The sequence below is a fragment of the Pinus tabuliformis genome, chromosome 7 (assembly GCF_031772625.1).
Source record: "Pinus tabuliformis cultivar Carrire ecotype Pingquan chromosome 7, CPIR1, whole genome shotgun sequence".
Taxonomy (NCBI): Eukaryota; Viridiplantae; Streptophyta; class Pinopsida; order Pinales; family Pinaceae; genus Pinus; species Pinus tabuliformis.
Window position 1 is genome coordinate 1,200,089,144 of NC_142293.1, and position 72,089 is coordinate 1,200,161,232.

The 72,089-nt window shown below is 33.8% G+C and overlaps 1 pseudogene; it reads right to left on the reverse strand.

Annotated features, from left to right (window-relative positions):
• Positions 1-32,341: 32,341 nt before the first annotated feature.
• Positions 32,342-51,399, reverse strand: LOC149251720 (heat shock protein 82 pseudogene; annotated as a pseudogene).
• Between the last annotated feature and the right edge of the window lie 20,690 nt (positions 51,400-72,089).

Below are 72,089 nucleotides of genomic sequence, written 5' to 3' on the forward strand. Positions count from 1 at the left end.
TATTCAAAATAAGCATCTTTGAAAAGAATGGTGCACTTTCCATTCATTTAAGATGACTAGATGTTTAGGTACATTATGGTACTTCATAAACCTCTTTGTAACAGAAAAGATATTCCAATATGTTTTTTATATAAATTATCAGCAAAGTTTATTATGGGTCACAATGATAAATATTTTAACATTACTCAGTGCTAGGAGATTTTTTTAGGATCTATTTAGGATTGAGAAAGGGTCGTGCATAACTTATTGATTGGGCCACCTTTTACTAAGCTATTCCTAATGCTCCCCACAAACTACCTCAACTTACAAAATGATCATCTAGTTAGTATTGTAATATCCACCATAACATGTAATGCACTTTGGCATCACATATCTGTTGCAAAGTCTTATTATGATCTATTTACAAATAATGTTAAATCACTAGGTGTAGGGAATTTAGACCACATTTCTAATTCTTTGGAGGCCATGACATTGACCAAGTCAACCATTTGGTCTAGTTTAGTTTATCCTCATCTATGCTCTCACTGTGTGTATAATACTTTCTATGGCCCAACAAGGTTCCTTGTAGGATAGTCTCTTGGATATGGTCAATACAAGATATTTTTATATATTTTCAATGATTATATATAATTATATGATTGACACTTATTTAATAAACATAATTGTAAATTATTTTTAACATTGCTTAATTGTTTGGCATGTACACTTCCTATGATGTGATACTTGGATTTTAGTGGTAAGATACATATTTTCTCATAGTTGATGTAGAAAATGGAGTAGCATGTTCTGTTGAGCAATCTAGGGGCAAAAAAGATAAGTGATTTCTTTTACTTTGATAACTGCTTGTGACATATTTTTACTTATCTTAATGAGCTTCTTATTTCTTTTGATTATATTTATTACTTATCATCAAACAGCTAGGAAATCATAAAGAACAATGAGACAAGAGGACGCAAGATGTAGGCAATCATTCAGGGCCAAAAAATCTCTCCTTTAGAGGAAAACCCACAATAATTATTCTCTTCTTATAGAATCTTTAATTGACGAATTCCAAGACCTATGACCCTTTACCAAAAACTCGTCCAAGACCAAGTCAAATCACTTCTTTGATCATCTCTTCTTCCACAAGGTCAACATTGGTCAAACTTGGTGGTGAGCCCTGGTATTGCACCAAGAGTGTTACAACTCCCAAGGGCTCCTCAACTCTATTTATCAACCCATGGTTCATACAAACGTCGAGATGGAAGTGTTATATGCATAGTAGATGGGATTCTACTCATGCCACCCTCAACTAGGACACTTAATCAATAGTTCTCCAATACCATTCCTCTTACTGAATTAGAATACAAACTAACTAATGAAGGTGAAATTTAGAAGCTACCTCTAACTATAAAAAGGAAAATTATTTTTAAATTCAACTCGTAAATTTTATTGAATCAATTCATGAAAAGATAAGAGCTACACTACTTGCGGAAAGGGAACTAAATTATCTTGCAATCAACCATCTAGCTACTAAATCTACTTGCAGACAAGAAGCTAACCTACTAAATCAAAACTCAAGATTCTATGTATCATCTATCTAGCTCACATGTGCATATAAACCAATGTTCTATTTGTGCCAAATTTGTGATAAGGAAACTAACTCTATTCTATTTTTCAGTGAAGGAAAAGGAGGGTTTGGAGTCTTTTAGGAGCTTCCCTTGATCATGGAGTTGCAGTTGGGGCTCAACCTACTTCTAAGCTAAGTCCAAATTGCAGAAAAGGTTAAAATTGGTCAGGAAACAGGCTCCTACAAAAGGTTTCTACAGGAAGGCTACCGAGAAGGTTTAGGAGGTGGAAATTATGGGTTCAAGGCATGGAAAGGTGGATGGTGGTTGAGGGAAATGGATGAAGGGTGGCCATAGACCCTAGCCAAGCTGAGAGCCTTTTAAAGGCATGTTTTGCACTAGGAGAGCTACTCACGGTGGTCTAGGAAAGTGGTCTCAAGAACAGAACTTTGAGGATATAATTTGGGATTCATAAAATGTGGTGAGTAAGTCCAAGATGGAGGTGGTGAAGGTGCCCTTCCCTACAGGTCCAAACAGACTTGCAATCATCACATGCATATACCTTTTTATCATTGACAAGATGAAACAACTAGTAGTGGAGAAGCTTAGTTGAATTTGAATGCCATCTAATCTATGCCAAAAACTATGATCTAGTCAATAAATCAACTCCTAAGCTATAGTAAGCATATGCAAAAAAAGATGACTAACATAACTCTTCTTCCAAGAAATCATAAACATAGTATTTTTGAGTTGTAAATATAGATCCTTTTATTCATGCTCCAATGGGAGAGATGAAGTAGAGGTTGCAATCACATGATTTTGATGGGTTATTCTATAATGGAATGCAGGAAACTAATAAGCACTCTGAACCAAAAGGAGATATAAATACACAAGATGGACCTAAGCCATTAGGGTTGGGCCCAAACCCAAGATCCTTGGCCCTCTAGAACTAACTCAGTGATAAATGAATAAGAAAATTCTCATTATCATTGCATCAATGTCTAATGCGTCATATAATAGTAAAAAATAACAGTACCAAGCACCTAATCTCAATAACTACCTAGCTGGAAAAAAAAACAAAACAAAACAAAGCAAAACAAAACTTGAATCCTAATGAATTCTTTTACATGTTTATTTATACAAGAGTGTAGCTACTAGCACCTCCCTTGAAAAAAGGAATGTTTGTCTCCCATAGCTTGAGATTGGTGAATCTTAATCATCATTAACTGCACTTTCTTGGCTACTAATTACCTCATCTTTCTTGGATGCCAATGAATTCGAGATGATGAGAGAGAGTGTGGTGATCTTGGGTTGATTGAAGGAGTTAAGGAGGTGTACAACCTCCTAGAATCTCTCCCTGTTGTCTACTCCGAGCCCCTACATGTAAATTATCTCAAAAATTCTCCATTTCATACAATTAAACCATATTACACCACATGACATATAAAAACATCTTTTACCCTTCTCACTAAGAAAAATATAACAAAAATTGAAAATAAATGTGAGGAAGAGATAGTTCTAAAGTTGGAGGATGGAATTATGACCCTTATAATGTACCTATTGATTAGCCTCATCATCACCCCCCTACTGAAATTGTTGTTCATCCTTTGAGCAACTCAATCATCTGTGTGCATTTATTTCACGCCCCTCATGGCCTCCCTGACATCCCAGGGTTCCTCAAATGGTTTTCCTTCTTGGGAAATTTGTGTACACTCTAAGAATACATACTTGTTCGCATTTGAATAGTTATGACTTTTTTTAATCTTCATTTACCAACCATTGCTTGCTTTTTATTAAATTACATGCAAATTTTATTCTAAGTAAAAAAGAAAAATGTATGAGTGCACTTTTACAAGTGCATATGCATACAAATGCATTCACTTTCCCATTCCTTACAAGAAAAGTATGACACTTTTCTATTCATTTTTATCTATTTGTAATAACTTTTTCTCCATATTGTCTCCAACGTATGCATGCATTTAGTATTGATTTTACCTAGATTTGATGAGTAAAAACATGATGGAAATTGGTGTTATTTGCACTTCACATTTTCAATATGTAAAGTCTCATTTTGAAGTAGCTTTTATTCTATGTATCATTAATATGCTACTTTTATTCTACTAGGATGGAGTAAATCTATTATTTGAACCCAATTCTCAATCCCTAACCACCATCACGAGAGTCATACATGGAAATTAAGAAATACTTAGATAAAATAATAAACCAAATTGTCAAGCCTGTGAATGCTAGTGAGCCATCTTGCCATTCCTTGGCCACTTTTTTCAACACCATTATTTCTCCCATTATCCACCCCCACGCTCATTTATCTATATATATATATATATATATATATATATATATATATATATATATATATATATATATATATATATATATATATATATATAGAGAGAGAGAGAGAGATAGATATAGATATAGATATATATATATAGGGCTAGAATATGAGAAAATTACGCAAATTATATAACAAAGGGAGAGGTGAAATATTTTCATATAACGAAAGAGATGATTATCGAAGTATTTATTAACCCTATGAGCAATGAAGCCCTTGATATCATAAAATAAGAATCTTTGAATAGAATGGTTCACTTTCCATCCATTCAAGATGACTAGATGTTTAGGTACATTATGGTACTTCATAAACCTCTTTGTAATAGAAAAGATATTCAAATATGTTTTTTATATAAATTATGGGCTAAGTTTATTATGGGTCACTATGAAAAATATTTTAACATTTCTGAGTGCTAGGGGATTTTTTTAGGATCTATTTAGGATTGAGAAAGGGTCTTGCATAACCTATTTACTGGGCCACCTTTTCCTAATCTATTCCTAATTCTCCCCAAAAACTACCTCAACTTACAAAAATGATCATGTGGTTAGTATCGTAATATCCACCATAACATGTAATGCACTTTGGTATCAAATTTCTATTGCAAATTCTTATCAGGATCCATTTACAAATAATGTTAAATCACTAGGTGTAGGGAACTTAGACCACATTTCCAAATCTTTAGAGGCCATTACATTGACCAATTCAACCATTTGGTCTAGTTTAGTTGATCCTCATCTATGCTCTCACTGTGTGTATAATACTTTTTATGGTGCAACAAAGGTTCTGATGTAGGATAGTCTCTTGGATGTGGTCAATACAATACATTTTTATATATTTTCAATGATTATATATACAATTATACAATTCACACCTATTTAATAAACATAATTGCAAATCATTTTTAACATTGTTTAATTGTTTGCCATGTACACTTCCTATGATGTGATACTTGGATTCTAGTGGTAATATACATATTTTCTCATAGTTGATGTAGAAAATGGAGTAGCATGTTCTTGTGAGAAATCTAGGGGCAACAAGATAGATGATTTCTTTTACTTTGATAATTTCTTGTGATATATTTTTACTTATCTTAATTATATTCTTCTTTATTTTGATTATATTTAGTATTATTATCATCAAATAGCTATCAAATCATAACTAATAATGATACAAGAGGACGCGAGATGTAGGCAATCATTCAGGGCTAAAAAATATCTTCTTGAGAGGAAAACCCACAAGAATTATTCTCTTCTTAGAGAATCTTCAATTGATGAATTCCAAGACCTATGACCCTTGACCAAAAACCCCTCCAAGACCAAGTCAAACACTTCTTTGATCAACTCTTCTTCCAAAAGGTAAACATTGATCAAACTTGGTGGTGAGCCCTAGTATTGCAACCAAGAGTGTTGCAACTCCCAAGGGATCCTCAACTCTATTTATTAACCCACGGTTCATAAAAACATCGAGGTGACAGTTCCATATGCACAGTAGATGGGATTCTACTCATGCCACCCTCAACTAGGACACTTAATCAATAGTGCTCCAAGACCATTCCTCCTACTAAATTAGAATAAAAACTAACTAATTAAGGTGAAATTTAGAAGCTACCTCAAATTATAAAATGGAAAATTATTTTGAACTTAGACTTGTAAATGTTATTGAATCAAATCATGAAAAGATAAGAGCTACACTACTTGGAGAAAGGGAACTACATTATCTTGCAATCAACCATCTAGCTACCAAATCTACTTGCAAACAAGAAGCTAACCAACCAAATCAAAACTCAAGATTCTATGTATCATATATATAGCTCACATGTGCATATAAACCAATGTTCTATTTGTGCCAAATTTGTGATAAGGAAACTAACGCTATTATATTTTGCAGTGAAGGAAAAGGAGGGTTTGGAGTGGCCTAGGAGCTTCCCTTGATCATGGAGTCATATTTTGGGGTCAAACTACTTCTAAGCTAAGTCAAAAATGCAGAAAAGGTCCAAATTGGTGAGGAAACAGGTTGCCACGGGTGTGCTATAGGAGTCTAATATAGGTGCCCTCAATTGCTACAAGAAGGTTGTTGAGAATGTTTAGAAGTGGAAATTATTGGTTCAAGGGATGGAAAGGTGGATGGAGGTTGAGGTAAATGGAAGAAGGGTGGCCACAACCCCTAGCCAAGCTCAAAGCCTTTTGAACGCCTATTTTGCACTAGGAGAGTTGCTCACTGTGGTCTAGGAAAGTGGTCTCAAGAACAAAACTTTGAGGACATAATTTGGGATTCATAAAAGGTGGTGAGGAAGTCCAAGATGGAGGTGGTGAAGATGCCCTTGCCTGTAGGTCCAAACAGCCTTGCAACCATCACATGCATATACAACTTTATCATTGACAAAATGAAACAACTGTTAGTGGAAAAGATGAGTTCAATTTCAATGCCATTTAATCTATGCTAAAAAATATAATCTAGTCAATAAATCAACTCCTAAGCTACAATAAGGATATGCAAAACAAGATGAATAACATAACTCTTCCTCCAAGAAATCATAAACATAATATTTTTGGGTTGTGATTGTATATCCTTCTATTCATGCTCCCATGGGAGAGATGAGGTAGAGGTTGCGATCACATTATTTTGATGGGTTATTCTCTAATGGAATGTAAGAAACTAATAATCACTCTGAATTAAAAGGATATATAAATACACAAGAGGGACCTAAGTCACTAGGTTTGGGCCCAAACCCAAGAGCCTCAGCCCTCTGGAACTAACCTAGTGATGAACCAATAATAAACTTCTCATTATCATTTCATCAATGTTTAATACATCATATAATAGTAAAAAATAATAGTACCAAGTACGTAAGCTCAATAGCTACCTAGCTCGAAAAAAAAAACTTGATTCCTAATGAGTTCTTTTTCATGTTTATTTATACAAGAGTGTAGCTACTAGCACCGCCCTTGAAAAAAGTAATGTTTGTCTCCCATAACTTTAGATTGGTGAATCTTAATCTTCACTAATTACACTTTCCTGGCTACTAATTACCTCATCTTGCTTGGCTACCAATGAACTTGAGCTGATGAGAGAGAGTGTGGTGATCTTGGGTTGATTGAAGGAGTTAAGGAGGTGTACAACCTCCTAGAATCTCTCCTCGTTGTCTACTCCGAGCCCCTACATGTAAATTATCTCAAAAATGCTCCATTTCCTACAATTAAACCATATTACACCACATGACATAGAAAAACATCTTTTACCACTCTCATTAAGGATAATATAACAAAAAATGTAAATAAATGTGAGAAAGTGATAGTTTTGAAGCTGGAGGATGGAATTATGACCCTTATAATGTACCTATTGATGAGCCTCATCATCACCCCCCTACTAAAATTGTTTCTTATCCTCTGAGCAACTCAGCCATCTATGTGGATTTCTTTCATGGTCCTGGTGGCCTCCCTAACATCCCAGGGTTCCTCAAATGGTTTTCCTTCTTGGGGAATTTATGTACACTCTAAGAATACATACTTTTTGCCATTTGATTAGTTATGACTTTTTCTAAATCTTCATGCACCAACCATCGCTAGCTTTTTATTAACTTACATGAAGATTTTATTCTAAGTAAAAAAAAATTGTATGAGTGCACTTTTAAAAGTGCATATGCATTATAAATGAATTCACATTCCCATTCCTTAAAAGAAAAGTATGGCACTTTTCTATTCATTGTTAGCTATTTGTAACAAAATTTTCTCCATATTTTCTCTAACGTATGCATGCATTTAGTATCGATTTTACCTAGATCTGATGAGTAAAAACATGATGGAAATTGGTGTTGTTTGCACTTAACAGTTTCAATAGGGAAATCCTCATTTTGAAGTAGGTTTTATTTTATGTATCATTAATATTCTATTTTTATTCTATTAGGATGGAATAAAACTATGATTTGAACCCAATCCTCAATCCCTAACCACCCACACAAGACTTGTACTTGGAAATTAAGAAATACTTAGATAAAATAATAAACCAAATTGGCAAGCCCGTGAATGTTGGTGAACCATCTTGCCATTCCTTGGCCACTTTTACCAACACCATTGTTTCTACCATTATCCACACCCACACTCATTTATCTTATGTATATATATATATATATATATATATATATATATATATATATATATATATATATATATATATATATATCTATATATGAGAATATAATTCAAATTATATAAGCAAGGGAGAGGTGAAATATTTTCATATAACGAAAGAGATGATTGTCAAATTATTTATAAACCCTGGAAGCAATGAAGCCCTTGATATCATAAAATAAGCATCTTTGAATAGAATGGTGCACTTTCCATCCATTCAAGATGACTAGATTTTTAGGTATATTATGGTACTTCATAAACCTCTTTGTAATAGAAAAGATATTTCAATATGTTTTTTATATAAATTAATTTTAAAATTATTATAATATATATTTTTTTAATTTAATATTAATATCAAAATATTATTATTATAATTATTATTATCAAATATTATTTAATAATTTAATATCAATAATAAAACATTGTAATATCATTTTTTATTTATTTTTAATTAATAAAAAATATTATTATTATTTTAAAAATATTACATAAGTTATATAGATGATACATGATTGTGTTATGAATGTTAAAATTTATTTGGTGAAGAATTTATTTCCTTTGTTCTATAATTCAAATTCTTAGAACCCAGTTATAATTGATTTATTTGTGACATTTATGGGCTAAGTTTATTATGGTTCATAATGAAAAACATTTTAACATTACTTAGTGATAGGGGAATTTTTAGGATCTATTTAGGATTGAGAAAGGGTCATGCATAACCTATTGACTGGGCCACCTTTTCCTAATCTATTTCTAATGCTCCCCACAAACTACCTCAACTTACAAAAATTATCATGTTGTTACTATTGTAATATCCACCATAACACGTAATGCACTTTGGCATCACATATATGTTGCAAAGTCTTGTTAGGATCCATTTACAAATAATGTTAAATCACTAGGTGTAGGGAATTTAGACCACATTTCCAATTCTTTAGAGGCCATGACATTGACCAAGTCAACCATTTGGTCTAGTTTAGTCGATCCTCATATATGCTTTCATTGTGTGTATAATAATTTTTATGGCCCAACAAAGGTTCTTATGTATAATAATCTCTTGGATGTAGTCAATACAAGATATTTTTATATATTTTCAATGATTATATATATATAATTATAAAATTGACACCTATTTAATAGACATAATTGCAAATTTTTTTAACATTATTTAATTGTTTGGCATGGACACTTCTTATGATGTGATACTTGGATTCTAGTGGTAAGGTACATATTTTATCATAGTTGATGTAGAAAATGGATTAGCATGTTCTGTTGAGAAATATAGGGGCAATAAGATAGGTGATTTCTTTTACTTTGATAACTGCTTGTGATAAATTTTGACTTATCTTAATTAGATTCTTCTTTCTTTTGATTATATTTAGTATTCTTATCACCAAATAGCTACCAAATAATAAATAACATTGAGACAAGAGGACACAATATGTAGGCAATAATTCAGGGCCAAAAACTCTCTTCTTGAGAGGAAACCCCACAAGAATTATTCTCTTCTTATATAATATTGAATTGACGAATTCCAAGACCTATGACCCTTGACCAAAAACCCCTCCAAGACCAAGCCAAATCACTTCTTTGATCATCTCTTCTTCCAAAAGGTCAACATTGGTCAAAATTGGTGATGAGCCCTAGGATTGCACCAAGAGTGTTGCAACTCCCAAGGGCTCCTCAACTCTATTTATCAACCCAAGGTTCATACAAACTTCAAGGTGACAGTGTTATATGCACAATAGATGGGATTCGACTAATGCCACCCTAAACTAGGACACTTGATGAATAGTGCTCCAAGATCATTCCTCCTATTGAATTAGAATAAAAACCAACTAATGAAGGTGCAATTTAGAAGCTACCTCTAATTATAAAAAGGAAAATTATTTTGAACTTCAACCTGTAAATGTTATTGAATCAATTCATGAAAATATAAGAGCTACACTACTTGCAGAAAGGGAACTACATTATCTTGCAATCAACCATCTAGCTACCGAATCTACTTGCATACAAGAAGATAACCTACCAAATCAAAATTCAAGATTCTATGAATCATCTATCTAGCTCACATGTTCATATAAACCAATGTTCTATTTGTTCCAATCTGTGATAAGGAAACTAACTCTATTCTATTTTACAGTGAAGGAAAAGGAGGTTTTGGAGTGGCCTAAGAGTTTCCCTTGATCATGAAGTCATAGTTTGGGGTCAACCTACTTCTAATCTAAGTCCAAATTGGGTAAGAGGTAAAAATTTGTGAGGAAACAAGCTGTTATAGGTGTGCTACAGGAGGTTGCTACGGGTGCCCTGTATTGCTACAAGAAGGCTGCCGAGAAAGTTTATGAGGTGGAAATGATGAGCTCAAGGGATGGAAAGGTGGATGGATGTTGAGGTAAATGGATGAAGGGTGGCCACAACCCCTAGGCAAGCTCAGAGCCTTTTGAAGGTATGTTTGGTGTAGGAGAGATTCTCGCGGTGGTCTAGGAAAGTAGTCTCAACAATAAAACTTTGAGGACAAAATTTGGGATGCATAAAACGTGGTGAGGAAGTCCAAGATGGAGGTGGTGAATTTTACCTTGCCTACAAGTCCAAATAGTCTTGCAATCATCACATGCACATACCCTTTTATCATTGACAAAATGAAACAACTAGTAATGAAAAAGATGACTTGAATTTGAATGCCATCTAATCTATGCCAAAAAATTTGATCTAGTCAATAAATCAACTCCTAAGATACAATAAGAATATTCAAAACAAGATGACTAACATAACTCTTCTTCCAAGAAATCATAAACATAGTATTTTTGGGCTGTGATTGTAGATCCTTCTATTCATGCTCCCATGGGAGAGATGAGGTAGAGGTTACAATCACATGAACTTTATGGGTTATTCTCTAATGGAATGCAAGAAAACGATAAGCACTCTGAACCAAAAGGAGATATAAATACACAAGAGGGACCTAAGCCACTATGGTTGGGCCCAAACCCAAGAACCTCAGCCCTCTGGAACTAACTTAGTGATGAACCAATAAGAAACTTATCATTATCATTGCATCAATGCCTAATACATCATATAATAGTGAAAAATAACAGTGCCAAGTACTTAAGCTCAATAGCTACCTATATGAAAACAAAACTTGAATCCTAATGAGCTCTTTTTCGTGTTTATTTTTACAAGAGCGTAGCTACTAGCATATCCCTATAGAAAAGGAATGTTTGTCTCCCATAACTTGAGATCGGTGGATCATGATCTTCATTAACTACACTTGCTTGGCTGCCAATGACCTCATCTTGCTTGGCTGCCAATGAACTCGAATTGATGAGAGTGTATGGTGATCTTGGGCTAATTGAAGGAGTTAAGGAGGTATACAACCTCCTATAATCTCTCCCCATTGTCTACTTGGAGCCCCTACATGTAAATTATCTCAAAAATTCTCCATTTCCTAAAATTAAACCATATTAGGCCACATGACATAGCAAAACATCTTTTACCCCTCTCTCTAATCATAATATAACAAAAATTGTAAACAAAAGTGAGAAAGAGATAGTTCTAAAGTTGGAGGATGGCATTTTGATCCTTATAATTTACATGTTTATGAGCCTCATCATCACCTGTGTACTGAAATTGTTGCTCATCCTCTAAGAAAATCAGTCATCTATGTGCATTTATTCCATGGCTCTGGTGGCCTCCCTGACATCTAAGGGTTCCTCAGATGGTTTTCCTTCTTGGGGATAGAAACTTGGATTCCTTTCTATCTTTGTCCACTCCTTCTACTCCTCTGCTTCATTTCTCCCTTCCTATAGGCCTAGAAACAAGGGTGGACTGAGCTTGAGTCCTATCCACTTAACTTTTAATCCTTGCATGATCCTTTTGTACAGGGGTGTCCTCTCCAAGGCATCCCCCTGTCTTTCAGGAGAGTGATATTCTCTTATCTAGAGCTTGTAGTGTAAGGCATTCCATCTCCTCTAGCAAGCTTGTAGGCTTTTTGTTCCCAACAACCTGAATGTGTCTTCAAAATGTAAGATGGCTTGTTCTTGGTTGGCAAGTTATTTAGGTGCTAAGACAACATCATTGGAGATGACGCTATGATTTCTAATGATAGCCATTGGGCTCACTAGTTCTACCCTAATATATAATGGTTTATCTTCTTCCTTTGCCATAACTCTCTTCACTTCCTCAACTCTTGGCTCCTCTTGAGTCATCTAGGATGATAAGGTCATCAATTTTATATCCCCCAATATTGCATTGGAATCCCAAATATTCATATCTATCAAAGTGATGTTGTCAATGTAAAATTCATCCAATTTTTCTTTGTCCTCCATGTTGACTTGGTTGCAAAATTCAATGAACTATTTGTAATCCTCAAACGGCATATATCCATGTTGTGCTAAGGTTTTTATTTGGAATTGTAGCCACTTATCTTTGAGAAAGAGTGGATAAGACTTGGATGGATGTCTCCATTGTAATGCCTCCATGGAGAGGCTTACCATGGTGGCAAGTTGGGTTTCTTTCTTCTATAGCTTTTCTCTTAACCACATATTTGTTTCCTATAGCTTCTCCTACATTTTGGACTCCCTCATTTTCAACTCACTTAATTCTTTGATCATTTCAAGGACCTTTTCTTCGATGAGACCCACACCCTCTACCTTCTTAAAATTACAAATTTTCATCCATTTGTGGGTTCTTCTTCTTTATGCTTCTAACCCATGGAAAAGTGGGACTACAAATTTTGGGGGAATAATTTTCCCTCCTTCAATGAATTTATAATAGGATCTTAGGCTTGGTTGTGGACTAGGCTCCTGGAGCTTTCGGAAGTCTTTCTCAAAAAAATTTAGGGAGGCTTCTACATCCTTTGGCTATTGTGTAACATTTTTCCCCTCGTGTTTTTCACTTTGGCCCTCCTATAGCTCATTCTACCCCTCCTATAGCTCATTATGCCCCTCATGTAGTTCATTATGCCCCTCGTGTAGCATCCTCTGCCCCTCCTATAACACACTCTTTTTTTCTTGTAGCATACTCTGCCCCTCCTATAGCTTCCCTTTTTCTTCTTGTTGGAGTGTGGTTGGTGTATTGGGTTGTTTGAAGGAGGTTGATCTAGTGGTGGGCCTCCTTACATATGCTATAAGAGTCTTTTTGTGGGTTTTTGAGAGGTGACCTCTTCGATTTTCTTTCAGTGGCTCCCATCTCCTCTTTCTTGCTTACGGAATCCTCAATTGTTATGGGGACTCCTCAATCTGAGTTTCTGCTCTTAACTACTGAAATCCCAAGCTTTTCATATATGGAAGTCACACGGTTTCTATATGGAAGTTGTGCATATACAGAATATGTGTGCATATACAAAATTTGTGCATGCGTATATGCATATCTTCCATATATGCGTAGTTACTGTATATGCACATATATTTCATATATGCGCATATTTTTTGTATATGTGCATATCTTCCATATATGTGCAACTTTTGTATATGTGCAACTTCTTGATATGCACAAATATGGAACAAGCACATTTACGGAATTTGTGCATATACGGAAGATATGCATAGACAGAAGTTATGCATGTGTATATGTGTATATGTGTATCTTTTGTATATGTGCAACTTCTGTATATGTGCATATCTTTCATATATGTGCAACTGATGTATATGTGCATCTATTGTATATGCACAACCTTTTGGTATGCACGTATACGAAAAATATGCATGTATATGCAAGAAGCACACATACATAAAACATGTGCATATACAAAATATTTGCATATATGGAAGCCACATAGTTTCTATACGAAAGATATGTGTATATACGAAAGATGAACATACATGGAAGGTATGCACATATACAGAAGATACACATATACAAAAGTTGTGCACATATGCATATATGTTGATACGCGTGTTATGTTCCTATACCAATAGGAGTCATAATTTTTGAACGAATGAGATTAAAACTTGTAATATGTACATACCTTTTCTTTCTGCAAATGTTTTCTATATTGAAAAATTAAAAAATGTAAGGAGGGTATGTCCTAAAAGAATAATCAAAGGAGAAAAAGAATAAAAAGGTCAAAAATTATGAGAAATATGAACCCCAAGAAAAGAAAAAAAGACCATGAAAGTGAGCAAGCCAAAATGCCACTTCTGTTTATTTTTTATGCATAATTAAAGATTGTGTGCATCGTGTGATCTTTGTCACAATCCATGATAGTCAAAATGTTTAAAATTAACTATTTCATGTCTATAGATAGAGAATAAAAATCTGGTCAAACAATGTAACGTTGGTAGATAATTAGATAGGTAGAGTAAATAAAATGAGCACAACTATTTAATCTAAGTTCTTGGGTGTAATAAGGTTAGATTTAGTTAGTTTACTATTGTAAAGAGAAAGAAAAATATTTGATAAGGGTTTGCTAGCTCAAATGCACCCTAATAAAATGAAGAAAAATGGTAGGAAAAGTAGATGGGTAAGTAGGAGAAAGGTTGCAGAAGTATGATGATTGATTAGACAAAAGCATATTTATCATTTTCCATCATATTTTCTAGATATGAATGAACAATCAAGCATGAAAATGGATCTCAAATTCAATTAATTAACTTCCTCCATTCATTTCACCTTTTACTTGACTAATTTCCCATAATAAAGTTCAAAATGCTCAAAAACCTTAAGTCAAAGAGGCTCAGAGCATTTCTCTGACTTTTGGAGGGACTGGACGCTCGGCTCAGTGATTTATGCATATCAAGTACTATTTTCCTAATAATATTCCTTTCCTGAGGTTGAAACACTTTTTCCTAGAACAAGCATTTTTCCCCCCTCACATAAAGCATTTTCATATAAAAAACCCACCAAAACACATTACTTTAAGTATTAATGTTAATATGTGAAAAAACATCAAATTCACAAAAAGATAATTTACTTATTGATTTTTCCCTTTTCTGCTCATATTTTCATATTAATTACTAATTTTATTATATTAAATCCTGATAATAAAACTCATTTCCCTGTATATATATATGTAGCTCCTATGTGTTAATTAACCCTACACCCATTAGTTTTAAATATAAACTATATCGCTACCCCTTATCCCTCAAAAATATTAAAATCCCACACTCAATCGTTAACCCTGATTAAATCCTTCGTTAATCACCTCGACAGCATAATCCCACCTTAATCTGTCATTAACCTGATACCGCTGCACTTAATTGCCCGCCGGGCCCCCCACTACCCTCCATGTAGTTTCCCCACCCGATCACAGTGTGATCGCTTCTCCCCACATCTGATGGCTCTTATCCATATCGAGCCAACCCATCCGATGAACTATACCCACCTGAAAAAGTGGTTTTTCCACCAGCCCGCGATGCTACATGTCTGCCGATGAGTGGCATTGACCAACCTCTCCCCAATACCACTGAGCACCTGTAAGCGGTGCATAGAAAACATTTACAGCCCACCCGCTAAATGACAAAACAGTCTATTGTTCACTTTGCGCCAAAATTCAAAAAAATCAAGCCTTTACCCATTTAAATACGAAAACCCCAGTTTTGCTCGTTTTCGCCTGTTTATGTAGTAAAATCCTATGTAACCCTTTTGCACCACCTGAAGCCTTTGCTAACCAATTCAAGCATGGCTTACCTCCCGAAAGCACTTTGGACTCACTCCATAGACCTAGAAATCTCGATAAAGCCATTAATGACCCTCCCTATCAACCCAATGTTTTCCTAACAGTTTTTTTTATTTTACAGGTGATCAAAAGACCGCAGCCTTGGATAAACAATATTAATACTAGTCATAAGACATGTTTACTTCGATATTTTTATCAAATCTATTCAAACAAAGATGGAAAATAAAACATACAGTTAAAATACAAGCAGAGGAAATATGAAATTAAATGATTTACTGTTGAAATAGATAGTAAAAACCTAAAATATACAGTGAAGGTAAAAGGACACAGTAAAGAATAGTTAAAGTGTATCAGGGTTAAAGAGTATCATATTGAAGACCAAGTCAAGTAAAGCAACTAGCATGAAGACAAATAGCAGGGAAGATAGTTACAAAGCATACAGATTCATGTCAAAGTGAAGATAGATGAAAAAACAGAGCGGTAAAAGTAAACATGGAGGCAGTAAGGGTTAAATAGAGATGAAAACACTTTCACCAACAATAATGAAGTTTATCCAAATTAAAAGTGAAAAACAGTTAAAATAAATTTAAGGTTAAAAGATGAAATCAGAGCAGAGATGGTACATTCTGCAGAAATTTCTTGTTTAAGTCATAGTTTTTCAGAAACTAGTTTGGCCAATCCAAGATTAATTTTGAGAAACTAGAGGAGGTTTGTGTTCCTAAAAGGCTACTCTACAAAAACCTATCTCATTTTTTACACAGGTATTACCAAAAGTGAGATAAGTGCATGTCTTCACAGCCTTTTTTCGGACTGTGCAAAGTCTTGTTTTAGACATCTTTTTACAAAGCATATTGTGAACAACTGGAGCTGAATTTTGGGAAACTAAGAGAAATTTATCTCAAAAACATACTTATCTACAATAACCTCTTTCATTTTTTTCATATCTATCTCATATTGATATATACAAAGGTATCAATGGACCCTAAGTTTACAGAATTGTTGGGGCAGAATGCACAAAGAAATGATGCAGTTAGTGACTGGAATGCCTCATCATCAATTAAGAGTTGCTATCAAATTTGAATTTCTCTTCTTTGTCACCCTCAATCCATAAAAATAGTTCCAAATAGATTCATTAGTTTTGAATGTCCTTTATTTAATTTCTATTAATGTAAAACAGTTTGAGATATTTGTAAAACCAATCTTGATATTTTTTCAAGATATCTCAATTTAGAATTTGTATAAATACTTCTTCATTTGAAGTATTTTGGGGTGGATTCCAAGGCATTTCTATGGACCTTTTCTCTCAAATCAAAGGTCTATTGTATCAATGACTAGATTGTCTTGCTGGATCAAGGAATAGAGATCAGATATTTTACAGGATTCTTGTGTAAAGCAAAATACAAATAAGTATTCTCCTATGTTCAATGTTATTTTTCCTTGTGTTTTTTCCTTAATATTTTGTGTAAATTTCTACAATCTAAATGTATAACAAGGAATGATATTTCATAAATTGCTAAAATTCACTTTGTCTTGGCTATTTTACATTCTGAATGTTTTCTCCTAAACTATCTTAGTTAGGGAATTCTTAATTTCTCCTTAGCTCCCGTAGTTTCTCCTCTGGTCTATAGCAAAGGGTTCTTAATTGCCCTTTGTTCATGATCACCCTTTGTTCTTCATTCTGATCCTGGTCCAAGGATTCTTAAGTGTCCTTTCACCCTAGTTGGAATCACCTCACCCATTAGGCCTAAAGATTTGCATTTTGCTTTGCTATCCTACCCTGTGAAAATTCCCTTTAATGATTTGCTCTAGTTATGCTATCCATTTGTGACTCCGTAGCCCAATGGCTTGAAGACCTAGCTCTATCCATCTGCTCCAAGAATTCCACCACCCAATCTTCAACACAAATCAAAACCCCCCTGAACTTTCATAACTAGCCTAACATCCCATCAAACAAAGCTAAATCATATAGAGAGAGCCCTCTCTGGACTTAGGTTGGCTAGAGCCTAAGCCTAAAAGTTGGTTTGTGGTTACCCCACTGATCTCTTTCCTTAGCCTTGGGAAATTACTGGGTGATAACAACACACTTATCTTCCGTCTATATGTAGCTTTTGTATATGCATATCTTTCGTATATGCACATATCTTTTTTATATACACATATATTCCGTATATGTTGAACTTTTGTATATGTTCATCTACTATATATGTGAAACTTCTTGATATTCCCATATAAAAAAACTATGCTCATATATAGAAGAAGCGCATATACAGAAGTTGTGCATATACATAAAACATGTGCATATACGAAATATTTTCATATACGTAAGTCATACAACTTAGATATATGCACATCTTTTGTATTGCATATATTTTGTTACTCCCTAGGTTTGAGCAACTACCCAAATTTCATAGGCATGTCATGTCTCTTTTGTTAATTTTTCATAGGGCTACATTGTTCTTTTCTTTGATAATTTCATTTCATTATTAATACATTAATTTCACCCGATATCATCATTACATTATTCATATCTACACCATTATCTATCAGCATATGCAATTATATATAAATAACAACGTCATCATCATCAATGCAATGAAACATAAAATAACAATAGAAGAAAACCATGCACACACATAGAGACACAAGAATTAGTCTGAGACCAGGGCAAGACCCACTATGGGGAAAACCCTTCCAAATATTCTTCTTCTTAGATCATCATCAAATGATTCAGTGAAAGAGAGTATAATCATCCATAACTTTATTTATGCAACAAATCAAATATGAGATCCATGAAACAGATCTAATGATGCTTGAAAACAAAACCCTAATTCTGATGACTAGAATATGTTGTCATTAGCTGTAGACCATTTTTAGGTACTATTGTCACTATGCTGAACATTGTTGAACACTGTGCGGAATATTTGGAATATTGAAATATCATCTTTGATACCTAGAGGCAGGCAGGAGGAGTTTTGCGAGCATCTATCTGTCTGAACTAAATTCCAGCGTCTATGGAAGCCCAGACGCTCCCAAACCATTATGTGCATGCGTCTAGGGTAAAACTAACCAGATATGCTTCAAAACCCTCAGACGCTCTCTTCGAGTTTCTATGTGTGCATTCGAGATGGCCTGGACACTCTCAGGATCACTCTGTGTGAACGTCCAAGAATTGATACCTTTAGATATTCCTCTGAAACCCTGGATGCTCTTATAAGATTTTGTGCCAACATCTATGGGTCTCTGGATGCTCTCATAAGCTTGTGTGCCAGCATCCAGGACTAAAATTTCCATTTATTTTCCAATTTCCAAGAACTATAAAACCCTAGATCAATGCGAGCTTCGACTCAGAGATTACGGACCCTTGTGCAAAATTTCCTCCGACAGACCTGTGTGAACCAAGACAATAAGAGAAGAGAAGATGGCTTGATCAATGTGTCCAGATGAGATTGAGATATCTTCTATTTATAGGCTTTCTTGAGGGTCCACTTGGGGTTGAGGCCAACCTAATCAGTTACACATGTGGTTAGGGCCGACCTATTCCATAATGCATGTATGAATAAAATAATTCAAAACTTAAATTTTGCTTATCCAAATAAGGTGATCTTTAGGTCGATTTTGGTCCTCTCGAAAAGAGGAATTTAATGCAATCATCATATTGGTAATTTGAGTTTTCCAAGGTGGAATTTGACTGCAGTTGCAAAAATTAACACTCCCTCTCAACTAGGGGAATTCCACCTACAAATATCTATCCATCGATCAATATGCCATTCTGGAATCTTCAACTATCATCACGTATCACCACGAATCATCTTTATCATGTAGTCATCAAATCATCAATGTACATATCAGTTTATCCCTTTCTTATTCCTGCTTATCTCTTGATTGCTCCTACTCATATGTTGGTCATTCTTGAATCTAGAAGAAGAAGAAAAATTTACCGGAGGGGAGCTTACGCTACCCCCCTCTATCCATCAGGTTGCTACCTAGAATCTCTGCCAACAAGCTGCTACCAGGAATAGCATCATCAATCGTCATCAAAGAGAATATCATCAAGGAGCACATCTCAACCTGGAACAACATCGAGGAGCACATCTCAACCTAAAATCTCATGGGAAGCTATACGTCTACAACCCCATATCGAGAAATAGGATATCCAAACACACCAGGGAGCACATCTTGACCCCAGGATCTCATTAGGGAGCTCAATATCAACCTAGAATCACATAGGGTTATCTCAAACCATCCTATTGCCTACTGATCTTCCCATTGATGACCCTAAATAGTCATGTGGTAGAACACCTACATCATAATCGACTTGGGTTGTACACCCCAAGTACACTGTCAACTCGTTGGCCAAACGAGGAGCAGTATTCCCAACAAGCCGGCCTACTTGTGGGTATGATGCTAATTGGGGTATACTCTACAAAGACCAAGCAGGGGAGCAGCATTCTCCAACCCTATGAAGATAGGGGAGCAACATTCTCCAACCCTATGGGTAATAGATAGGGGTAATGCCCTATTGTCCAGATTTCCCTCAACCGCAGGAGCCCTTCATCTCAATTCCTCACCCTGGGAGCTCAGACATGGAGGAAGAGTTGGCTCAATGTCCTTGATCAGCACTGCTCTCATCATACTCAAATCTAGTAGCATCTTGTCTCAATAGAAATTGTTTCATGTTCATACAGGACATCAAATCAAATACCATGTCAGAACATAAATAATCATATAAATCATAAAAGAATATCATAATCATTCTCCATCTCAAGGAGGTTCCAACCATAAGTCTAAGCTTGTTTCGAATAGTTGCACTATCTCAATGAGAGTACCTTGGTCCCAACTATAAATATGGGATTTTATGCCAATCGTATCTCACAATGTATCCATGACATATCCAAATCATGCTCAGACAGCTCTCTAAGGATATTCTTCATCCTACCTCACAGCTATCCATGCTAGCCACATCATGTTCAACCTTGGTTATGTTATGAACCTCTCATCCAAGATATCATGGCAAATCGCATACTAAAGCAACTTCCAAATGTGCTTAACAACAATAATCTCAAATATCATCAATGCATCCATGTAGTCACATATCATAGGAGAAATATCTCATCCTCAAAAATAGAACACCTCATGCATATATTTCAAAGCATGATTGGTGGAACCTCTATGTGAATGAAGCAACTTAATCATGAATTTATTTAGGATTTATGCACATCATACATATATAGACGGATGTTCAAAATGGAACATCAATGCTTAAAACAACTATCGAATGCCATGTTAAGTTCAACAATATTTCGAACTTCAAATAGGAGTGTCCAATGATTTACATTTCCATTATTCAAAAAAAAAAAATCCAATAGCTTTGCAATATGGAATTTCCTTCCCAAATTCCAGAAATTGATTCAATATGCCATGATACACCATTTCAATCTTAAGAAGTTATCTCCCTCAAGAGTAGATCATCAGGATATAAAACTAAAACCATAATCAAAATCAAAGCCATACATTGGAACTAATCATCCTGAATTCATCAGATAACTATCAAATATAGATATATCAGGATCGGGGAGCTTGCTTCATGAAAGTCTGTAAGCATAATGTCTTGCTAAGCCATCGTAATCAACATTACATAAGTCAATGTTGTACCATCACATCAACGAAGTCATCTTATCAAATATTGGAAGTCAGATCATGACCATTATGAAATTCATTATTATAACAGTATCAATACTTTCATCCAGGAGACAAGTGGAGCTCATATCAAATAATGACTTCATCATGCCAACAAGTTGTAATCTGTTATGCAATATCGATCCAAAATTTATCAAGTCATAATCATAACATAAGTCATGTATGTCAATAGATGCAAATGCATACACCAAGGATGATTCATGTAGGTTCCATGTTCATGTTGAATCACAGTGATCAATACTTTAACCATTGTGCTAGGAACTAGGAGGCCAATACAAAATCATTTTTTTGAATACCCATATAAGCCATTATGCCCACATAGCATAGACAACAGTGAAAATCAAAAATCATAAAATCAAATAATTAGTCATTAGTTCAAGTCCAATTTAACTTTTGTAGAGAGATCTATAGTCAAAGCATCCCTCAATCATCAATTCAAAGTTATTGTCAAGCATCATGACAAAACATTGTTCATATATATTAGTAAGCCAAATCATGCCAACTTCTTGTAGCACAAACATAGTGACATATTTATATATATGTCTTAGTCACCTGAAAACACAATTTCAGTCTACATGTTCATATTATGGAAAACATTCAACCTTTTGCTACTTGCATATATTGTTGTTATCTTCCACACATCTTTAGGACTAGCATCTCCCAGGTGAAAATCTGATTTCATGCATAGTGATCAATAATTTAACCCAACACTTTCATGAATCATGTTACAGTGGTAGAATCTGTTAGAGACACCTTGATTCAAAGTTCATACAACTTCAGAAAGCTTTAGATGATGGTCAACTATAGTCAAACCCCTGGACTCTCCCCTTAAGTTAGCATGGGATCATCTTTAGCTGCCTAGACACTCTCTATGACTTAGCATGCATGCATTTAGGGACGAAATTTCCTAGTTTTGTGACTACATCCAGAGCATAAACCCTAATCTCTATATTGCTTTCAAATATGAGACCTACTGCAATTCAATAATTTCATATGCACATAAGTCATACTTTAATAGTACATAATTCAAGTAGATCTGTGAATAAGAATATTGAGAAGAGATTCTCCCTCTGATTGGGAATCCACTTCACTCATCTTTATTCATTTCATCAGCCTATCTTTACTAGATTCAAACAACAACAAATCTGTTAGATCATAAACATATATCTATCATGGCTATCAACATATTGGCATCAATCTTTCATCAAAGGCTAGACTCAAATCATCATATATATCCAACATGATATCTCAGATATTATGAACACAATGACACTTTCTATCAAGTCACTCCATCAAGTTAGGACAATCAGATATGCCATAGTTACTCATCACATCAAGACATGATCATAGTTATCAAGAGATCTAGATGTCAATATTACACTTATACCTCTAACATCAAGGTTACCATGTTCTTCATTATCAATAAAATCAAGTAAGGTCATTCAATAAAACTTCATCAAAACAATAAGAGTGTCAATCTCTCTTTCCATATGCTTTCATCATGCTTACCACAAATATTATCAGCAGACCCATGTCTAGGATTCAATGATCTATCCTTCTATGTGAAATCCAATGTGACCTATGCATGAAAAGTATCAAGAGTATCATCTACTAGATCCAAGGTGCTAGCCTTCTTTATAGGATCAAGATTTCCAACGAATGGATGTTAACTAATCATTAAGTGTATCAATGTATCAACATTAGATAGCCTCATAGATTTTAAGAAGATCAAAATTTTCAACACCAGGTGCATCATTTCATCATAGGAAACATAGATCCCAGTTACTTTCATATGCATGTATGGGCCATCAAATAAAGATACATTCTCATCATACCTTTAGGCTTACCAAGCCATCCAAAGTTATAGTTGAAATACAACATACCATGCATACTTTGTGGTATTCAAATACATGTGCACCTTTTTATAGGCATCTTGTAGTGCTTGTCACCTTTTTATCAAGTACCTCTTTACCTCTTTCCAGATCTAGCCATCCTTCCTACATCTCAAATGATTCTCAAGAGGGATCCACTTATCACATCTCATCAAGGAGGTGAGAAACATCCATATACTCAAATACATATGAAAGAAGTATAATTAATAAACATAATCATCAGATCTATAAATCTAGACACACGTAAGAGGCATCATAAGTCAAGAAATACTTATCTTTAATGAGAGTTGATTCTCTCCCTCTTGAACCCATCATCAATATCCATCAAAGTCCATGGTCCCTATACCAATGTTGCCTTCAGTTTTCCAACAAGTTCTGCTAGGGATTATCCCACCTAGGGCTTCATCAAATCTCCCACAAGTGCTTGAGTATCTTCACGTTGACCATACTAGGTTTCATATCTCATATCATTTCCATAAACTAGGGTTTATCTCCAACCCTAACCTCATATAATCCATCAAACCCTAATAATCAAGTTTCCTATGGTTTTCTTCAAACCCTAGAATTATTTTAGGTCTCCACCATCCTCTTCTTGATTCTATCAAAGGTGTCATCATCGGGGTGATCTTCATAGATTTTCTTTAGACCAGCTTCGATACCACATTAATTTCTCATATGGCTACTTTATTATTTTCTTTGATAATTTCATTTCATTATTAATACATTAATTTCACCCCATATCATCATAACATTATTCAAATCTACGCCATTATCCATCATCATATGCAATTATATAGAAATAACAACATCATCATCATCAATGCAACGGAACATAAAGGAACAATAGAAGAAAAGAATGCACACACATAGAGACACCAGGATTGGTCCGCGACCAGGGAAAAACCCACTATGGGGAAACCATTTGAAAATATTCTTCCTCTTATATCGTCATCAAATGATTAAGAAAAAGAGAGTATTATGATCCATAACTTTATCTATGTAACAAAACAAATATGATATCCATGAAACAGATCTAATCATTCTTGAAAATAAAACCATGATTTTTATGGCTATAATATGTTGTCACTTACTGTAGACATTTGTTGGATACTACTATCATTGTGTCAAACATTGTTTAACATTGTGTGGAATCTTCAGAATACTGAAATCTCGTCTTTGAGTCTTGGATGCATGCAAGAGGAGTTGTGTGAGCATCTATAATAGATCTAGACGCTCTTTGTGAACTGAATGCCAGCATTTATGGCAACCCAGATGCTCCCAGACCATTATGTGCATTTATCTGGGGTCAAACTCACCAAATATGCTTCAAAACCCTTGGACGCTTTCTTCCAGTTTCTATGTGTGCATCCGAGATGGCCTAGACGCTCTCAGGATCACTCTGCGCAAGCGTCTAGGAACCGATACCTTCATATCTGCCTCTAAAACCCTTGAAAATTTCATAAGCTTTTGTGCCAGCATCTATGGGTCTCTATACGCTCTCCTAAGCTTGTGTGCCAGCATCTAGGGACTAAAATGTCCAGTTTTGTGTCAGTATCCACGAACTAGAAAACCCTAGATTAGTGTGAGCTTTGACCCTGAGATTACAGACCCTTGTGTGACCTTTCCTCTGATAGACATTACGGGAATTTTGAGGTCTAAAATGGGTCTCCTAAGGAAATTATAAAATAATAGTGGAAATAATAAAATAAGATTAGATTACATCATCAAATTTTAGAGGGAAAAAAAGAAAAACTATTTTTTGAACTTGTATTTTCAAATTATCTCCCTATGGGTTTCCTCATATTTCGAGCAACAACACTCATTGGATGCAAAATTTGATTCCTTGTCAAGGGCATACCCATGTTGCATACTTTCGATGGACCCTACTACACGAAAAATAAGAAATACATGAAAAATGTGATTGTAGTCATGTTTTTTCATGTATTTATCCTTTTTTGCATAGCAGGGTCCATCGAAAGTATGAAACATGGGTACTCCTTGGTTGAGGAATTAAATTTTTCATCAAACGAATACTCCACTCAAATTTTGAGTAAAACCTTAGGGATATAAGTTGAAAATACAAGTTGAAAAAGCAGTTTTATTATTTTATTATTTTTTAATGTTTTTACTTTTTTACTCCAAAAATGATGAATCATCCCCCATGGTGGACATCATCATCTTGAATCCTGTTGGTCCTTATAAAGTTTATTTTAGTTGTACATTTTTCTTAGGAGGCCCATTTTAGACCTCAAAAGTCCCCTAATGCCTCTACAAACCAAGACAATAAAAGAAGAGAAGATGGCTTGATCAATATGTCCAAATGAGATTGAGATATCTTCTATTTATAGGCTTTCTTGAGGGTCCACTTGGGCTTGAGGCTGACCTAAGTAGTTATAGATGTGGTTAGGGCCAACCTATTCCATAATACATGTATGAATAAAATAATTCAAAACTTAACTTTCACTTGTCCAAATAAGGTGATCTTTAGGTCAATTTTGGTTCTATCGAAAAGAGGAATCTAACGAAATCATCATATCAATCATTTGAGATGTCCAAGGTGGAATTTGACAGAAGTTTCAAAAATTAATTTCTTTACTAACTTAGCTACCAATAATTAAACAATTATATCATTGAATACAAAATGGTGACAAGTTAGGGAGACTAATTTTCATCTCAATATTTCCATGTGCTTGGCATCAAACAAACTGTAGTGTATATTAATGTCTCAAGATTGTGTTAGTACCATATGGAGCGATGGTTTAATACACATATTCAAACCAAACTAAAATTTTATCAAATATCTCATTAAGAGGCTTTAAATCACTGCGATAAAATTCTACATTTCATATGTCATTTCATGCTAGTTGATTTGATGGTAATTAATCACCTTTAAATAAAATAGATTATGCTTCAGAACCATATCAAAAATTCAATCATGGAAACTTTGTGGCTATTGGTTAAATAAAATTTATCACCATATTTTATATGTGATCAAGTTGGATGTGCTTAATAATACCGCATGTGGGGTATATTTTGCAAAATCCCCCAATTTGCACAAGTCGTAACACTTGATCATCTAAAATTTCACATTGCCTTTGTGTTATGTGTCAAATTTTAACATCCCATAATGTAATTAATTTCACTATATAGTGATTAGGGTTTGTTTAATGACCATTGACATAATACATGGCCTAAGGTTTGTGTGGGTCGATGGCCCGAACCTTTTTTTTTTTTGAAATGAAACAAAGGCCCTTACAATATAAAATTCTGAAACCTTTACTATATAACCCTTCCATCACTTGGTGATTATGAAACATGAATAATTATATTAACATAATTTCAACCTTATCAAAACTTATTGAATTGGCATGATACAAATTATAACCATAGATCTTTTTATAGAAAACTTTGCATGTATATAAAAAAAAAAAAAGTCATAGCGATTTCCATATTACACCCTTTGGGATGGGACCCCACCTACCATTTAGTTTAATATTTATTGTTTTGTTACTTTATTTTTAGGAGGGAACTAAAAAGAATTCACAATGGTTTGTGTATTTTGTGGGTAAGGGTGTCAACAGGATCAATCTCATTGGTCTCAAGTAAGCATATGCATCCTTAATGGTCTGTCACTCGTAACCCAAATGCATAAGTTCATTTATCTCTTTTCATCTTTCTTTATTTTTATTTTTAAGTTATGATTGCTTTTACTTCACCACATATCTCAAAGCCTCAATCTAACAAGGGGAGGCCTAGTGAAGTCACCCTAGACAATATTTAGTCATTTGAATTTAGTAGAATAAAAAAGAGATATAGAACATAAAATAGAATTAGTTTTGATGCTTGAAAAAAAAATATTAGGGTTCAAAATTGAGCTAGAAATAATGAAAGATATGATAAAAGAAATCCAAAAGAAGAAAATATTAACAGTTGAAGAAAACTACACTTTGAGAGACAATATTAAATAGATAAAAGAAAAATGAAATAGGCATATTTCCCTAATTAGTACAAATAACAAATTAGACATCAAAACAATTAAAGAAAAAATGAGCAACTAGATCACGAGTATAATAAAAAGTCCTTTAATCTTATAATCCCTGATATAAAAAAGCAAAAATATGACGACGTGTTAGAAATAGTAAAAGAAAAACTTCAAAACAAGTCATAAATTTAAACAACTTATCTCATAAAAGCGAAGATGTTGGGAAAGATACTCAAGCATAAACTATAATGATACATGTCTAGGGACCACAAATTTGGCATGCTCAATAGATCTCCAAGCCTAAAAGGGACATGAATTTTTATAAATGGGGACCTCACCCCAAAAATTCAAGATGAATTAAGGAAGGAGGTTTTAAAGGTAAAGGAAGTAAAAAAGGAATGCAATTGAACAATAATTAGGAATAGGAGAACTATTATTGGAAATAGAGACCAAAATGAGAGTAATAAATATGAATTTGGAACGCTCTAGATCCTCTTTTGAAATTGTTGTGGCTTTCCATGGTGTAAATACCCTGTGTTAAGCTTGATCCCAAGTGAAAATAATATTATTTTTAGTTGAAACTTGGGAGCATGATGACTCTAAGGTCCGTCACATTGATGGATTCATTTTGTGTTCAACTTGGAATAGGAAATCCTCTCACAAAATAATTAGAGTAATAACATATTACATAAAAAATAGTGTTTCTCCTCACACTTGACTTCATAAGATAGACCTCCTCAATTGGTACATTTGGATATAAATCTCAAACATTAATGGTAAAAGGATTTATATCACAATTTATTATTTCGTGCCTATTAACTCTACCTTTTATAAGAAAATAAATCTAGATAAAAATCTCCCTTATAATACCTTAGAGCAAGATATTCATAATCTAAGAAATGAAGGTAGTATCCTCTTATTAGGAGACTTTAATGCTAGAACCACATCTTATCAAGTTATTATTTTAAGTAATGATTCAAACCCCATTCCCCTTTGGTTAGAGGAGGTTCTTGACTTAGCTAGTAGATTCGGAAAAAACTTTGAAGGCCTAATCAAAAGTTTATTTGGTATCAAATTGGTCAAATTTTATAGTCTCAAGACATTATAATTTGCAATGGTGTAATGTAGTGGCCAAAAACCAACTAAATGATTTACATTCATGGTCTTTGTAAGTAGTGTCATGGATTATGTGATATTTTATATCCTTGTTTCCAACAAAATTATAAAATTTGATCTCTTAAATGACCATGATCCTGATATAAATCGTAAACCTTTAACCTTAACTCAAAAGTTGCCTGAAAACAAGCACATGCATGAGAATTTTGAGAGTCAAATCCACCTACTTTTTGACAAGAGTAAAATGGATCTCTTCTTAAAGGAGTTAAATATGGATTTATACCTATTAACTTATAAGGATAACATTGAAAACATCTATCATAATTTTACTACAACCATTTCCATTTCCATTCGCAAGTTCTCTATCGAGGTGTCATATAAAAGGTGTAATAGATCCACCAACCCGTGGAATGGTAATGATTGTAAAATTGCTGAAAAGGGTGATTAGGGATGCTCCTAATGAAACCTTAAAAGTTGATAAGATAAATATGTACAAAGATCTTGTTAAAAGAAAGAAAGTATATGATGTAAGTATAAATCAAAAGAAGTTACTACAACTCTCTAAGCTTTACACTAGAAAGTGTTAGAGGAAACTTTTGACTCATAAGACCAAATTAAATCATTTAATTTCCTTGAAGAAATTGAATATTTACCTTAGAAAACTCTATGAGTACCCTAATGCTATGGATGTAATTTTGAATGCCCCTATCGAGGATGATATCTTTTCATTGGAAGACATGAATTTTGGATTAAGTATATCATGAATATGAAAGCTAAGGACATTGATGGATACCAAGCTGAAACTTTTGAAATGGTAGAACCTATCCTCATTCTGCACATACATAATCACATTAAATTCGGAGTGAAGCAATGCTTCTCAAAGCCTTGGACGTGGAGCCTTATTATGCCTATATTCAAGAGTGGGGATAAAATAATTCCCTAAAATTATAGGATCATTATGATTAACCACATTTTAGCCAATTTGTATGGGCATGTTTTGGAAAAGAAGGTTAACCTTTCTCTTGAAAGTTATGGTAGAAGAGATAAAGGAAAAGTTGGGTTAGGAGATATAACTCAACCATGGACCATCTTGTTACTCTTTGTATAATTGTAGAGGAATGTCGCAATAATAAAATTTATCTCTTCTATAGTTTTTTTAACTTTTGAAAATCTTTTGACATTATTCCTAGAACAAAGCTATGGAAGAAGCTAGAAGAGATAATGGTTCCTCTCGAGTTTAGGGTTTTTGTGAAAAGGCTATACAAGAATGTTATTTCCAAGATTAGGACCATTGAGGGTTGGTCTAAGGAAATTGAATGCAATATTGGAGCCAAGGAAGGGTGTCCATTATCAACTACCACTTTTGGCATATACATTGATAACCTAGAAGAGTGTTTGGAAGATTCAAGTTGTGTTGCCCCACACTCACTATTATGGTCATAACTCTTCTCCCTTATGATGACGATATTTTTCTTTTGGAAAGGATCCATTACAATATTTGTGAGAAACTCATAATCCTTAAATATTTATGCTCCAATATCGGTATGACAGTTAATATCGACAAAACTAAATCCATAATAACTAAATCCTAAAATATTATCTATGATACTTTTGTTTATGACAACAACTCCTTGGAGGAATTTCTTTCTTACAGATAGCTAGGAATAAACATCCATAATAAGCTAAATTGGAATTATAGCATTCAAAAAAAGATAAATGGAGGTTGTAAATATTACTGTGGGATTGAAAACAATTGTAAGTCACCATATCTTTGGATTTTCGATAAAAAGAATATCCTATTTAAGATTCTCGTCACTTTTACTATTTTATATGGATGTGAGGTTTGGTGTTATTGTAATGTGAGGTTTGGTGTTATCGTATATCTAGAGAGTTGTAGACGAATATTGAATATATCCAAAAGAATTTTATAACCTACGACTTAAATATTAAAGGAAATACTCCCTACCCTATCCTCCTAATTGAAGAAATATTTGCCCCACATAAAGCATGGTTATGACTATGCATCTTATGTATAAGAATATGTTATACAATATGGATGCCAAGAGGTTTCCTAAACTTTCTTCTAACTCTAGCCAAAACTCCCACCATCAGCTCAAGCGAGGATGGCATATTGATGCCCTATCTTGGCTTGATTATTAAGGAATAAAGGATGACATCATCTTGCAGAATTGGGATAATATTAAAAATATTATTACTTCCAAATTTAAGGAGATATTGTAGGGAAATAAAGAGCTAGAGGAAAAAATGAAACATAAATATGATAAGGAGGTAATTGACCCCAATCTCATAAACCAAAATTACCTTTATGCATTGACTAGTGTTAAAAAAAAATGAATATTTTCAAGATAAGAACTAATTTTAATGATTGTCATAGCTTCCAAATTTAAGGAGATATTGTAGGGAAATAAAGAGCTGAAGAAAAAATGAAACATAAATATGATAAGGAGGTAGTTGACCGCAATCTCATAAACCAAAATTACCTTTCTACATTGACTAGTGTTAATAAAAAAATGAACATTTTCAAGATAAGAACTAATTTTGATGAGTGTCATAGCTAAACTCGACATCGGTAAATTCCCAAAATGCCATGGGATGAAAGAGTTTGTCACTTGTGTTATCCAAAGAGGGTTGAAGATGAAAAACACTTTCTCTCAAATTTCCCATCTTATACTCACATTTGATCTAATTTTCAAAAAAAAATTGCAATACCAACTTGAAATTTTAAGTGAGTGAAGCTATGATGATCTGGGAACACTTATCTCACTTCTTTTTGAAGATACAACTAAAATGTTAAAGAATTCTAATTAATTTCTTACCTTCTTAGTGTCCAATAAGCCATATAGATAGTAGTGGAGGTTCACCACCACCCCACACAAAGTTAGTTTATCTTTATGAAAAACTTAAGAGAGAGTAGAAAAAAGTATGTAAAACAATATTTTACATTTAAAAAATATAAATAAAAATTCTATTAAAATTATAAATTAAATATTTAATATTTTTATATAATAAATTTTAAATGAGATAAATTTATTTTAATAAATTCAAATTTAAAGATATGTGAAAATATAGTATATAAAATAAAATTGTGATAAAATTTGTCTAAATATAATATATCAAATATTTTTTATCGAAAAAACACTAGAAATAAAAACCCCTATATTTTATTAAAATGTAAATGTATATTTTAAACAATCTTTTTTATGCATTTTAAATCAAATTTATAGAATATATGTGTTTTTTTTAATGTAATTAATATAAAATTAACATGGCATTAAGTACATTTTCCAACTAAATAAATTTTATAATAAAAATGACAATTGTTTTAAATGTTTATAATGAATTTTTTGGTGTCTAGAGAGAGCTAGGGTAAAATGACAATTATTTTAAATGTTTATAATGAATTTTTTCGATGTCATGGAGAGAGCTAGGGTTTTGTCGTGATGCTTACTGTGCCGCCGGTAGGCTCTTGCCCACCTTTCGTGCTCATGGCACTCTATGCCTCAGGGATCTTAATCTTCCACGTGTGCAGGGCCCCATACGTGGTTGATTCAGGGTTGTTCTGGTGGATTTTCCACCGTTTTTATGTTGCTATGTGTCAAATCCCCTGAAGACATTTGTGGTCTCAACTCTGAGAAAATTTTCTATATCTCGGTCCTTTCCTTGACTATTATTAATTTTCAAAGGGAAAATAAGTTTCCATTCAATTGTTATGGTTCCATCTTATCATATGTGGTGGGGCCACGGTAGGAGGGGCTAACAGTTTTCCTATTTGCTCTCTTTTCTCTTGCATTTTTGTTTTCGAATGAGTTCTCTATCTGGCATGTATGGTAGCCCGCAGTGGATAAGGATAATATGCTCATGGTTGTTTCACACTCTCGTTTCCATTGATCTGTCCTTGATGTTGAAAAGATAAAGTCTGTAAAGAACCCATTGCAAATTTTCATTAAAAGAAACGGAAAACATTGATTTCTTTCTCATAAGAATTGAGGGAGTCTCAGTCAACCTCCTCCATCTTGATCTCGTCTTGAAGACGGGTTTCCTCTTCTAGGGGCAGCATGTCTACATTCATCTTGGTGGAAGCGTCATCCTAGATGCTTAGGTAAAGCTTCAGCATCCTATGTATTCTAGCAGCAAATGTGTTTGGCTCCTCCAAGGCTGAAACCCAAAGTAAGCAGAGCAGTTTAATATAAGAGAATCCTGATATCCTTAACCGATTTGTCATGCTTGTCAACGTTGACTCTCTTCCACAGCTCTTCCATGATGGTGTTCTCTGCATTGATCTCCATTGTTTTCTCGTTGGACATGTAGGACTACATGGAGTTTTCGCGGAGGGCCTGGGCCTTCATTATTCTCTTCAAGTTTTCCATCCACCCATACTCGCCCATCACCAGACAACACGAAGAGTCCACAATACGAGCCAAGAACACCACATTCTCCACTGTGTTGTTAAGTGTGAAGTCAAACTATGGTACACTGTGCAAATGATGGTGCCGACTCCCTGACACTCTGTCATTCCAACCATCACCACCAAACCTACCACACCACCATTAACTTCTAGATATTCATCTAAAACACATGCAGGATTCTAAATCATTCTTCAGCCTCTATAAATTTGTAATTTCTCTGGCCAAGGAATGCAAGCCAAAATCCAAGACCCAGGCCTGTTGTGTAATCAGAAGTGATTTTTTTTCTCCATTTATTTGATTTATTTTTGTTGTTATATGTGATTGAGTAATCATGTTGTTTCTCCATTTGTCTGTCTCTAAAATTATTCTTTGTTGTGTGCTCTGAACTAAAAACTGGTATCAGATCCAATAAGCAGACAACTCTTTGGTATCCATATACCCCAGACTCTACAATAAATTCCCGGTCCTATAACTTTGTAACATTGTTGTATTAAGACTATGCTTTTTTTTGTGGAGAAAGAGTAGCAGAGCGATGGTGGAAGGCCCTGACGCAGGAGATCGCTACATTGAATACTGCAGGATAGCAGAAGAGCGTGGCATTGAATACTGCAGAAACCATCGGAAAGATTGTTTGCTGAAAAGAAGAGAGTCCAGGAACGGTGAAGGATCTGTCTAAGAAATCACCGAGGAACATTGGAACTAAAAGACAGTTGTTGCAAGCAATCAAAAGGCCATGGGCATATGGCGAAATGTGGAGTTCATAAGTGTGGTGGAGTCTAAAACATGGAGTGTGTAAGTGCTTTAGGTGGAATTCTTAAGTTTTTTTTTCACATCAAGCTTCCACGTATATGTGAAGTGTGTTTTCAAATCAAGTTTCCACGTTTAAATCAACATATCCCGTATGTGTGAAATGTGAAAAAGTTAAAATAACATATCCCATATGTGTGAAATGTGAAAAGGTTAAAATATTATATATGTTTTTATATTTAATATGAAACATATATAATTATATGTGGAAATTTTGAAAAGTATATTTTAAAAGGGGACAGAAATTTTGAAAAGGATATTTTAAAAGGGAGGAAGATTATTATTATTAAAGTTTAAAGAGTAATAATTAAATTTTACTTTTAAGTGGAGCTTTATTGTTTTCGGGACATCAATATTATTGAAAATGGAGACAGCAATTACATATATGGAGAAGTTGAGCGGGGCTAATTTTTCCCTATGGAAATCACAAATAGAGGATATACTGATTTTAAGAGATCAATATTTGTAGATTGAGGGCACAACAAAGAAACCCTCATCGATGACAGATGAAGGATGGAATAAGCTAGATAGAAAGGCGATTACAACTATCCACCAATATCTAGCAAAGAATGTGTATTTCAATGTGTCTAGAGAGAAGACAACAGAAGGATTATGGAAGAAGCTCCATGATCTATATGAGAAGAACACAGAATCAAACAAAGTGTTCTTGATGAAGAAGCTTTAGAATCTCAAGATGAAGGAGGGTGCTTCAGTTTCTAAGAACTTAAATACATTTAATATTATTACTAATCAACTTTCCTCTGTTAAAATCATTTTAGATGATGAAATTAGAGTCATTTTGCTAATGTGTTCTATGTCGGACAGCTGGGAAAATTTAATTGTAGCTATGGGCACTTCAGCAACTGCAGGGAACTTAAAGTTTGATGATGTTAGCAACAATTTAATGAATGAGGAGTTTCGATGCAAGTCAATTGAGGAAAACTAGGGAGGAGAAGCTCTAGCTCTAGTTGATCGTGGTAGGAGAATGGATTGAGGTCGGCAAGGGCGATCAAGATCGAGAGGCCGATCAAAATCAAGGAGGGGAAGGATCATCTGCTTTCATTATGGAAAACTCGGGCACATGAAGAAAGAATGTCGATTTTGGAAGAAAGGACAAAAGGATTAGAGACTGGCCAGTACAAATCACAAGTCACCCAGCACAAATGAAGATGAGACTACTATTGTAGCCACAGATGGTGATGTTTTGTTTACTGTTTTAGTAGAGGATGCATGTGTATATAGATCTAGCAATAGCTTTGATTGGATCCTTGACTCTGTGATCCAGTAGGATTCCATTGATTCAGTTGCACAGGTGTTCAAGTGTCGTCATGAGTGTTCAGTGTCATCGTCACTTCAGTTCAGCCTCAACAGTTTGACAGTATTGATTATGGTTCAGGTTATCCAGGTGATGTTTATGGTTTCCATGGTAATGGGTTTGTACCTAGCTGTCGACTTATGTTCATCGATAGTTTCGCTAGGATTGGTCAATGACATGTGTTTTTCCATTTGTCTTCATAGGTTTTTGATGTCGACATGAATGTCATCCATGGCAAAAGTTCAATGTGGTTCGTCACCAGGTTGTCGTTACAACTGTGGATTGTGTCAACGATATGCATTGGTATCGTCATATTGTGGCAATCCATTGTGCATGGGTATTTAAAAGAAAACATAAAACCGTAAGCCTAAGACACAACCCAACCCTAAACCTAGAATTAAATGCAACATTCAAAAAATGTATTAAAATACATTAAGCCTGTCCTAAGTTCTAAACATCTAAAACCTAACCCTAAACCTATCATATCTATCGGTCTTCAATATACGTTACAACTATGTAATAAACCAACCTAATGCTAAGTCCAAAACCCTTGACATATAACCCTCAGCCTTGCAAATATATGTAAAAACATTATAAAAAAAATACACAGTCCTAATTGTCGGGCTTGTAGACCGCAGCGGAGGACATGTGAACGCCTGTAGGACAACCGTCAGGTTATGTAACCACGCGGGGAAATTAACCAGAACCGTGTACATGTGACTGGCTAGCGGCTATGCTTAGTAGGTTAGCGGAGTTTGTTTGACTGTCAGGGTCTTCATAACCGCGGAGCTTACCTCTAATCTCGCAAGGTTTCAAACCGCAACATTGCCATGTGAACGTGCTAGATAGTTAGCACAACCGTCGCGAAAACTGCCGGGGGAAACCGCAAAGGTGGCATCTGGTGGTTATACCGCCAGCACTCACATGAAACAGTTCAACCTCCACCCGGTTAACCTAGCCACCAGTGGTTATGTGGTTAGCCTATGGTTATTTAGGGTTTTTTTTTAGCAGTTTGTCAACAAACTTATGCGAAGACCTTAGAACCTAACCTATGTGTCACATTCCAACTAGACCGAGCCCAAACCTAACCAGATTGCAACCAAATTCACCCCATATTCATCAAAGGAGGTTTGATGTATTTTTAGGCCTTTAAAAGGTAGATTTGCCTTCATGGATGGAGAGAGTGGTTTTTGACTTTTTGTTTGTAGATTCTAGAGGTCATAGGCAATATTGTTTTCAGTGTTACAAGAGCATCCGGGGTTGGAATTGGAATCCGTAAGAGGCATTGGAAATTTGGTTTGGAGGGATATCTAATGACAATGATCAAAAGTTCCTGTATGCACATTCAGACTGATCAAATCTTTGTGTAATCAACTCCTTGTTTTCATTCCTAATAAAAACGATCGCCCATCTTGAAAATGGACCCAGAGACGTAGTCCATCAGGGACGAACTCCATCATCAATCTTGATGTCTGGTATCGTTGTGTTTTTTATTGTTTTCACTTCTGTTATGTATCATGTTTAGGTTTAATTAGCTGTCGTAAAGTCTTCTTCTCAAGCAGTTTTCCTCAATTTTCGCGCTTTGAGCTAACATTCAATTCATTAATGGTTAATCGATTCTACATCAGTTTTTAGTTTATGATCATTTCATATCATATAATTTGGTGTCAAAGGAGGTTGCATTTGTAGAATTTACCATTGAATGTTAACCAGGTCATAGTCACAACGAGGAGAAGGAATCCTTGAGCATATCAATCCAAAGATTAGAAAGTGACGAGTCGTTCATAAATCGACCATGTCATTATCTGATGCAGGTAAAAACACTGAAACTAAGATGAGTGAAGAACAGTTTCAGCAAGCATTCTTGACTATGGAGCAGATGTTGCAAGAATTGTATGAAGACAAGAAGGCGAGAGATGCAGCTTCTTCTTCAAATGCATAGAAGAAGGATAAAGGCAAAGGGAAGACTAATAAACCTCTGTCACCTCCATCATCTCCATCATCCTCTTCTTCTTCTTCTTCTTCCAGTGTAGAATATGAAATGAAAAAGAAATGTAAGAAAACTTCTCATTTGAAACTTTATGTTAAATTTGAGTTACTTGTTTATGATGGCGAAAAGAATCCTGAAAAAGTTAGATAACTGGATTAAGCAATTAGAAGTGTATTGTCACATTCAGAACATTTCTAATGATAAAACTAAAATTCAATTAGGTACACTTAGAATGGGGGGAATAGTTTTAATCTAGTGGGAAAGTAAAACTTAGATAGATGTAAAGCGTAAATGAAAAAGTCATCTCTTCATGGTCTAAGTTTTTAAAAGATATTAGGAAATAGTTCTATCCTTTAGGTTACATGCAGCAAGCTATTATTGATTGGTAGCATCTGAGGCAAGGTAAAGGGCAGAGTGTTCAGGAGTTTACTCAGGAGTTCAGAAAGAAAGCCTTGGCGCTTGGTATTCATTGGATACATGTGAAACTTTGTTAAAATACATCGGCAGTTTACATTCATATTTGCAGCATACTTTAGTGATGTTTAATCTTGATGATTTTGATGAGGTGTGTGTTCAGGCCATACATATTGAATCAGGTGGCAGACCATTCAAGTTTTCATTGCAGTCATCCAAAGAGTTGGAAACCAAATATTATAGTGACAGTAAGGGGAACAACAATTCGAAGAGAAAGAAATCAACGATCATTCAAAAGGAAATACCTACTTGTTCTCATTGCTAGAATCGAAGTGCTGGAAACTTCATCCAGAACTTAAGCCCAAAAAGTTCCTTAAGGAGAAGGATGAAAACAAGGCCATTGCTGTAGTCCAGCAGGATCTAGGCTCAGATTCAGGTGATGAAAGGAGGGTAACCGCCATGGTTACGACAGGTAAAACTTTTGACACTAGTTCAAGTTTGAAAACTATTGCATCTTCATCAAACATAAATCCTTCACATGAGGATAAAAGAGTTGAATTGTTTAACATAAGGATAACTTCTAAGCATACAAAGATAGATACAATGTTTGACAGTGGATCATAGGCGAATTTAATCTCTGAATATTTAGTTAAAAGTTTTGGTTTTGAAACATGGAATCATCCAAGACCTTACCCATTAGGATGGCTAAATAAATCAACTCAGATAAAAGTCACCAAACAATGTCGATTAAGATTTTCCATAATAGCTAATTACATTGATGAAGTGGAATTAGATGTGGTTCCAGTAGACATATGTGGAGTTGTCTTAGGAAGTCCTTATCTTTATTATCATGGTGTATTATTTTACAGGAGAGAACATAAATATCACCTTAAGAAAGACGGGGTTGAATTTATTATCAGGGCACATTAAAACAAAAATCTTTGAGTTCAGTTAATGTTAATCAGATGAAGCGATTAATAAGTTCAAAAAAGCAGTTTGTAATCATGTGTGTAAAGGATAAACATAACAATCAACATGATTCTTGTTTAAGTTATGCAACTCAGCTTAAAGATGGTTTGTTTAAAGAGATAGAAAAAATTCCAGTTCTATATAAAACTAGACATCTTATTCGTAAGCAGGGATTACAACATGAATTACAATTTGTGCCTAAAGCTCCTCTTCCTAATGTCAAAATGAATCAATTTAGTTTAAGTTTGGAGCTTAACAGTTGCAGGGATACATATCAGTATTGGGGAAAGTCAGTGTTCAATTTCTCATGTATTGTGTCGCCATGTCATGTCTCGAACTGTTTGGAAATGTCTTTTCAAGTGGAGAGGAAATCTGTTTGTTTTTATATCAAAGCCTTTTCTAAAGCAATGTCTAAGCGTCTAAGTGAAACTTATGCATCAGAGGAAAGTGCTAATCAAGGAAACATCATTTAATGAATGAAGAAAAAGTGATTCAAACAAATCAACGACTAAATAAATACTTTCATAATCAAACTAAGTTGCACCAGATTTCACCTTATAGTTGGATAGGTTCATTGCAGCAAGTTCACTTAGTACTCAGGAAGTAAGAAAGTATGATTAATCAAGTAGCTGGTTAGATGTCAAGAGTATATTTGATTGTCTTTGTTTTTCCGCAAAATAGATTGTTTATACATGCTGATGGTAATAAACAACATCCAGTAGAGATTGTTTTCAAAGATTATGAATCACTAACTCATGGTTCTTCGTGGAAAGAATTCAATTTCCATGTTTATAGCAAGTTGTTTTCCCATCGTCGCAAGTTGTTCATACTGCAGTTGGAAGGAATAGGTCACCGACTGAAAAAGTGCCATGGTCAGCATCATCAGGGTCATCACTTGTAGGTGATTGATCGAATGTATTGGTACATCATTAGGTCAAGGTGGAAAGAGAGGTAGTTCTACCCTCATTGACTAATTGTTTTGTCAAACTTTTTTGGTCCAAAAGCTTTCAAGTGGAGAGGAATTTTCCAGGAGGATTCTGTTGATTCAATTGCACAGGTGTTCAAGTGTCATCATCAGTGTTCAATGTCATTGTCACTTCAGTTCAGCCTCGACAGTTCGACAGTATTGATTATGGTTCAGGTTATCCAGGTGATGTTTATGGTTTCCATGGTAATGGGTTTGTACCCGGCTATCAACTTATTTTCATCGACAGTTCCACCAGGATTGGTCGACAATATGTGTTTTGTCGTTTGTCTTCATAGGTTTTGATGTCGACATGAGTGTCGTCTGTGGCAAAAGTTCAATGTGGTTCATCGTCAGGTTGTTGTCGTAACTATGGATTGTGTCAACGATATGTGTTGGTATCATCACATCGTGACAATCCGTTGTACATGGGTTTTTAAAAGAAAACATAAAACCCTAAGCCTAAGACTCAACCTAACCCTAAACCTAGAATTAAATGCAACATTCAAAAAAATGTATTAAAAATACATTAAGCCTATCTGATCTGAATTGGATCCTTGAAGATTATCAGAATTCTATGACTGTATCAAATCATAACAGACTTCAAAAACTTTTGAGCAATGAGCTATCAGGAAAGACCTCTGAACAGTGGCAGTGTGTAGCCAGCATAGAACGACAAGGACCTCAGTCAAAGCGTGCTAACCAAGACCCATGGAGACCGTGCAGTGGCGCAAACTAGCAATTGGGAAATCCATATCGGAAAATGGAGGCCATTTCTAATGCGCGATCACTAGGCAAAACCCCTCAAGAAGGAAAAGCCCCGAGCGCACGGTCACAAGGGAAGCTAGAAAACTGTGTGAAAAGTGCTTAAACTGAAGGTGGGTCCCACGCTCCAAAACTGGCGGAATATAGGAGGTGTTTCGTGTGGTAAGCGGTTTTCGCCGAAGACCCAGCGATTCCATACATTGAATGATGCGTGTTTGGCGAATGAGAGAGAAAATCGCTCTCATCACAAGCTAACATTCGAGCAAGTCAACTGCATGATAAGAGCGATAACCGTATGATCTGGAGGCCCCAGATCTAATGGCGGAGATTGCACCCGATGGGAGACCGGATTTGATGGGAGAAATAAGCTACGGCACATGAATATTTGAAGTCCAATTTGACCGCTGAGTTTGTGGATGAATCATTTCACAAAATAACTGAAATAATGAACCGTCAAGGAAGAGTTGGCTCTCAATTCATGAGAGGACAAGTGGCAACCTCCCTGTGAAACGTTACACAGTGGCAATGACGTAGAGGTAGGGAATTCCAAGTGGACAGCAGCAGGCAATCCTAAGAGACAAAAGAGGAAGCGAATAATCATGAGACAGATTGGCTTTAATCCACGAACCAATAGGAGAAGAGGGATGACAGGAGACAGAAGAGACAGAATAAAGAGTGAAGCAAGAAGCAAAGAACAGAGAGCCGAGTTGACCTGCAGAGCTAAGGCAGCATCGAGCGGATAGAAGGTTTGAGAGGTTCAAGCAATCCCTATGAGGATATCTGTTGGGAATTGAGTACCAAATTGGACTCATCCCATTAAGACCAGTTGAGGTCAAGACTTGGTAAGGGGGAGTCTGTGCACTCTAGTGGCTTGGGGAATCCAAGAACCAGCCTACTAAGCATCATCTATTCCGGGAGACTCAAATTGAGATCCTCATTGTGAAAAATCTGCTTAAAGACACAATAAATAAGGCCACCACTGAAAGCTGGACCGGAGATGTAGCCCAGGAGGATTGGGTGAACTCCTTATTAAATTGTTTTGTTTTTGCATTTTTCTTACTGTGTTTCTCTTACTGTTTTCCAAGTGTCTGTGTATTTTGCAATCTTATCGATCCGTTGTCTAAGATAACATAGACACACACACCAGCACATGAGTCTCTAATACCTACATTAATTAATTAACTCAGATCACTCACAAGTGATTTTTAGATCAAGTGGTATTAGAGCTTTAGGCTATTAAGGTTAGACAAGCTTGTGCTAGATTTAGCTGTTAAATGCTAACTATATCAAAGCTCAAATTAGGAAAAGGAGAGTTGGTCAAAGCTAATCCTAAAATTGGGAGAGTCTATCCTCAGAAGACAATGTCAGAGGAAGGTTCTGTGGGGCCATACCCTCAATTCATAGATAGTTTCCTAGCCATAAGGTCCATGGTAGAGAAATGTATAAGGATTTCAGAAACACAAGGATGAAGATTCATCAAGCTCCAAAAAATATAAAGGAGAAGAAGAGTCTCTCCTCCATGACCACTCAAAAGGCAAAGGGAAAGAAGAAAGCTTTCTCACACCTCCTAAGCCTTGAACGTAAAAACAAGACATCTTTGATTAAACTAGATGTTAAATTTGATTTACCAATATATGATGGAGAGTTGAATGCAGAAAATTTGGACAATTGGATTAGACAAATTAATGCTTATTGCAAAGTGTAGAGTATTGATTCAGACAAGAGCAAGATTAAGCTGGAAAACCTACGCCTTGGAGGTGCTGCCTTGGTTTGGTGGGAAGGCAAGACCCAAGATGACATGAAAAGACATGGTAAGACTATTTCTGCCTGGAGTGAATTTGTTTCTGCAATCAAAAAGCAATTCTATCCACTGGCCTACATGTAGCAAGCCATGATGAGATGGAAAACTCTTCGTCAGTTGAAAGGACAAAGTGTACAAGGCTACACCCAAGAATTTAGGAAGAGAGCATTGATTCTAGGAATCTCATTAGACTCACCTGCGACTTTGTTGAAGTACATTGGTGGTCTACACAGTTACATGAGGCACACTATCCTCATGTTTAATCCCACTAGTATAGATGAGGTATCTGTTCAAGCTACACATCGAGAAGCTAGAGGAAAGAATGGAAACCCAGAAGTTGGGGGATCATCCCAAGCCACTGCAAGCAAGAATAAGGAGAAAAGAAAACAGAAATGGAAAGCAAGGAAGGCCAACACTGCATAGAAAAGCAAGGCTTCATGCACTCACTGTAAGAAGGATGGGCATGATGATAAGCACTGTTGGATTCTGCATTCGGAGCTGAGACCTAAGAAGTTTGAGGGCAAGAAGAAGAAGATTGTTGCAGCTATTCAGAAATATTTGGGGTCAAACTCAGGAGATGAAACAACCATTACAGCCACAGGTATAAAAGGTAAGAATTCTGAAGCATCTACTAGTAATTTTTCACAATCTACGATTGATGAAGAAAATGAGAGAAAAAGACATGAGCTTTTCCATATTCGAGTTATTTACAAACATCAAAAGATTGATACTTTCTTTGATAGTGGCTCACAAATAAATTTAATTTCTGAAGCAATTGTAAAGAAGTTTGGATTATTGACTACACCTCACAAGAAACCATACCCATTAGGATGGTTAAGTGATAAAGCACAACTACAAGTGACTAGACAATGCAAAATCAAGTTTTCTTTTGGGTCAGCATTTGTAGATGAGGTTGAGTTAGACATAATTCCTTTGGATATATGTGGAATTGTTTTAGGAATTCCTTACTTGTATGACAGAAAAGCTATTTTCTATAGAGCTGAGAGCAAGTATCTACTCATTAAATATGGAATCGAATACTTTGTAAGAGCTCATAAGCTCAAGAATAATTATACTCTCATAAACTCAGGGTAGATGAAACGAATGATAATTCTTACTGATGGTTGTAAAGGAAAATAAACCTGATAAAACCAATTTATTTGAGGGTTGTGATGCTAAACATCAAGCTGATTTAGAAAAAATTGTTTCAGAGTATGATATCTTGTTTCAAGAACCTAAAGGTCTGCCACCCAAAAAGGAAATAGTGCATGAAAGTAATTTGTAGCAAGATGCTCCATTGCCTAACATTGGAATGTACAAGTTGTCCGCTTTAGAGAATGCAGAAATCAAGAAGCAGGTGCAGGAGTTGCTAGAGAAAGGGTTCATCAAACCTAGCACATCACCATGTGGGTCACCAATCGTTTTGGTGAGAAAGAAAGATGGCTCGTGGAGAATGTGCATTGATTACTAAGCACTGAATAAGATAACAATCAAAAATCGTTATCCCCTTCCTCGCATAGATGATCTGTTAGATCAATTGAAAGAAGTTGTTTATTTTTCCAAGCTAGACTTGCATAGTGGATACCATCAGGTCAGAGTTGCAGAACAAGATGCATGGAAGACTACTTTCAAGACAAAGTAGGGATTGTATGAGTGCCCGGTTATGCCTTTTGGCTTAACCAATGCTCCTGCTACTTTCATGAGAATAATGAATGATGTACTCAGACCTTTTCTTGATGATTTTGTTATTATGTATCTGGATGACATTCTGATATTTAGCAAAACATGGGAAGAACATTTAAATCATGTTAATAAGACACCATATGTTTTGAAAAGAGAAAAACGTTATGTTAAACTCTCAAAATGTGAATTTGGCAAAACATCCTTGAATTATTTGGGACATATAGTAGGGGGTGGTGAATTGAAGATAGATCCCTCTAAGGTGGCAATCATTATAAACTGGCCTAAACCCAAATCCACTATAGAAGTTAAGAGCTTCTTAGGAGCAGCACAATATTGGAGAAAGTTCATTCCTAAATTTTCCTTAATTGCAGCTCCCTTACATGCTTTAACAGGATTAAACAAGGTGTTTCAGTGGGGAGGCAAACAGCAGTAATCCTTCGACACCTTGAAAGAAAAGATTAGTACAACACCAGTACTAGAACTGCCTGATCTTAAAAGACCATTTGAGATCCAAACAGATGCCAGTGACTATGCCATGGGAGCAATGTTGACACAGCACGGTAAACCCATATGTTATCATTCTGAGACATTTAATTCTACAGTAGTTAACTATCCTACATATGACAAAGAATTGTATGCATTAGTACAGAGTGTGAAAAAGTGGAAACATTACTTAATGGGAAAAGAGACAGTAATACATACTGATCATCAACCACTTCAATATCTACACTCCAAAAATAAATCGCAACAATCAAGACACTATAGATGGATGGGTTTTCTACAACAGTTTCATTTAGTCATCAGATATAAAAAGGGCATACACAATAAAGTTGTAGATATGTTATCTAGACCCATTATAAATCCATCTACTATACTTAAGTATAATTCTGTGTTACATGAGAGCTACATTAAACAATATGCTCAAGATATAGACTTCAAACATGTATATGCAACTTTAATTCAAGGCAAATGAGTAGAAGAATTGGATTATAAAGTAAAGGATCGACTCCCATATCATTGTGGAAAGCTATGCATTCCACAAACTAGAAGAGTAAAGATAATTTGAGAAGCACACACTTCTCTAATATCAGGTCACTTTGGGGTAAGTAAAACTGTTGCGCAGCTACAAAGATTTTGTTATTAGCCAAAAATGGACGAGACAGTTTCTAGATATGTAAGAGGGTGTACTACGTGTGCTAAAAGCAAGTCCAACAATAGAAAACTAGGCTTATCCACTCCATTACCAATTCCTTCTCATCCTTGGGAAAGTGTTTCCATGGAATTTGTTTGAGGACTGCCCAAATCTAGGAAAGTTCATGATTATCTATATGTTGTTGTGGATAGGTTCAGCAAAATGTGTATTTTGATACCTTGTCATAAACAGATTATAGTTGAACAAAATGCAAAACTGTTCTTTCAACATGTATGGGTTCATTTTGGATTACCCACTTCCATTATATCTGATCGAGACACCCGACTTGTGGGGAATTTTTTTTCGAGTCTGTGGGAACTCATGGACACCAAACTGAAGAAAAGCATAGCTTTTCATCCACAAACCGATGGCCAGACAGAAGTAGTCAACAGGACAGTGATCCAGTTACTCAAGGGATATTGTAGTAAACATCCTAAGCTTTGGGATGAACATTTTTGTTATGTGCAGCATGCTTACAACCGAGAAAAACATTCTTCTACATAGAGATCTCCTTTTAAGACCAGTTTTGGTTTTACACCCAGGTCACCCTTGGATTTTGTCTTTGGTAAGGACACAATAGTTGAGGGACATAGCGATGTGGACAGGGCAACTAGGTTCATTAAACAAATCCAAGAGATCCACCAGGTAGTATAGGAACAACTAGAAAAGAGCCAAGCCAAATACAAGGCAAGGCATGACAAGCATCGGATGGAGCATAGTTTCCAAGTTGGTGATCAAGTCTGGCTGTACATCAGCAAGGACAGGATGCAAGGTGAAGGTAAAAAGCTAAAGCCTATCAGGTATGGACCTTTCAAGATACTTGAGAAAATTGGTGAGAATGCTTTTCGCTTTGATATACCAGCTTATATGCACATCTACTCAGTCGTCAATGCAGACAACTTGAGGCTATTTGAACCTTCGTTAATTGAAGATCCTAAAGAAGAGAGTCAATTGCCTTCTATTGATGACCTGCTACCTAAATATCTTAATGAATTTTAGGAAGACACAGTTCTAGATAGGAAGGTGAGAACGACGCGCAGGGGAGATGTTGAGTACCTCAAAGTTGCGCTCAAGGGTTCAAAGCCGAGCAGTGCAAAGTGGATAGAGATTGGACAAGAGAGTCAATTGTACCCTCACTTAGTCGATGCTTGAAAACCAACTTTTGGTGGTCCAAAAGCTTTTTCAGTGGGAAGGCCATGATCCGAATTGGATCCTTGAAGATTATCAGAATTCTATGACTGTATCAAATCATGACAGACTTCAAAAACTTGTGAACAATGAGCTATCAGGAAAGACCTCTGAATAGTGGTAGTCTGTAGCCAGCACGGAACGACGAGGACCTTAGTCAAAGCATGCTAACTGAGGCCCATGTACACTGTGCAATGGCAGAAACTAGCAATTGGGAAATCTAGATCGGAAAACGAAGGACATTTTTGATGCGCGATCGCTGGGAAAAACCCCTCGAGAAGGAAAAGCCCCGAGTGCACGATCACAAGGGAAGCCAGAAAACCGTGGGAAAAGTGCTAAAACCGAAGGCGGGTCCCGCGCTCCAAAACCGGTGGAATATCGTAGGCGTTTTGGGCGGTAAGCAAGTTTGGCCGAAGACCTAGTGATTCCATACGTTGAATGATGTGTGTCCGGCGGATGAGAGAGAGAACCGCTCTCATCACAGGCTAACATTCGAGCAAGTCAACCGTGCGATAAGAGCGATAACCGTAGGATCTGGAGGCCCCAGATCTAACGACAGAGATTGCACCCAATGGGAGACCAAATTTGATAGGAGAAATAAGCTACAACGCATGAAGATTTGAAGTCCAATTTGATCGCTGAGTTGGTGAATGAATCATTTCACAAAGTAACCAAAATAACGAACCATCAAGGAAGAGTTGGTGCTCAGTTCATGAGAGGACAAGTGGCCACCTCCCTGTGAAACGTTACACAGTGGCGATGACGTAGAGGTAGGGAATTCCAAGCGAACAACAGCAGGTGATCCGAAGAGACGGAAGAGGAAGCGAACAATCATGAGACAGATTGGCTTTAAGCCACGAACCAACAAAGAGCAGAGGAGAAGAGGGAAGACAGGAGACAGAAGAGACAGAACAGAGAGTGAAGCAAGAAGCAGAGAATAGAGAGTTGAGCTGACCTACAGAGCTAAGGTAGCATCGAGCGGACAGAAGGCTTGAGAGGTTCAAGCAATCCCTATGAGGATATCTATCGGGAATTGAGTACCAAATTGGACTCATGCCATTAAGTCCAGTTAAGGTTGCAGACTTGGTAAGGGGGAGCCTATGCAATCTAGTGGCTTGGGGAATCCAAGTACCACCCTACTAAGCATCATCTGTTCCAGGAGACTCAAATTGAGCTCCTTATTGTAAAAACTCTGCTTAAAGACACAATAAAGAAGGCCACCACTGATAGTTGGACCGAAGACGTAGCCCAGGAGGATTGGGTGAACTCATTATTAAATTGTTGTGTTTTTGTATTTTTCTTACTGTGTTTCTCTTAATGTTTTCCAAGTGTCTATGTATTTTTCAATCTTATTGATCCGTTGCCTAAGATAACATAGACACACGCACCAGCACATGAGTTTGTAATACCTACATTAATTAACTGAGGTTACTCACAAGTGATTTTCATATCACTATCCTAATTTCTAAACATCTAAAACCTAACCCTAAACCTATCATACCTATCGGACTTCAATATATGTTACAACTATGTAATAAACCAACCTAATGCTAAGTCCAAAACCCTTGACATATAATCCTTAGCCTTGCAAATATATGTAAAAACATTATAAAAAAAAATACACAGTCCTAACCGTTGGGCTTGGAGACCGCAGCGGAGGACATGTGAACACCTGTAGGATAACCATCGAGTTACGTAACCACGCGAGGAAATTAACCAGAATCATGTACATGTGACTGGTTAGCAGCTACGGTTAGCAGGTTAGCAGAGTTTTTTTTATCGTCGAGGTCTTCATAACTACGGATCTTACCTCTGACTGCGCGAGGTTTCAAATCGAAACATCGCCATGTGAACGTGTTGGATAGTTAGCACAACTGTCGCCAGAACCATCGGGGTAAACCGCAGAGGTGACATCTGGTGGTTAGACCGCCAGCGCTCACATGCAACAGTTCAACCTCCGCCCGGTTAACCTGACCACCGGCGGTTATGTGGTTAGCCTATGGTTATTTTGTGTCTTTTTTTAACAGGTTGTCAACAAACTAATGTGAAGACGTTAGAACCTAACCTATGTGTCACATTCCACTAAACCGAGCCCAAACCTAACCAGATTGCAACCCTTTATTCAGTAAAGGAGATTTTGATGTATTTGTAGGCCTTTAAAAGGCGGATTTGCCTTCATGGATGGAGAGAGTGGTTTCTGACTTTTTGCTTGCAGATTCTAGAGGTCATAGGCAATTTTGTTTTTAGTGTTATAGGAGCATCTAGCGTCAGAATTGGAATCCGTAAGAGGCATTGGAAAGCCAATTCAGAGGGATGTCTAATGACAGTGATTAGAAGTTCCTGTGTGCACATTCATACTGATAAAATCTCTATGTAATCAACTCCTTATGTTCATTCCTAATAAAAACGGTCGCCCATATTGAAAGCGGACCCAGAGACGTAGTCCATCAAGGACGAACTCTGTCATCAATCTTGATGTCTAGTATCGCTATGTTTTTTACTGTTTTCACTTCTATTATGCATCATGTTTAGGTTTAATAAGCTACCGTAAAGTCTTCTTCTCAAGCAATTTTCCTTGATTTTTGTGCTTTGAGCTAGCATTCAATTCATTAATGGTTAATCAATTCTGAATCATATTTTAGTTTATGATCATTTCAGATCACTCTGGGGCATCTCAACATGTAACCTCATGCAAAGACAGTCTTGTTGCATATAATCCTGGTGATTATGGTAGAGTGCATCTGGGGAATAATCATTTTTGTAGTATTGTTGGAGTGGGAGATGTCCAGATCGAGATGAAGGATGGACAAGATATATTGTTGAAACAGGTCAAGCATGTACCAAAAATGCGCATGAGTTTGATCTCTATGGGACGACTGGATAAAGAAGGCTATTCCACAAGATTTGGAAAAGGAGGTTGGAAAATTAGCAATTGAGAATTGGTCGTGGCCAAAGGACCCAAGACAGAAACATTATACACATTGAAGGCACTGATAGGAAAATTAGATTTGGTTTCTGTCACAAAAGAAGTAAATTCGGTAGATTTGTGGCATAAGCACTTGGGTCACATGAGTGAGAATGGCTTAAAAATCCTTGTTGGTAAAAATTTATTGCCAGCTTTGAAATCCTACAATCTTGACCTTTGTGAGCATTGTATATATGGTAGACAAAGAAGGGTTTCATTCCTTAGAGGTGGCCATGACAGAAAGAAAAATGTGTTAGAATTGGTACACTCGTATGTGTTTAGGTGTCAAGGCTACAAAGACTAGTAGCTCTCTCCACAATAGAAGCAGAGTACATAGCTACAACAAAAGCTTGTAAAGAGATGTTGTGGATGCAACGATTCCTAGGAGAAATAGGAATAAATTAGGACAGGTATGTGCTATATTGTGATAGTCAAAGTGACATTCACTTGGCCAAAAACCCAGCTTTTTATTCAAAAACCAAGCACATTGACTTAAGGTACCATTGGATCCGGCATGTGTTGGAGGAAGAAAAATTATCCTTGGAAAAGATCCATACAGATAGGAACCCTACTAATATGCTCACTAAGATTCTGCCAAGAAATAAACATGAGTTATGTAGAGGTATGGTAGGACTCGATGTGACTTGATTCATGACTCTTATTTGGCTTCAAGTGGGAGAATGCTAAGTGTGAAGCTAAATTTTTGTACACTATGCAAATGAAGATGCCAACTCCCCGACACTCCGACATCCCAGCCGTCATCGCCACACTTGCGCCAAACCTATCACACCGCCATTAACTTCTAGATATTCATCTAAAACACATGCAAGATTCTAGATCATTCTTTAGCCTCTATAAATTTGTAATTTCTTTGGCCAAGGAATGCAAGCCAAAATCTAAGGCCCAGGCTTGTTGTGTAATCAGAAGTGATTTTTGTTCTCTAGTTATTTGATTTATCTCTACTATTATCTGTGATTGAGTAATCATGTTGTTTCTCCATTTTTCTGTCTCTGAAATTATTCTCTGTTATCTGCTCTGAACTAACAACTGTTGTGTGCTCTGAACTAACACTTGTCGCCCAAGATGGCCTTCATCACTTTGTGCAGGCTCTCAAATGTAGCTTTATTTTCTTCCTTCTTTTTCCTCTCTTCCTTTGTCTCCTCCAGTTTTAGCCCTTCTTTTATAGCAAAAACGAGCTTCTTCCCATCGTATTCCTTGAGCTTCCCTATGGTGTACTCATAAATGGCATCCACCTTGAATAGGACCTCATAACCCTTCCTCTTTAGTCTCTTCAGGAAAATCTCCTTGTTGTTGTAGAAAGTGTTGATGATGAGGCTAAGCAGCTAATTAATTTCAGCTTTGAAAACAAAGGTCTCCACCTCACCACTCTCTACGTTGATGTCCACCATTGGAATTCGAATCGTAATTGCAATGAAGTAGAACAGAATAGGGAACCGGACAGCTATTAAAGAACAATGACAGAAATCTCAAATAAGATATATCAAAAACTCAACCAATGACAAATGCTAATACAAAACTTTGCTAGTGTGTAGATCTAACGGTTGTGTGAGAGGAATTTCACACGTATCATATGTATAAAGATGGTAGGGATCTTAGCTTTTGTTCAGACCTGAGAGCATAGAGCGAGGGCTTGGATGTCTTTAGAAGCCTTGGAATATATGAATTTTGGGGCGATGATTGATAGAGGAGGGCGCTATATTTCAAAATTTGGTTGTCTCACACTTAATTTGAAAACATGGCATGCTATGGCGTGGATTAGCAACATGTAGCATGTGTATCAGCATTGAGCCTAGAGGCTCGTTCTACAGCCTAGTACCAAGGGATGTGTAAGTTTGTTTACCCAAATTTGTCTTCCCTTTAAAATAAAATTAAAAATTATGTTCTAAATAGAAAAATAATGTGGATTATAATTTTTAAAAATGAGTATACTATAAAGTACTAAAACAAATGTGTGAATTAGATGTTTAAATCTTATGTTTTTCAAAAATATTTCAACAAAAGATATTTATATAAACTATTTGAAGATCTATGTTAACTAATTTATGTCAATATCAACTTCACATAGAAAAAAATTAAATTTTATGGTTAGAATTTTTAATTGGTTCTATATGTACTATATTTAGCATTCAAAAATATAATTTAGACAATGAAAAATAACACATTGTATTTTGCACTCATAGAAAAAAATTAAGTTTTGTGGTTAGAATTTTTAATTAAATTTTATGATTAGAATTTTTAATTGGTTCTATATGTACTATATTTATTCAAAAATATAATTTAGACAATAAAAAATAACACATTGTATTTTGCACTCTAAAATAATTGTACTTGAAGAAATTTGATCCTTCTTGTATCATACTGGATTTGTACTTCAAATAAATCTATACTAATCTAAAAAACTAACATCCCACTAAAATGTGAGAGATAGACATTACCAAGCCCTAATGGCTCCCATATAGCTCCCATAGAAACGGCCAAAACATACTAGTACTCTCGGGGGCATTAAATATTCTATGACATTGGGAATATTGGTTGCCGTGGAATTACAAAATGAGACAGCACTATCGTCCATCTTCTGTCTCGTCAATTCCACGTATTAGTTCCTACTTTTGACGCAACCACACGCCTTCACAATCAAATCGATGTCACACTCCACTGCGTATCGTATCGCTAATGGGAATGTGACCGTCTATTTAGTCCTTAAATCCTGACCAAGGAAGGGTTGCACAAACATGTGAACATCATAAATTTTAAATGTCTGGTCCCAAATTCCGTTGGGACTGTTTGGTCGACAGTCCAACTCGAAACCGTCGTTCCAACGAATTACTGAAGTTAATGCACGTATATGTCCTCATAAAAAAACGCCTCCCAAATTCTCCGAGTCAGTTTTCAATGCTCCAAACCCCAACAAAAATTGGTATGATGACGGGCAATCTACTGGTATGACTGATTCATGGAAAATTATTCTCCTTTAGGATCTGTTCTTTACCACCTGAAACCATTTGATTTTATTCTCCATCGTATAATTAAAAATTCATTTTTTAATTGGCAACGTGTTGAACAATAAAAGTATAACAATAGAAGGATCCAAAATATCTAAATAGTTTATTTCTCCAAGGCATCCTCTCACGAGTCACCGCATTTCAAAGGAGATGTACAAAGCTAATATGGCATCAAAATAATGCAAACAGATAACTTTAAAGGCTGAATGATCTAGAGGGTTCCCTTAACGTGCAAGGAAAATGCATTCACAATCAGGCTTTTTGGTAATATCAAGGAGCAGCGGAATGAAGTGATAGAACGCTAAATATTGCAGAAACGGTATATACATGTGTTCCAAAAATCCGAAAACAAACATTGAAAAGAAGTAGTGAAATGATAAAAGATAGTCATTCAGTATATAAAATAGTGTGTAATTATTGAAAAAATAAATAAATAAAATAAAATAAAATAAAAAATTGCATATATAGATATAATTGATGTAATTTTCTTTATTTAATTAAGTTATCTGTAGTCTTTCCGAAATGCCAGGTTAATTATAGACTATGGATCAATTTTTTTTTAAAGTAAAATTGTGATAAGGATGTTTATTTGGGAATAGAAATTTCAAAAATTTAATTTAATAATTATTAAATTAATAATTACTAAGTGGATCATAAGGATTTAATCTTCATGAAATATTTTATAATATTTAAGTTGATATACATGTCTATTTTAAAATAGGACTTCAGAATTTTAATCTAATTATCAATGATTATTGGGTGGATGGTAGGGATTTAACTTTCATAGAATATTATATTCTTGAATATTTTTAGTAGAATACAAAAATAAAAGGTTGAGATTTATTTCTATAATAGCTATTTATATCATTTTACATAAAATTTGTTAATTTAAAATGTTATGAACAAATGTCATATGAAATAAATTATGGTTTTATGAGCACGTGGTATTGATATGCCATAGTTTTGGCTTATATCATTGTAACAAAGTCTATTTAAAATGTTATATGAACAAGTGATCAAAAATTTTCATGATAAAGTAAAGATGAATCTCCATAATTAAAATTCATGTTACATCTCTCATTCATATATATATTAGTTTTATCATTAATAATAATTATTATCATTTTAAATCATTTTATAATTTAGTTAATTTTTATGTTGTTTTAATTAGTCAACTTGAGATCTATAATGAAATAAGTGTTTTGATTATTGTTATGAATTGATGTCTATCGGCGTTTACTAGACATTTAATTTATATGGTTGTGTTAGTCTTAGTGGTAGTAACAAATTAAAAGTTGAGATTTATTTCAAAAGTAGTTATGTCATTTCTCTCATTTTAATTAAAATGATTAATTAGCAAAAAATTGCCATATGAACCTGAGCTATTTTTTTATGGGTATGTGGTATTAATAAACATTGGTCAATGGTGTTGTAACTAAGCTTATTTAAAGGTTAATAATCTCCATAGTAAAATAGTTTGAATTTCCATGTTTAATAATAGTTTTATATGTTCTTTTCAAATGTATTTATATTTAATTTATATACTAATTATTTTTATAATTAATAAAAATAATTTAGAATAAAGTTACAATTTAATCAATTTTTTTTGTTTTCTTAATTTTGACAATGATCATGAGGTAAGTGTTTTGATATCTATAACAGTTTATCAGGTATTCAATTTATATAATTACACTAGTTGTTAATTCCTACAACCAACCATGCTTCCATACCAAACTTGAGTACCCTATCAAGTAAACAATTTGGCAAGTCAATACATGAAATTCGATTTCATTTTTTACCTACTTCAAATTCATTCATTATCTATAAAAACATTCAGCCAATTTAACATATATTTATCAATTTCTAGTTACATAAAAATTTGCAATAGTATGCATATATAGTCATTTCCCATACACGCGATTACATTTTCTATATGATCTTGATATCTTCTAAGACACTCACAATGCCCATGGTAGACACTTGAAGATTAATTAATAAAATAGAAAATGTCATAGAGGTATCTTATGCCTTTGCATCGCAAATATGGTTGTAATAACCTCAAAATCCACATGGAAGTAACAACGAGGCTCAAAGTTGCATTCATGATCCAATGCTAATTTTTAGACTTGTAGCTTCACCAAATAGCATATATTACTCATTTACAATATCAAACACCATCATTTTCCATCAAAATATAATTAATATGACAAATTTTTTATTTATTATGAGCTAAGTTTGGGAAAATAATTACATGGGTGTATTTTTCCCCTCACCGGTTTGAGTGGCTACAACTCCTATGTGAGAAAATGAAATAATAATAAAAAAATTATTATCTATCGCTCTAATTTCATCACTCAACCCCTTATCAAAACACTTTTACAAAATAAATGATATCAAACACCAACATTATCCATCGAAATATAATTAATATGACACAATCCTTATTTATTATAAGCTATGCTTAAGGAAATAGTTACACGGGAGCACTTTTCCTCTCATTAGCCTTAGCCTGAGTGGCTACAACTCTGTGTGAGGAAATGAAATAATAAGAACAAAATTATTATCTATAACTCTAATTTCACCTTTGCAAGAGAAATAACATGTTATCCCATTTCTGGTAAAACAATCCTACCATTCACTATTTTTTTTTTCCGTAAGCACTTCTTAAAATAAGAAATGAAATGTGTTTTTCAATTGGATAGTTCATTTGGCTATCTCACTTCCATCCATTATTGGAACATATATTTATTGAATTTAATGGTGAAAAGCTATGGAATAAGGTTCAATTCCCCGGGCTTATCTTAAAACCATAAAAACACCTTAAAATATTAGTCATCTTAAACAATTATATTAAATAATCACATATAAATTAATAGCATGTCACCTCCATAGGTCACTTCCATACATAGATGTTCACTTGCCAACCCCTTGCTATGTATGCTTCTTCACAAGACATAAAAGGGGCTTCATAAGACATGAGAGGGGCTTTTGTTTCTGAGTAAGAAAACAATTTAATTTGAGGGGTGGAATTACAACAAGACGCAGCACTATCGCCCATCTTATGTCTCATCATGATCCAATCTTTCCACGTATCGGTTCCTACTTTCGACGAACCACAAACCTTCACGATCAAATCAATGTGCCAAATTCCACTGCGGATCTTAACGCTAATCGAAATGTGACCGTCGATTTAGTCCTTAAATCCTGACCAAGAAACATATTAAGATCATGAATTATAAATGACTGGTCCCAAATTCTGTTGGGACTGTTTTGTGGACCGTCCAACTACATTTTGTACTCGAAATTGTCGTTCCCACGAATTACTAAAGTTGATGCGAGTAGCTGTTAACGTAGAAAACGTCTCCCAAATTCTCAAGGAGTCAGTTTTCAATACTCTAAACCCCAACAAAAATTTGTATGGTGATAGGCAATCTATTGGTATGACTGGTTCATGGAAAATTCCTCTCCTTTTTATGTGTTATTTTCCACCTGAAACAATTTGATTTTATTCTCCATCATATAATTAAAAATTCATTTTTTTATTGGAAACTTGTTAATCAATAAAAATATAACATTAGAACTTAGAAGGATCCAAAATATCTAAACAGCTTATTTCTCTGAGGCATCATCTCACGAGTCACCGCATTTCAAACGAAATGTACGAAGTGAATATCACACCAAAATAACGCAAACAGATAATTTAAACACTGAATGACGCCGAGGGTTCCTATGACGTGCAAGAAAAAATGCATTCACATTCACTGTCATCGGTAATATCAAGGAGCAGCGGAATGAACTGATACAAGGTTGGCTGTTAATATTGCAGAAATGATATATCCATGTGTTAAGAAAGATTAAAAAAAGAGACATTGAAAAAAAAAATGAGATGATAAAAAGACACTGGCTCATATATATATTTTTTTGTAATTATTTAGTCCTTATATCTTGAGCCAGCAAGGGTTCCAAAAACTCGTTAATATTGTAAAAATCATAAATTATTAAAAATGAAATGATAAAAAGACACTCACTCACATATATATATAGTGTAATTATTTAGTCCTTATATGGTGAGCCAGCAAGGGTTCTAGAAATTTGTTAATATTGTAAATATCATAAATTATTAAATGACTGGTAGAATGAATTTTAAATATAGTAAAGTAATTTTTTTAAATAAGTTAATAGTAAAAGTGAATTAATTTTTTCAATATATGAAAAAGTAAAATGACTAGTTAATAGTAGATTGAATCTTAAATATCTTTTTTTCTCGTGTGTATATATATATGAAGAACATTAATTCATTTTTACCATTTATATATTTTAAGATGTGTAAGATTTATTCTCTTACTGACTCTTTATTCTACCATCATTATTTTATATATATATATATAAGAAAAGCATCATTCATTTTTACCATTGACATATACTAATCATTCAATAATTTATAAGACTCATCTTAACAAGTTTGTAGAACCCTTGCTTGCTCAATATATAAGGACTAACTCGATAATCACATTCTCATTTATGATAAGATATCTTCGAATTCACTCATGTAAAAATAATTGACATTGTGACCGATTATAAACTCAACCCATCATTCATGTAAAAAATAAATGGAACCTCAGTGTTATTACATAGGGTTTATGAAAAAACATAAAATACCTAAACCCCTGGTTGTTTTGAATTTATAGAATATGCACCCATTCATGTAAGAATGTTCATTTCTTAGTTCAATGGGGTTGATTGGTTTTAAGGTCAATAAATAGTTGGGTAATTATTATCTGAATGGATTTCATCTCTTCCTTTCTTGTACTGATTAAGTAATATTATCTTAATGTAACTTTATATTCAAATATATCTCCATGGCCAATGGAAACAAAGTGATAAAGAAAAAGTAAAAAGAATATTCAGTATTCTTCACATTACCAATTAGATATCTTATTTCACATAAAGATTTATTAATTTCTACTTCGATTTATAGGTGGAAAGAATTGAATTTATTGGTGGAAAGTTATTGGACCAGGTTCGACTAACATAAAACTTATCCTCCAACTATATATCGCATCGAAATAACGCGAACAGATAACTTTAAAGACTGACTGATGCAGAGGGTTCCCTTAACGTGCGAGGAAAATGCATTCACAATCAGACTCTTTGGTAATATCATGGAGCAGCGGAATGAAGTGATTGAACGCTTAATATTGCAGAAACTGTATATCCATGTGTTCCAAACCAAAAACAGATATTAAAAAAAAAGCAGTGAAATGATTGAAAGATAAGCATTCACATATATAAAAGAGTGTCATTATTGGTTTTTTCTTTTGCATCTATAGATATAGATATAAGTATAATTATTGGTTTTTTCTTCGTAGATATAGATGTGATTATTTTTATTTAATTTAAGTCATCATTCTAGTGACTAAAAAATCAAAACTATGGATTGTGGATTTAGTAGGTTAATTATGAATGAAAGATGGTCATTTTTTCCTAAAGATTGTGATTTGGAATAGAAATTTCAAAAATATAATTTAATTATTAATAATTATTAAGTGGATTATAAAGATTTATTCTCCATAAAATATTCTATAATATTTATGTCGATATATGTCTATTTTAACATAAGATTTAGAATTTTAATTTAATTATTAACCAAAGCTTCATAGTAGTTAGTACCTTCACTTAGTTTAAATATAACTTAATTAAACTAAAAAATAATAAAGATAAAAATTTTATCATAAAAATAAAACAACTAATAAAATGTTGTATTGTTGAATGTCATCACAAAAAATTAAGAAATATGATTAACTAATATTGTTTATATTAACATATATATACATTTTAATATAATAATAAGTCATTTTAAATTGAAAATATGGAGAAACAACTATAATAGAAAAAAAAATAAAAAAGAAAAAAAAATTTAAATAAAATGGAAATAAAAATAAAAATAAGAAATTAATAACTATACTAAAGAGCTTGGAATAAGACCTAAACCAATCACCTTACAAATAAATAAATTTAAATAATAATAAAAATAACAAAAAATGAATTTACAATGTAAACTATAGATAAGTTGCATATATTTTTGGTCAAAAACATAATCAAAAGAAAAAAAGTATAATAATTATTAGGTGGATGGTAGGATTTAATTCATAGAATATTCTATACACAAATAAGAGGCTGAGATTTATTTCTAGAGTAATTATGTCATTTTTTTTCTTTTACTTAAAAGTCATTAATTTAAAATGTTATATATGATCAAGTGTCATATGAAATGAATTATGATTTTATGAGCATGTGGTATTTAGATGTCATCATTTTGGCCTATAGTATTGTAAGAGATCAATAATTTCCATGATAAAATGGGATGAATCTCCATGGTTAAAATTCACGTTATATATATTTATTTTATTATTAATAACTATTATTATCATTTTAAATAAAGTTATAATTCAGTTAATTCTTATGCTTTTTTAATTAGTCAACTTGAATGTGTAATGATATAAGTGTTTTGAATATTGTTATGAATTGATTACAAGACATTTAACTTATATGGTTGTGTTAATTTTAGTGGTAGTCACAAATCAAAAGCTGAGATTTATTTCAAAAGAAGTTATGCAATTTCTTTCATTTTAATTAAAATGATTAATTACTAAAATAAAGGCATATGAACTTGAGGTATTGTTTTTTTGGGTATGTGTTATTAATAAGCCATGGTATTAGCCGATGGTATTGTAACGAAGCTTATTTAGAGGTCGATAATCTCCAGGTAAAATGGCTTGAATTTCCATGATTAAGAACCATGGTATTGTAACGAAGCTTATTTAGAGGTCAAGAATCTCCATGGTAAAATGGCTTGAATTTCCATGATTAAGAATAGTTTTGTATGTTTTTTCCAAATGTATTTATATTTTAACTCCTATACTAATTATTTTTGTAATTAATAAAAATAATTTAAAATAAAGTTACAATTTAATTAATTTTATGTTTTTTTAATCTCGACAATAATCATGAGGTAAGTGTTTTGATGCCTATTGCCATTTATTAGTCATTCAATTTATATAGGTGCAGTAATTCCTAATTCCTATGACCAATAATGTTTCCACAACAAACTTACTTGCTCTAACGAGAATACAATTTGGCAAGTTAATACAATTTGACAAGTTAATACATGAATCCCAAAAATGATATCTAATGAAATTCTTTTTCATTTATAACCTTATCCGCTTTCATTCATAACCTTATAGTCAAACACTTCATTCACATTTGAATTATTTTTGTATTTCCTAATTCTAATCCACAAAAATACATAATGTTGTAACTATTCGCTTAATCTCATTGGTTTAGCTTAGCTTAGCTTAGCTTTTTACTTAATTTGAATGAAGCTTTTAACCAAACACTTTGTATCTAAACTAGGATTTCTAAGATCTAATTTTGACTCATAACTCCATAATAATTATCATTGCATGAAGAAATTACAATATAACACTAAAAATAACAATACCCGGTCCAAATTCATTCATTACCAATAAAAACATGTAGCCCATTTAACATATATTTATTAATTTCTGGTTACATAAAAATTAATAATAATTAATAAAAAAGAATTTACAATAGCATGTATATATAGTCACTTCCTATACACATAAATACATTATTTTTTTGGTATTTTCTAAGACACTCACAATGCCCATTATATCCATTATACATAGTTCAAGATTAATTAATAAAATATAAAATAACATAGAGGTATCATATGTCTTTGCATTGCAAATATGGTTGTAATCTCAATATACACACATAAATAACAACCAAGTCGAAAGTTGCATTCATGATCTGGTGTGAATTTCTAGACTTGTAGCTTCACCAAATAGCATATATTATTCATTTACAATACCAAAAACAATCATTATCCATCAAGATAATATTTATATGACAATTCTTATTTATTATGAGCTACATTTAGGAAAATAGTTACATGAGAACATTTTTCCTCTCATTGGCCTTAGCTTGAGTGAATACCACCTTATGTGAGGAAATGAAAAAATAAAAACAAACTTACTATCTATAGCTCTAATTTAGTCATTCAACCTCTTATCCAAACACTTTTTTAAGAAAAATAACATTTTAGTCTATTTCTTTTACAACAATCCTATCACTCACTAATCTTTGTCCCCTAAACCCTTCTCAAAGCAAGAAATGAGATATACTTCTCAATTAAATAATTTTTTTTTACTACTCACTTCCATTCATTATGAGAACATAGATTTATTAAATTTTATAATGAAAAATTATTAAATAAAGTTCAATTTCCATAACAATTTATCCTAAAATCATAAAAAAAAACATTAAAATACTGATCAAACTTGTAACTCCATCTGAAACAATTATATCACATAATCGCATATAAATTAATAACATGTCACTTCCATACACATAGATGTTCACTAGAGGGGCTCCATGAGACATGAGAGGGCCTTTGTTTCATATTGGGTAAGATAACGATTTAATTTGAGTGGGCGGAATAACCAGAAGCAGCATTATCGCTCATCTTATGTCTCGTCAATTCTCCACTTTCATGTGAGATCCAACCCAATCTGTCCACATATTAGTTCCTACTTTTGACGCCACCACACACCTTCACAATCAAATTAATGTGCCAAATTCCACTGCTTATCTTATCGCCAATTTAGTCCTTAAATCCTGACCAAGAAAGGGTTACACAAACATATTAAGATCATAAATTATAAATAACTACTCCCAGATTCTGTTGGGACTATTTGGTCGACCGTCCAACTACATTTTCTAGTCGTAACCGTTGTTCCAAAGAGTTACTAAAGTTGATGAGCGTACATGTCAGCAAAGAAAACGCCTCCCAAATTCTCGGAGAGTCAATTTTCAATTCTTCAAACCGCAACAAAAATTTGTATGACGATAGAAAATCTATGTGGGGAAGTGATATATTATTTATTTATTTGTGATTATTTAATATAATATTTTTTTGGAATTAATCAAAATTTTGATCAGTATTTCAAGTTGTTTATATGGCTTGAGATAATTTTTTTGGGAATTAAATTTTGTGTAATAACTTTATACTATTACATCTAACTCATTTGGATATAAATTAATAAATACTTAGATGAGATTTTAAATTTTATTGGTAAGGTGAAGAATACTAAAAACCCATTTTATCTTTATTTTTGCTACTTCGCTTGATATAATTGTTGTTTCTATTGGATATACCTATGGCCAACTATTTCATATATTTGAATATAGAGTTAGGATGATATAATATTACTTAATTATTATAAGAAAGGAAGAGGTAAAATACTTTCAAATTACCAAAGAGATGATTGGCCAACTATTTATTAACCCTAGAACCAATCAACCCCTTACTAAGAAATAAGCATTTTTGGGTGGATTGGTACACATTCCATAAATTCGAAGACAACCGTTCAGGCATTTTATGATAACTCATAAAACTTATTGGAATAACAACTAGGCTCCATTGTATTTTCAATATAAATTATGGGATGAGTTATTTACGAGTCACAATGTCAATATTTTAACATTAGTGGATTCGAGGGCAGTCACCTTGGCTCTATTTAGGGTTAAGAAAGGGCCAAGCATAACCCATTAAGTGGGACACGCATCCCTAGGCATATGCCTAACACCCCCCACCAACTACCTTAGATTGCACATATGATTTGCACACTTAGGAATATACAACCCACCCTTATATGTAATGTAATTTTCCATCACATATTTACTCGAACATCCCATTGCAATCCATTTATAAACAATGTTAAATCATTAGGGGTTGGAAATTTTTTCCATGTTGTCAATTCTAAATAGGGCATGACATTTAGCTAAGTCAACCATTCTGGTACTAGTTCAATAGATCCTCATGAATGTTATCATTGTGTTCATATTAGTTGTTATGGGCCAAAAAACTCTTTCTATGTAGGATAGTTTTTTGGATGAGGTTAGTATGAGATAATTTTATATTTTCACTAATTATGTATATAATTTTACAGTCGACAAATACTCTGTAAACATAATTGAAAAGTATTTTTAGTTTTTTTTAATTATTTGGCATGTAAAATTTTGACAAGATAATACTCCTTCATCACATATTCTCTCATAGTTGATGTAAAAATTGCAATAGCATGTTCTATTAGGGCATCTCAGATGGTTTTAAGTCTTTTCCCTTAGAAAGTTAACTCAAATCCTAAGTCGTAGAGGTATATAACCATAAGTTACTTACAAAGATTACATAATTAAGATCAATGAAATTAGATTATAAGTTTGGAGTTTGGGACCGTGTGTTATTAATTGATCAATCTTAGCATGCTTCAACATTTTCACTATGTATTGTGCTTCATTTGATTATGAATCCAATGCATGGCTTCATCTAAATGGTGTGACTAGTTTATTTGGTGCAGAATTCCAAACTCATATGTTCATAATCCTTCACGATATAGAATTTCTGATCTAGACCTCCTTATCATTGCAAATGGGTTTGACTCTATTTTATTTTGGAACCCATTAGATTCACAAATTGGTGTTATTTCATTGTTTAAATTGTTTTGGTGCCCCTCTCCCACATTGAACTAGATTATGGTAGAATTACCTTGTTAACACCTCATAACCTCACTATTTTTTCAAATTACCATTAGCCTAACTTCAATCAGGTCACTATTCTTACAATCTACCAACAAAGAAACTAGTATACACACCATTCACAAATATTATACAAATATATAGTTAGATCCAACATATTCCAAAGATGAATAAGGAAGTTGAGATATTCTCTCAACATAATCCCAAACCAACTCTAAATTTACCATATAAACATTATATCTCCAAGTTGAAGAAACATAAAATAAGTAAACACCTTGTTACTTTGAACTCAACATAAAATAAGTAAACACCTTGTTGCTTTAACTTATGAAACATGCACGAATTCATATAAAAATGCTCATTTCTTTATTCAATGGAGTTAATTGGTTTTAGAGTCAATAAATAATTGGATAATCATCACTTTAATTATCTGAAAGTATTTTACATATTTCTTTTTTATCATCACTTTAATTATCTGAAAGTATTTTACATATTTCTTTTTTATATTAGTTTAGTAATGTTACCTCATTCAAACTCTATATTCAAATATATCAAATAATTGGCCATGGATATCACCAATAGAAACAAAGTGGCAACGAAAACGCTAAAAGGAGTCCTTAGTATTCACAGTATTGATCTCTTTACTAATTAGATTTCTTATTTCATCCAGCATTTATTAATTTCTACTCAAATGAATTAGATTTATGCCATAAAACTTATCCTCTAACCATTAAAAGCACCTTAAAATGCTAGTCAAACTTATAATTATACTCAAAAATAAATTATATTAAATAACCCACTCCCCTACACAGATATTCGCTTGGGGACCCCTTTCTACGTATGCTTCTTCACAAAATATGAGAGGAGCTTTTGTTTCATATTGAGTAAGATAAATTTGAGTGGGTGGAATTACAACAAGAGGCAGCACTATCGCCCATTCTGTCTCGTCAATTCTCCACTATCACGCAACCACGAGCCTTCCGAATCAAATCAATGTCGCCACATTCCGCTGCGTATCGTATCGCTAATGGGAATGTGACCGTCGATTTAGTCGTCAAATCCTGCACAAACATGTTAAGATGATAAATCAAAAATGTCTGGTCCCAAATTCTCTTGGGAGTATTTGGTCGACAGTCGAACTCGAAACCGTCGTTCCAACGAATTACTGAAGTTGGGCACGCACATGTCCACATAAAAAAACGCCTCCCAAATTCTCTGAGAGTCAGTTTTCAATGCTCCAAACCCCAACAAAATTTGGTATGATGATAGGCAATCTATTGGTATGACTGATTCATGGAAAATTCCTCTCCTTCCGGATCTGTTCTTTACAACCTGAAACAATTTGATTTCTCTATATCCAAAATATCTAAACAGTTTATTTCTCTATGGCATCCTCTCACCAGTCGCCGCATTTCAAACCAGATGTACAAAGCGAATATCACACCATATAGGGCATCAAAATAACGCGACCGTGCAAGAAAAATGCATTCACAATCAGGCTCTTTGGTAATATCAAGGAGCAACGGAATGAAGTGATAGAACGCTTAATATTGCAGAAACGGTATATCCATGTGTTCCAAACTAAAAACAGACATTGAAAAAAAGCAGTGAAATGATAAAAAGATACGCATTCACATATATACAGAGTGTGTAATTATTAGATTTTTTTACCTATATATATAATTGATGTGATTTTTGTTATTTAATTTAAGTCATCATTCCAGTGTCTCGGAAACATCAAAATCATGGATTTTTGATTTAGTAAGGTAAGCATGATTTTGGATTTAGTAGGGTAATTATGCATAAGGATAGATTTTATTTTTTAAATTAATTATGAGTTAAGGATATTTTTTTTTCTAAATATTGTGATTAGGAATAAAAATTTTTAAAATTTAATTTAATTATTAATAATTATTAAGTGGATTATAGAGATTTATTGTTCACAAAATATTCTATAATATTTTTGTGGATATGTATATTTATTTTAAAATAAGATTTAGAATTTTAATTTAATTATTAATAAGGGCAACATAATAGCTAGTACCTCTACTTAGCTTAAATATAGTTTAATTAAACTAAAAAATAATAAAGATAAAGATTTTATCACAAAAATAAAACAACTAATAAAATGTTGTATTGTTAAATGTCATCACCAAAAATAAGAAATGTGACTAACTAATATATATATATATATATATATATATATATATATATATAATAAGTCATTTTAAATTGAAAATATGGAGAAAAAAATTATAATAGAAAAAAAAAAAGGAAAAAATCTAAAAGTTAAATAAAATGGGAATAAAGCTAAAAACAAAAAATTAGTAACTATACTAAAGAGCTTAGAATAAGACCTAAAACAATCACCTTACAAATAAATAAATTTAAATAATAATAAAATAACAAAAATTGAATTGGTAATGTAAACTATATATAAGCCGCATAAATTTTTGGTCAAAGACATAGTTGAAAAAGCACGTATAATAATAATAATTATTAGGTAGATGGTAAGATTTAATTCATAGAATATTCATGAATATTCTATACATAAATAAAAGGCTAAGACTTATTTCGAGAATAGTTATGTCATTTTTTTCTTTTACTTAAAATTCATTCATTTAAATGAATTATTGTTTTATGAGCATGTGGTATTTATATGTCATCATTTTAACCTATAACACTGTAACATATCAAAAAAAAATCATGATAAAATGGGGATGAATCTCCATGACTAAAATTCATGTTACATGTTCTCTTTATATATATATATAGATATAGATATTCCTTTATTATTATTAATAATTATTATCTTTTTAAATAAAGTTATAATTTCGTTAATTATTATGTTATTTTAATTAGTCCACTTGAATGTATAATGATATAAGTGTTTTGAATATTGTTATGAATTGATTACTAGACATTTAATTTATATGGTTGCGTTTAGTTTTAGTGGTAGTCACAAATCAAAAGTTGAGATTTATTTCAAAAGTAGTTATGCCATTTCTTTCATTTTAATTAAAATGATTAATTACTAAAAGAAACATCATATGAACATGATTTATTATTTTTTGGGTATGTGGTATTAATAAACCATGGTATTGGTCCATGGTGTTGTAGCTAAGCTTATTTAAAGGTCAAGAATCTCCATGATCCGGTGCTAATTTCCTAAACTTGTAGCTTCACCATGGTATTGGTCCATGGTGTTGTATCTAAGCTTATTTAAAGGTCAAGAATCTCCATGATCCGGTGCTAATTTCCTAAACTTGTAGCTTCACCAAATAGTATATATATAACTCATTTACAATATCAAAAACAATCATTATCCATCAAATATAATTAATATGACAAAATCCTTATTTATTATGAGTTACACTTAGGGAAATAGTTACATGAAAACATTTTTCTTCTCATTGGCCTTAGCTTGAGTGACTACCATCCTATATGAAGAAATGAAAAAATAAAGACAAACTTACTATTTATGGCTCTAATTTCATTACTCAACCTCTTATCCAAACACCTTTGCATGAGAAATAAAATTTTAGTCCATTTATTTTCCAACAATCATACCACTCACTTGTCTTTGTCCTCGTAGACCCTTCCCAAAGAAAATAATAAAATATAATTTTCAATTAAATAGTTATTTTGACTACCTCATTTCTATTCATTATTATAACATAAATTGATTAAATTTCATAATAAAAAACTATTAATAGTGAAAAGATATTGAATAAAGTTCAATTGCACGACAATTGATCTAAAACCATAAATAAATAAATAATAAATAAAACCAACAAAAACTTAAAGTACTAATCAACTTATAACTGCATCGAAAAAATTATATGAAATAATCGTATATAAATTAATAGCATGTCATTTCCAAATTATATCAAATAATCGTATATAAATTAATAGCAGGTCATTTACATTCACATAGATGTTCACTAAGACATAAGACATGAGAGGGGTTTTTGTTTCATATTAGGTAAGTTAACAATATAAAATGAGTGGGCAGAATAACAAGAGGCAGCATTATCACCCATCTTATGTGTCGTCAATTCTCCACTGTCATGCGAGATCCATCTTTCCACGTATTAGTTTTTATTTTTGACATCACACACATTTTCATAATCAAATTTTATCGAATGTTGTTGGAAGAATCACAGCATCTCTATAGAATCTATAATTTCTTCCCTGAGATCCTAGTTCCTGGAAGAATCACAGCACTTCTATAGAATCTATAATTTCCTCCGTGGGATCCTAGTTACTGGTTTGGAATATTTACCAACACAGAATCTATAATTTCCTCCGTGGGATCCTAGTTACTGGTTTGGAACATTTACCAACCCCTGCCAGTTTTGGTGTAACGGAAAACCTCTTCATGGTATCAGAGCCTGGACCGAGGTTCGATTCCCCCAAGTTGCGTTTGAGGGGGGTGGTGGAAGAATCACCACACCTCTATGGAATCCCTAATTTTCAACCCTAGAGATCCTAGTTACTAGTTCAACTACATCGATTGCCTCCCAACTAAAATTGATTCAATTTTCAATTCTTCAAACCGTAACAAAAAGAGGAATCCGCAAAGAAAATGTCATTGCCTCTCAACTAAAATTGATTCAATTTTCAATTCTTCAAACCATAACAAAAAGAGGAATCCGTAATTTCAACATTGCCTCCCAAATTATCGGAGAGTCAATTTTCAATTCTTCAAACCTCAACAAAAAGAGGAATCCATAATTTCCACTCTGGGGATCTTAGTTACTAGTTCAACTACATCGAATTACTAAAATTGATGCGGGTAGAGTCAATTTTCAATTTTCAATTCTTCAAACCTCAACAAAAAGAGGAATCCATAATTTCCACTATGGGGATCTTAGTTACTGGTTCAACTACATCAAATTACTAAAATTGATGCGGGTAGAGTCAATTTTCAATTCTTCAAACCGCAACAGAAATAGGAATCCGTAATTTCCACCGTGGGGATCCTGGTTACTATTTCAACTAAATCGAATTACTAAAATTGATGCGGGTACATGTCCGCAAAGGTTACTGGTTCAACTACATCGAATTACTAAAATTGATGCGGGTAGAGTCAATTTTCAATTCTTCAAACCGCAACAGAAATAGGGATCCGTAATTTCCACCGTGGGGATCCTGGTTACTATTTCAACTACATCGAATTACTAATTTCCACCGTGGGGATCCTGGTTACTATTTCAACTACATCGAATTACTAAAATTGATGCGGGTACATGCCCGCAAAGGAAATGCCATTGCCTCCCAAATTATCCGAGAGTCAATTTTCAATTTTTCAAACCGCAACAAAAATTTGTAATTTGTATGACAATAGGCAATCTATTTGTATTTGAAAATTCCTCTGCTTTCATATTTTCCATCATAGGATTAAAATTTCGTTTTTTGGAATTTTTTTATCAATATAAATATAAAGGTTTGGAGTATATTCTAAAATTATTTTTGTTTGGTTAAGAGCTGGTTTTTTTCAAAGAAACAAATTAACCACCCAAAACCTATAGGCATCTAGCATAAGTGATAGCTTTCCCTTTACATACCACCAATATGTTATTTCAAATAGCTTAATTTTCCTTAAATAATAGTTATGAATCAAGCTACATTTACTCTTAACCAACAAATAATAATTGTCCTCACTACTAATTTAACAACTAAATTATAACAATAAAAAAATAAAAAAAATATCTAAAAATTTATTTCTTATATATATCCTCTCATGAGTCACAACATTTCAAACGAGATGTACAAAGCGAATATCACAAGTCTTGTCACATCGAAAGAACGTGAACATGTAACTAAAAAGACTGAATAATGCGTTAGGTTCCTATGACGTACAAGAAAAATGCATGCACACTCACGTTCTTCGGTAATATCAAGGAGGAGCGGAATGAGGTGATAGAAGGCCAACCCTTAATATTGCAGAACTGGTATAACCATGTGTTAAAAAACAAAACAAAATAGATATTTTTTTATCAAGGAGGAGCGGAATGAGGTGATAGAAGGCCAACCCTTCATATTGCAGAACTGGTATAACCGTGTGTTAAAAAACAAAACAAAATAGATATTGAAAAAAATAATGGAATGATAAAATGATACTCGCATATATAAGTGTGGTGTAATTATTGGATTTTTTTTATCACATATATAATCGATGCGAAAACCATGAATTCATTGTAGCTTTGACATATTTTTAGGGAAAGAAAACCATTGATTCTTTATACAGTATACCATTGATATATTTTAGGAACCATTAATTCATTGTGGCATTCACATATTTTATGGGAAAGAAAACCACTGATTCATTCAATAATTTATGATATACCCACGATCTTAAGATGTTTGTGCAATCCTTGCTTGGTCAGGAGTTAAGCACTACCGCGACGGTCGCATTCCCATTACCGATAAGATACGCAGTGGATTTTGTCAATATTGCTTTGATTGTGAAGTCTTGTTTTTGTGTCAAAAGTAGGAACTAATATGTGGAAAGATTGGTTGTCACGTGACACTCGAGAATTGACGAGACAGAAGATGCGTCGATAGTGGTGTTTCTTGTTGTAATTCCACCCACTCAAATTAAATTGTTATCTTACTCAATATGAATCAAAAGTCCCTCTAATGTCTTGTGAAGAAGCATATAGAGGAAGGGGTTGGCAAGTGAGCATCAATATATGGAAGTGATATATTATTTATTTATGCGTGATTATTTAATATAATATTTTTGGGATTAAACATAATGTTGATCAGGAATTTAAGGTGTCCATATGGATTAAGGACAAGTTTTCTGGAAATTGAATTTTTTTTCTACGATTAGCTCTAACTCATTCGGACATAAATTAATAAATATTTAGATGAAATAAAAAACCTAATTGGTAAGGGGAAGATCCAACTTATTTGGACATAAATTAATAAATATTTAGATGAAATAAGAAACTTAATTGGTAAAGTGAAGAATACTAGAGACTCATCTTACCTTTCTTTTGTTACTTTGCTTAATACAATTGTTGTTTTCATTGGACATACTCATGGCCAACTATTGCATATTTGAATATAGGGCTATGATGAGATAATATTACTCAACTATTATAAGAAAGGAAGAGGTAAAATACTTTCAAATAACTGAAGAGGTGATTAGCCAACTATTTATTAACCCTAGAACCAATCAACCCCTTGACCTAAGAAATAAGAATCTTTGGGTGGATTGATCCACATTCCATAAATTCAAAGACAACCAGAGGGTATTTTATGATACCTCATCAACATTCTTCGAATAACAACTAGGTTCCATTGTATTTTCGATGTAAATTATGGGGTGAGTTATTTACGTGTCACAATGTCAATATTTTAACATTAGTGGATTCAAGGGGGGTCACCTTGGCTCTATTTAGTGTTAAGAAAGGGCCAAGCATAACCCATTGAGTGGGACACCCTTTCCTAGGGATATGCCTAACACCCCCCACCAACTACCTTAGCTTGCACATATGATTGGCACAGTTAGGACTATAAAAGCCACCCTTATATGTAATGTACTTTTCGACCGCATATTTACTCAAACATCCAATTGAAATCCATTTATAAACAATGTTAAATCATTAGGGGTTGGAAATTTTGTCCATGTTGCCAACTCTAAATAGGGCATGACATTTAGCTAAGTCAACCATTATGGTTCTAGTTCAATAGATCCTCATCAATGTTATCATTGTGTACATAGTACTTCTTATGGGCCAACAAACTCTCTCTATGTAGGATAGTTTTGTGGATGAATTTAGTATGACAGATTTTTATATTTTCACTAAATATGTATATAATTTTATAGTTGACAAGTATCCTGTAAGCATAATTGCAAAGTATTTTTAGTTTTTTTTAATTATCTAGCATGGAAATTTTGACAAGATAATACTCCTTCATCCAGGTGATAGGATACATATTCTCTCATAGTTAATGTAAAAACGGCAATAGCATGTTCTATTAGGGCACCTCACACATAGGTATTCATATGGTTTTAAGTCTTTTCCCTTAGAAATTTGAATTCAAATCCTAAGTCATAGAGGTATATAACCATAAGTTACATACAAAAATTACATAATTAAGATCAATGAAAATTCGATTATAATATTGGAGGTTGGGACCATGTGTTATTAATTGATCAATCTTAGAATGGTTCAACATTTTCACTATGTATTGAGCTTTATTCGATTATGAATCAAATGCATGGGATCATCTAAATCGTGTGACTAGTTTATTTGGTGCATGTGATAGTAAGAATCTAAAACTCATATGTTCATAAACCTTCACGACATAGAATTTCTGATCTACACCTCCTTATCATTGAAAATGGGTTTGATTTTGTTTTATTTTGGAACCTATTAGATTCAAAAATTGGTGTTATTTCATTATTTAAACTGTTTTGGTGCCCTTCTCCCACATGGTACAATATTATGGTAGAATTTCCTTGTTAACAACTCATAAACTCATTGGCTTTTCAAATTACCATTAGCCTAACTTCAATCAGGTCATTATTATTATAGTCTACCATTAAGAGTAAGGTTAATAGTCTTACTAAGTTTATAGAAAAAGTAGTGGGTTACAGGTTTCTAGTCTACAGAGCCCTAAGGGATAGCTCAATTATTTAAGTCCTTGTTTTCAAGCACCTCTACTATTGGAAGGTCATGGCTTCAATTATTTTGACACCCTTAGGTTCAAGCTTCATGTTTGAGTTGGCGGGAAGTGATCCCCTTGGGTGGATCTGCCTGGAACAATATTTTTTGGACGTAGCGAGTCACTGATCTTTAGTGACTATGAACCACATAGGGGGAAAGGATTATAGTCTACATAAATTAGTTAGAACTTAAATACATAACCAAACCACTAAATTTTGTATTTTAGAAAAGAGGATCACTGGGCAGACATTCACAAAAACATCATTTTATTCACTTTTCCTAGAATACTTCATTTTTCTCCCCAATAACTACCTTTACCATTCTCATAATACATTTTCAATACCAAATAAGATTGATCTATCAATATTTGTTAAGGATGGATTGGATCAATTCACAATCTTAACAAAATAACTATCAAACTAAAATAATGATTTCATTAATATTTGAGGGAAACAAATCCCTTATTCAAATTGATTTTATCTCCTAAATATAAATTAAGGGAACCCTGTCCCTTTAGTAAAAGTTTGTTCGACCTTCTGCAGGTCAACAATTGACTTTGTAAATATGCCCTTGAATCATACTCTTAAGAAACAATTTTTTCATGGACTCTTGTTAATGAGATCTTCAACTCTACTTCCATACTTCAGTATCTTTGTGGTAGTCGTTGTGAATTATATTCAACTAGATGGTCTTTTCGTTTAATGAAACACTAGAAATATTATTTTCCTCTTCTTTTTAATCACATTCCTATCCAAAATAAATTATTCCTACTGTAGTTCTTATGTAGGTAACTACTTTTTCCATTGCCTTGTTTGTACTTGTTCATTATCAAGTGCAATTCTTCAAATTTTTTAAGAGGGTTTCTTGTTGCATTTCTTCAAGACAAGTTTCAAATGCTTAATATGTTCTTTTTGGATTGACTATGAATCAAATTGTCATCTAAATACACAATA